We start from the raw sequence: 72089 nt of genomic DNA, 5'->3' as shown, positions 1-72089 counted from the left end.
ATCAGATCAGAAATTGTGTAGAGGACAGAATTTATTGCACATCCTTAAATAACTCTCCATAGGTAGGAGACTACTTAGGAATATTTCATACTCGCAAAGTTATGTTATGTTATGTTTTCAGGCAAATTATTTCATTTTTTTTTTGACAGGAAGAGTTAGACAGTGAGAGAGAGACAGAGAGAAAGGTTTTCCTTCCATTGGTTCACCCCTGAAATGGCTGCTACGGCCAGGCCAGAGCTATGCTGATCTGAAGTCAGGATCCAGGTGCTTCTCCTGGTCTCCTATGCAGGTGCAGGGCCCAAGCACTTGGGCCATCCTCCACTGCCCTCCTGGGGCACAGCAGAGAGCTGGGCAGGAAGAGGAGCAACCGGGACAGAATCCGGCGCCCCGACTGGGCCTAGAACCTGGGATGCCAGCGCTACAGATGGAGGATTAGCCTATTGAGCTGCAGCGCCAGCCCCAGAAAAGTCTTCCATCCACTGGTTCACTCTCCAAATGGCCCAAACTGCTGGAGATGGGCTGATCCAAAGCTAGGATCTTCCTTTGGGTCTCCCAGGCCATAAACAGAGAGCTGGATCAGAAGAAGAGCAACTGGGGCCAGTGCTGTGGCTTAGTAGGTTAAGCCTCTGCCTGCAATGATGGCATCCCATATGGGCAGTGATTTGAGTCCCAGCTGCTCCCCTAATGATCCAGCTCTTTGCTATGACCCGGAAGAGTAGTAGAGGATGGCCAAAGTCTTCAGGCCACTGCATCCACAGGGGAGATCTGGAAGAAACTTCTGGCTCCTGGCTTTGTAAAGGCCTAGCTCCAGTTGTTTGTGACCATTTTGGGAGTGAACCAGTGGATGGAAGACCTGTCTCTCCATCTCTGTAACTCTACTTTCAAATAAATAAATCTTAAAAAGAAGAAGAATAGCATCCAGGAACACATACTGTTGCCCATATGGGATGCTGGCACCATGGGTGTAGTCTTAGCCTACTATGCCAGAGAGAGAGAGAGAGAAAGAGAGAGAGAGAGAGAGAGAGAGAGAGAGACCTTTAATCCACTGATTCACACTTCAAATGCCCACAGCAGCCAAGGCTGGAACAAAGTCATAGCTGAGAGCCAGGAATGTAGTCCTGGCCTCTCACTTGAGTTGCAGAAGCCTACTTGCTTGAGTTGTCAGCACTGACTTCTGGTGTCTAGATTTGCAAAAATCTAGAATTAGGAGCCAGTGCTGGAAGCACAGCCAGAAATGTTATTGTAGGACTAGGACACAAGCCTAAATGACTGCCTCACTTCTAGAATCTTTTGCCTTGCCATAGTTGAAACTACTAGACAGCGTTCTGGAAGCCATCCTGTTTGTATCATGACATCACTGATGGTTTCTTCTCTTTACTGGTATCTTGTTGATTCCACTCTGCAATTCACATTGACAGGTCTGACCCTATCTAGTCTGACATGTCTGTTTCCTTCCAGCTTGTATTTTTTGCACAGCATGTATACCACTATATCTATGCCCTGTTGAGTGTTTCTTTGTAGCTGTCCAAATGGCACCTCATGCCACACAATTCTAAATTGAAAACCTGGGGCTGACATTGTGGCATTGTGGTATAGTGGGTTAAACAGCTGCCTAGGATGCCAGCATCTTTATGGGTTCTGGTTTTTTTCCTGGTTGCTCCACTTCCAATCCAGCTCCCTGCTTAGGGCACCTGTGAAAGCAACAGAAGATGGTCCAAGTGCTTCGACACCTGTCACCCATGTGTGAGACCCAGATGAAGCTTCTGGCTCCTGGTTTCAGTCTGGCCCAGCTCCGGCTGTTACAGCCATTTGGGGAGTGGAGCAACAGCTGGAAGATCTTTCTCTGTCTTCTCCTCTCTCCCAAAACTATGTCTTTCAAAACAAATCAATTAATCATTAAAAATAAATAAGATGAAAAACACATAATTTATTTTCTTTTTAAATATTACTACCAAGTAGCCTTGACCGAAATCATCAGAATGAAAAATTTCCTGGAATGCTCTTCTATCTTTTTTCCCCAGAAACCTTTTAGTTAAGGAATACAAACTTCATGCATTTCATAATTAAAAATTGAAGAACATAGTAATTTTTCCAACCATACCCACCCACCCACCCACACTCCTACACCCTTTCTTTCTCCTGCTATTTGCATTCTTATTTTTCACTAAGATCTATTTTCAAATAACTTTATACACATATGATTAACTATACTAATTAAAGATTTCAACAAATAATATGAAAAAAAAACTCTTCCTCAATAGTTGAGGCAAGGGCTATTCAGTCATTGCTTCTCAAAGTGTAAATTTCATTTTTATAGATTACCTTAGGTGCTCTATTAGTTATCACAGATCAGGGAGAACATATGGTATTTATCCTTTTTGGACTGGCTTATTTCACTAAGTATGAGGATTTCCAGTTTTATCCATTTTGTTGCAAATTAAATGATGTTTTTAACCTCCATCATTATTCCATGGAGTACATATCCCATAAGTTCCTTTTTAAAAAATGATTTATTTATTATTTATTTGAAAGTCATAGTTACACAGGAGAGGCAGAGAGAGAGAGAGTCTTCCATTTGATGGTTCACTCCCCAGTTGGCTGCAACAGCCAGAGCTGCACTGATTTGAAGCCAGGGACCAGAAGCTTCTTCCAGGTCTCCATTGTGGGTGCAGGGGCCCAAGGACTTGGGCCATCTTCTACTGCTTTCCCAAGCCATAGCAAAGAGCTGGACTGGAAGTGGAGCATCCAAGACTCGCCAAACCAGTGCCCATATGGGATGCTAGCACTGCAGGCAGCCGCTTTACCCACTATGCCACAGCACCAGCCCTGATAATCTTTTTCATCTGTATTTCTCAGTGTGGCACTGGTTGTGGTAGAACTTAACCTTCAGACCTATCTTTTTTGCCCTCTTTGAACATTCATAGACTTCCCAACTTTCCTTTTTTTCTCATGGTAATCCAAATGATGCTCATATTTTATGGTGTAATTCAATAGTCATAATGTCGCATATTGTACTCAAATCCAGAATCTTGAATAATGCCGTGCACCCGTGTTATCCCCTGAGGTAGCTACCCTTGGTCCATAGACCTGTTCACAGAGAAATAAGTTATGTGCTTTCTGTGTACCCATGTAGAGGCTTAGAGCATGGGGTAGGGGGATCATAGCAATCTGCCCATTTTGGGGGCAGAAGTAGGGAGAGACCTCTAAGTTCACACGAGACACTCTTCACAGAGGCCTTGATTATGCACCCTCGCTGCACATGTCTCTGCCCTCTGCAGTGTCCTTCCTCTGCAATCCACACTGTACCCATTGGCAAGGACTCTCAGGGCTAGATTGCTCACGTGTTGTGTTTCCTCTGTATCACCCTTGGCCTCTCTACAGCTTAAACCCTGTATACTTTTTTGTCAGTAATGTTGCTTCTGACAAAATAAAAAATAGACTTAGATATATGTTTTCATAATTTTAGATGGGGTCAACTTTTTGAGATATGATGTTTTAATCTTGCCTTTTATGATTTTTGAAAACCATGTTTTATGTATATTTCATTCTCCTTTCCTTTGGCCAATTTTGAGCATTTGAAAGCATTTGCTTGGGGTCTATTTAACCCCTTCACATATTTAACAGTGTTGTCATTGCCATAACCTTCAGTTATCAGTTACTTGAGAGATGACAGATTGCTCTTGTTTCCCAAAGGATTGCTTGTACTTTTTGTAAGAACTGGAGGAGGCAACCTTAAACAATAATAATATGAAATAATATAAAATAAGAAGACTCTCTGACTCCTGTTACTTGTCCAGCAGTGGTCATGTTTCATCTTTTTTTCAATGATTTATTTATTAATTTGAAAGGAAGAGTTACAGAAAGAGGAGAGAGATTCTATCTGCTGATTCATTACACAAATGGCTGAAGTGACTGGTGCTATGAGAGTCTGAAGCCAGGATTCTGGAAGCATCTTCCACATCTCCTATATGCATGCAGGGAACCATGCCCTTGGCTCATCTTCTGTTTTCTGAGATACCTTAGCAGGGAACTGGATTGGAAGTGGTGCAGATAGGCTTTGAACTGGCACCCATATGGGATTCCTATGTTGCTGGCAGTGGGTTAACCTTCTATACCACAGTGTTGGCTCCAATATTATTTTATTTTATTGTACCACCCAAATAGGAGTTTTCATGGGGATTCTTTGAGTATTGCAGGTATAAATTGTGCAAATAATAATTTTTTTCAAGATTTAAAGGTTAAGCTATAGCCTGAATCCAATATGGGTACCAGTTTGAGTCTGGCTGCTCCACTTCTGATCCAACTCTCCTAATGCTCCTGGGAAGGCAATGGAAGATTGTCCAAATCCCTGGGCCCATGTAGCCATGTGGGAGACCCAGCAGAGCCTCCTGACTCCTGGCTTCAGTTGGTTCCAGCCCTGACTTTTGCAACTGTTTTGGGAGTGAGCTAGCAGATGGAAGACCTCTCTCTGTGTCTCACTTCCTGTATTTCAACCTGACTTTCAATTAAATAAACAATATTTTTTGCCAAAGAAATATTTTAAAATGTGTTTTTTCAATGCCTTTGTTGATGATCATGAAATTTTTTTCAGTAGACCTCTGAATATCATGAAATATGACAGGGGTACTTCATAAATGTTTGGGAAATAGAATTGAGATGTAAGTTATTTTTGGTGCTGTAAATCTTGAAACCATATATACTCAATAAAAAAATTTTTAAAAAAAATTTATTTATTTGAAAGACAAGAGTTACAGAGAGGCAGAGGCAGAGGGAAGAGAAGTCTTCCATCCACTGGTTCACTCCCCAAATGACCACAAGGGCAAGACCTGGATCAGTCTGAACTCAGGGGCTAGGAAATTTCCAGCTGTCCCATGTGGGTGCAAGGCCCCAAAGACTTGACCATCTTCCACTGCTTTCCCAGTCCATATCAGAGAGCTCTAATGGAAGTGGAGTAGTCGGGACCTGAACCATCACCCACAGGGGATGCTGGCACTGCAGGCAGCAGTTTTACCCACTATACCACATAGCTGACCCCAGATTTTTTAATATTGAGATTTTCATTATCCCTGGAATTAACATTAAAATTCCTTCTCTCCTGTCCTTTTTTTATTATGTCCTTCCCTACCAGTAGGTGTCAGAGTTTCCTCAGATCCTGTTCACATTCCTTTTCACAATATGTTATCCTGTTCTTTATGATATTTCATTCATGCTGATCACTGAAATTCTGCTACTTTGATCTCTATACTGAGCTCTACCTCATATTTCTAGTTGCCCGTTGTTGATGCTGACATAATTAACAACAGAAACTTCAAACACAATGTGTCCAATTTCAGTCTCACATCTTTTCATCATATTCTTGTTGACTTTTTTTCCCAATTTCAACATCCTATACCAGTGCCCATGCAGTCTTTCATACCCCACTTTTGATCTTTTGCCCAACCAATTATAACTGAATTGTGTTCTTGTTTCCTGTCTTTTCTGTTCAGTATTCTTACTACTCTGTCTAATGGTTAGTGGTCATGTCTCTTTTTGATTTCTCCTCTAGTTCTTCCTCTCTATGACTCCATTCTCTTTTCAGAGTTTGGCTCTTAAAATGCAAATCTTCTGGGGGTCAGTGATGTGACATAGGCTAAGCCACTGAATGTGGTGCCAGCATCCCATATGGGTTCCCATTTGTGTCCTGACTGCTCATCTTCTGATCCAGCTCTCTGTTTGTGTCCTGGAAAAATAGTAGAAGATGGCCCAAGTGCTTCTGACATGTACCTACATGGGAAAGCTTGAAGGAGCTCTTGGCTCCTGGCTTCTGAGTGACTCAACTCTGGCCATTGAGGCCATTTGGGGAGTGAACCAGCAGATGGAAGACCCCTCTCTCTCTCTCTCTCACTGTCTCTCTCTCTCTCTGCCTACAACAAAGCCATCCAGTCCTGGGCTTTTCTTTTTTTGGGAGGGCCTTTATTACTGATTCAATTTCTGTCTTGGTTATGGATCTGTTTCAGTTTTTTATGTCTTCATGGCTCAATTTAGGTAGGTTTGTTGTGTCCAGGAATCTATCCATTTTCTAGGTTCCCCAGTTTGTTGGCATACAGCTCTTCATAGTAATTTCTGATGATTCTTTATATTTTTGGGTGTCTGTTGTTACAACAATTCCTTTTTCATCTCTAATTTTAGTGATTTAGGTCTTTCTCTCTCTCTCTCTCTTTTTTTTTTTTTTTTTTTTTTTTGGTTAGTTGGTCCAATGGTGTATCAATTTTGCTTATTTTTTCAAAAAACCAGCATTTGCTTCTGATTACTTCTGTGTAATCTTATGATAAGTTTTTGGATTTCCATTCCTTGATTTTCTTCCATCTCATCATCTTCACAATCTAGTACTGAAATGCTGTTCTTTTGGGGGTGTCATGTTGTCTTATTGTTTCTTGAATTGGTTTGTTTGTTGTTTGGCATTAGCAAATTAAACTCTGCTGGGTTGAATATTATTTCCTTCAAATATACCTGGAATCTCAGAATGTGATTTTATTCTGAAATACAATCTTTGCATATGTAAGTAGCTAAAGTAAGATCTTTCAAGATCAGAATGGGCCTTAGATTTAATGTGTTTTTTCTTAATTTTTTTTAAATTTATTTGAGAGGCAGAGTTACAGAGAGGCAGAGGCAGAGAGAGAGAGAGAGGGAGAGAGAGAGAGAGAGAGAAAGAGAGAGGTCTTCCACCTGCTGGTTTGCTCCCCAGATGGCCACAATGGCCAGAACTGTGCTCTGATCCAAAACCAGGAGCCAGGAGCTTCTTCCAGGTCTCCCATGTGGGGGCAGGGACCCAAGGACTTGGGTCATTTTCTACTGATTTCCCAGGCCACAGCAGAGAGCTGGATCAAAAGTGGAGCAGCCAGCACTCGAAGTGGTGCTCATAAGGGATACTGGCACTGCAGGTGGAAGCCCCACCTGCTACGCCACAGTGCTGGCCCCCAATATGTATTGTTTTTATAAGCAGATCATATAGGGGCCAGTGCTGTGGCACAGAAGTTTAATCTCCACCTGTGGCACCGGTATCCCATATGGGCACCAGTCCTAGTCCCGGCTGCTCCTCTTCCAATCCAGCTCTCTGCTGATGGCCTGGGAAAGCAGTAGAAGATGGCCCAAGTCCTTGGGCCCCTGTACCCATGTGGGAGACTTGGAGGAAGCTCCTGACTCATGGCTTTGGATCAGCCCAGCTCCAGCTGTTGCCACCATTTGGGGAGTCAACCAGCAGATGGAAGATCTTTCTTTCTGTCTCTGCTTCTCACTGTCTGTAACTCTACCTGTCAAAAAAAAGAAAGCCATAGGAAGACACACAGAAAGGAGATGTCATGACAACAGGGGCAGAAATTAGAGAGATACAGCTTCTAGCCACTGAATGCCAACGATTGCAGGCAATCATCAAAAGCTAGGTAAAGGCAAGGAGGCATTCTTCTCCAGAGCCATTAGAAGGAACATGGCCCTGCCGGCACCCTGATATCAGACTTCCAGCCTCCAGAACAGAAAAAGAATATATATTTATTCCATATTTTTATATGCCTATCCCATTTTAGTTGTTTTAAGTCACCTATTTTGTCATGATTTTATGGCAGCCTAGGAAACAATACATGTTCATATGCTTCCATCTTTTACTCTGGAATATCAGATTCTGCATTTATTCACTAGCAAGGCATTAATTTTTTTTTTATATGCAGAGTGGACAGTGAGAGAGAGAGAGACAGAAAGAAAGGTCTTCCTTTTACCATTGGTTCATCCTCCAATGGCCACTGCAGCCAGCACACTGGCCGGTGCACCACGCTGATCCGAAGCCAGGAGCCAGGTGCTTCTCCTGGTCTCCCATGCAGGTGCAGGGCCCAAGCCCTTGGGCCATCCTCCACTGCACTCCCAGGCCACAGCAGAGAGCTGGACTGGAAGAGGGGCAACCGGGAAAGAATCCGATGCCCTGACTGGGACTAGAACCTGGTGTGCCAGTGCTGCAGGTGGAGGATTAGCCTACTGAGCTGCGGCACCAGTTGGCATTAATCTTTCAGTCTGTCCTTTTTCAAGATAAATCTGCATTTCTTCAAACATTTTTGATGTAGCACAGTTACTACAACCTGGTTGATTCTGTATCCTGCAACTCTAGGGAATTCATTTTTGGATTTAATAGTTTTTTTTTTAGTTTTCCTTTTTAAAGATATATCTATTTTAGTCCAGCCACCACCTGCCATTCCGCTATACCACATGTGCACTGATTAGAGAGTCCTGGCTCCTCTACTTCCTATCCAGTTTCTTGCTAATGTGCTGGAAAATCAGGGAAAGATGGTTCAGGTGCTTGGGCCTCTGCAACCTATGCTTCTGGTTCCCCAGCCATGCCACTGTAGACATGTGGGCAGTGAACCAAGATCAAAGATCTCTCTATCTCCCTGTAACTCTGCCTTTCAAATAAATGAAAGAAATCTTGAAAAATATTTATTTGCTATGTTTGCTTGCTATAATATTTATTTATTTGAAAGGCAGTTACAGAGAGAGAGAGAGAAAATCAGTTTTTCCATATGCTGGTTCACTTCTGCAATAACCAGGGCTGAGACAGGCCAAAGCCGGGAGCCAGGAGCTTCTTCCAGGTTTCCCATGTGGTTGCAGGGGCCCAGGCACTTGGACCTTGGACCCAGGTGTATTACCTGAGAACTGGAATGGAAGTTGAGCAGATGGAACCCACACTGGTATCCATATGAGATGCTGTTATTACAGGAGGACACTTAACCTCCTCTGCCACAGTGCTGGTCCCTATTTGTCTTAAAAGCAGGAGACTCTGAGATAGGCAGAGACAGATGGGGAGAGAGAGTAAGAATGAGAGTTTATTTCTTGAATGGCTACAACAGCCAGATCTTTGGCAGGCTGAAGCCAGCAGCCATGATCATCTCTTACATTGGGTAACAGGCACATAAGGCTTGGACCATCCTCTGCTGCTTTCCCAGGCATATTAGCAAGAAATGGGATCAGAAGCAAAGTAGCTGGGATTAGAGCTGGTGCTCTGATAGGGAATGCTGGCAACACAAACAATGGCTTGACATGCTGCACAATTCAGGACAATGAATAGCCTCTCATGGAATCATTAGGGTTTTCTAAATAGCTAAGTTCCAGTTTTATTTCTTTTTGTCACTAATTGCTCCCACTAGATGTTTCAGTCCTATACACAATTGAGGTGATGAGAGTAGACATCCCTGTATTTTTGTTGTTATAGGAAATGTTTTTCTTTTCTTTTTTTTTAAGATTTATTTATTTCAAAGTTAGAGTTACACAGAAAGAGGAGAGGCAGAGAGAGATAGAGGGGTCTTCCATCTGCTGGTTCACTCCCAAGATGGCTGCAACAGTTTGGAGCTGTGCCATCAGAGGCCAGGAGCCAGGAGCTTCCTCTGGGTCTCCCACATGGGTGCAGGGGCCCAAGGACTTGGGACATCTTCTACTGCTTTCCCAGGCCACAGCAGAGAGCTGGATCAGAAGAGAAGCAGCTGGGCTGGAACCAGCACCAATATGGGATGCCGACACTTCAGGCCAAGGCTTTAATCCACTGCACCACAGCCCTGGCCCTGGAAATGTTTATATTTTCAAGGAGTCAGGAGAGAAAGAGAGAAATCTTCCATGCTCTGGTTCATTCCTGATGGCTGCAATGGCCAGCCTTGGGCCAGCCCAAAGACAGGGGCTTCTTTTGGGGCTCACAGGGGTTACAGAGGCCCAAGCATTTGGAGAATCTTCTGCTGACTTTTCCTGGTCTTTAAACGGGAGCTTCATCAGAAGTGGAGCATCTGGGACACAAACCAATGCCATATGAGAGGGTGGCATTAGATGGTGACTTTACCCAGTATTCCACGATGTCTGCCTAAGAGGAAAAGTTTACAAATTTTCACTATTGACTGTGGTGTTAGCTGTGAGCTTGTCATTTATGGCCTTTATTTTGTTGAGATACATTTCTTTTAAAGATTTATTTAGTATTTGAAAGTCAGAGTTACAAAGAGAGAGGAGAGGCAGAGATCTTCCATTCACTAGTTCAGCTCCCCAAATGAATGCCCAACTGATGGCAGGACTGGGCCAGGTCAAAGCCAGGAGCCAGGAGCTTCATCCAAGTCTCCAACATAGGTGCAAGCAGTTGGGCCATCCACTGCTGCTTTCCTTGGCACAGTAGCAGAGACCTGGATCAGAAGTGGAGCAGCTGGGACTTGAATCAGTGACCATGTGGGATGCTGATGCTGTAGACAGTGGCCTAACCATCTGTACTGCAACACTGGCCCTCTCTCTCTCTCTCTTTTTTAAAGATTTATTTATTTGATGGAGTTACACAGAGAGAAGAGAGGCAGAGAGAGAGAGAGAGAGAGAAAGAGAGAAAGAGGTCTTCCATCCAATGGTTCACTCCCCAGATGGCTGCAACAGTTGGAGCTTCACTGATCCAAAGCCAGGAGCCAGGATCTTCTTCCAGGTCCCCACTTGGGTGCAAGGGCCCAAGGACTTGGTCCATCTTCTACTGCTTTCCCAGGCCATCAACAGAGAGCTGGATTGGAAGAGGAGCAGCTGGTTTAGAACCAACACCCATATGGGATGCTGGCGCTTCAGGCCAGGGCATTAATCTCCTGCACCACAGCATCAGTCCCTGGCCCTCTCTCTTGAAATTTTTAAATAATGAATCTGGGTTTGTTTTGCCAGATGCTTTTTTCTTTGCAGCTGTTATAGAATACAAAATTAAGAGAATTTATATAATCTAAGAACCAATTTTTTGAAAAACAAATTCTAGCAGAAAAATAAATATATAGGAGTGAATTTAATCTAGGAAGATAATTACCTGAATGCTGAATATTTTATAATGTTGATAAAAGAAATTGAATACAACAGAAATAATTGACACATTACTCACATTCCTAAATTAGAATAGTATTAGGATATTCTTACTATCCAAAGCAATATACAGACTCAGTGCAATTACAAAGTTTCAATGCTATTCTTTAACAAAAATTTTTAAAGGATTTATTTATTTGAAAGAATTGCAGAGAGACAGAGACAGAGAATGAAGTGTTCCATCCACTGGTTCACTCCACAGATGGCCACAAAGGCTGGGGCAGGGTGCTGATCCAAAGCCAGGAAACAGGATTTCTTCCAGGTCTCCAAGGACTTGGGACATCTTCCACTGCTATCCTAAACCATAGCAGAGAGCTGAATCATAGGTGGAGTAGTTGGTACTTGAACTGGCATGCTTATGGGATGCTGGTACTGCAGGTGGTGGTTTTACCCACTAAACCACAGTGCTAACCAGCCCCTCTTTAACAAAATATTTTAAAGTCCCCAGAATTATACAGAACTGTGAAGGATAATGAATAGTCAAGTCAATATTGAAGTAAAAGAAGAATGCTGGAATGGTCACACTAGTTAATATATTTTACAAAGCTATAGTAATCAAAATAGCATATCACTGGCATTAAAGCACACACATTAAGCAATGGGGCAGAATAGAGAACAAGTCATTAACCTGTAGTTAATTGATTTTTAAGGTGTCTAGAACAGATGAAGAAAAATGAGTAGTCTCTTCAATACAAGGTGTTTGGAAAAGTCAACCTATTCTTTTTGCATTTGAAGAGAAATTATCCAGATAACATTGAGAGCCTAGAGTGCTTCATGAAACTTATGGGGTAATGTGAGGGTATTTTAAGGATGAAAAGAGAGGAGGTTGTAGGCATTTCTTTAATTTATTTATTTGCTTAGTTATTAACAGAGAGAGAGAGGGAGAGATCTTCCACCTGCTGTTTCACTTCCCCAGATGGCGGCATCAGCCAGGGCTTGATCATGCCAAATCCAGGAGCCAGGAGCTTCTTCATGGTCTCCTGCCTGGGCATCTGGGGCACAAGTACTTGGATCATCTTCCACTGCTTTTGCAAGGCCATTAGCAAAGTGTTGGATTGGAAGTGCAGCAGTCAAGACTAAAACCAGTACTCATATGGGATGCTGGAGTCATAGTTGGCAGTTTTACCTGTTACACCACCACAGCAGCTGCTGTAGGTGTTTCTTTAAGAAACAACTCCCTAGTTCTGGGTTTAGCTGTAGTGATCTTCTGCATAAATAGAAGGTTTACACAGCCAGTTTCTGCATAGCTTTATCTTGCAGGTGCATCACCATTCTACAGCAGTAATAAAAGCAACATGCTAGTATTTCTGTACCTCAAATGAAACCAGAGAAATTAGTGATTTTTCCGCCTGAAAACTTTCAGTTTAAAACCAGGAAGAGTCACTGGTTAAGACTTTGTGCGCATGGGGCTTCCACTTTAGTGTAGAGGATAAAGCCACCGCCTGCCTTGGCAGCATCATATGGACCTGGGTTTGAGTCCCAGATGCTCCACTTCTGACCCATCTTTGATAATGCACCTGGGAAATGAGCAGAGGATGGCCCAAGTCCTGGGCTCTTGCAACCACTTGGGAAACCTGGAAGAAGCTCTTGGCTCTTGACTTGGGTGGGCCCATCTCTGGCTGTTGCAGCAATTTGGGGAGTGAACCAACAGAAGGAAGACCTTTCTCTCTGTCTCTCTCTCTCTCACTGTCTATAACTCTACCTGTCAAATAAAAAAGAAAAGAAAAGAAATTTCAAGTTGGAGAGAACATTTATCCAAGGTCTATGATCTAGATAGCTGATTATTTTTAGCATCTTTGAGCAAGAATCATTAATGAGCTTTTCATCTTAGATCACCAAAGTGTTCCAAGTTTCAGTGAAGCACCACAGAATTCAAAGGAAATCTCATCAATCTCTTCCTATCAGTTTATTTCCTGACAGTCACCTCCCAATAAAAGCAGCCAAAAGAACTTCTAAGATCACAGACACGCATTAATGGAGCCACATTCCAAGTCCATGTTTATGGTCGGGGATTGGGGTAGTAATCTTAAATCTCCATGCACAAGTCCACAAAACAAGACAAGCTGTGTGACAAGAAAGAGGAGACAGAGCATGGAGCCACAGGCAGACCAGGTTTATTCAGAAGATTGATTCACTCCAAGGTGAAAGCATGGCAGAGAGTTCCCAGCAAACAGCAAAGAGAGAACCCCCTGTCTTACAGACTGGTGCTTTATATAGCACAAAGTGGTGGGTGGGAAGGAGCTTGGAGGTCTGAGCTAAAGCAGGACTGCTGAGATAGAGAAGAGCTTGGGCTAGATTTCAAGGTCCTTTGAGGTCACAGTGTGAGCTGGGAGGGGTTTGGGCTGAGGCTGGACTCTGAGGCTGAGCACTGAGATAGAGGGAGACAGCTTGGGAGGAGTGGGGGAGATCTCAGGCTGATAGCAGAGTTTTCACATAGTGTTGTGCCCAAAAGTTGAGGCAGGGTGAGGCTGGTCAATGCAGGTTGGGGTGGGGGGGAGAGAGGCTGTATTAGCAAGTCAGAGAAACAGGGGACTGCTTATTGTGGAGGTGAGAGATCAACATGGACATAAGGGTTTTTGTCCTTTCTCCATCACTGTGTATGACAAAGTCAGAATAAAGCAGACTTTTGTAGGAAATTTCTGATATAAATTCTATAATAAAAATTTAGCCAATCACAATCTTTTGCAGTTTGGATAGATTTCTGTGGGTGATCCCATGGGACTGCCTGCCCTGCCCATGTGGGAGGTTGAGAGGGCATGGTGCGCTATACCTCCCAGGAGGGACCCCACAGCCTGGCTGCTGGCAGGTGGCAGGAGCTCCAGACCCATTTCCTCCATCCCCCCTTCCTGTTGGAAGCCTTGTGGCTATGCTTTTGTGGTTCATAAACAGAGAGCTGATAAGCAACTCCCAGATGTGGGCTGGTTGCACAAAGGAGCCTAGGGCCTATGTGTCCTACGTGACCTATAAGTCAGTTAGAGGCCTTTTGGCATGTTGCCCCTTCTGCTCTATAGACTTGCTGTTGCTACCCAAGGTTTTTTCTTCCCCTCTTCCCCTCTAAATTCTGAGCCTGATTGCTAATAAACAGACAGGCTCATCAGCTGTCTCCAGTGTTTCTTGTGGAGAGATGCTGTTGCTCTTCCAGCCCGACAGCTGAGGGTCTCACACAAAGAGACCACAGATGTCAGTCTTTCGATAATGGGATTCATGTTTGGCTGCCTTTCAGTTGGGAACCTGAGGAAATGTCTAGCAAGGGTAAATGCCATAGGAGTTGTCAGAGACCTAGTAGAGAAAATCATGTGTACCACCAAAGGCAAAATCCAGCTCTAATGACAGAACTCCCAATCCCCAATGTGGGGCCACACATTTAGCATCTTTCAAGTCAGCAAGGAGTACTTATATTTTGCAAGAATTCTCAGTCAAGTCTCAAGCTATGTGCATGCCTATATTTGTTTTAAACAAATATCATTTGTTGGGCCATTTGTAGGAAAGACAAGCAGAATATTAGCCACATTAGGCCCTTTATTCACAGTTCCAACATCATTACTACCACCAATTCAGATTTAAGAAGAGGTCAATTGCTAACCTTGGGTGTGCATCTGGGGAAGGGGCAAAGGAGATGCTGTGTTTCCTGTCTCTTTGCTCATTTTCTAATCTGCAAACCTTTCTTCTTCTCTCGTAGCCCCAGGTAAGAAATCAGCCTGCTTCACTTGCTCATAGGTCCTTCTTGAAAATCCCATGGCCCACTCTCCCTCTGTCAGACCCTCATTCATATCAGACATGTGAGTGAACACATGGGACAGCACCCAGCATTGCACATTCAGTTGTCATTATGACCCACAACCTGCATACATTAACCAGAATCTCATCTGGTGGTCTCAGCATCACCCACCCAGGTTGTTGCACTCAACTCAGGCTCATCTAAGTTCAGAGGAGCATAAGGGGAAGGGCATGTAGTCAGGAGTCCACCCTGTCTTGCAGGGCTACCCCTGCCACATCACCTTCTGAAAATATTGTTGCTATGGCAACTTTCCAACCTTGAGGCCAGTGCTTCATATTTCCTCTGACTGTAGGTCTACACACATCCCTTGGCCTCATCAGGCACTCCAGGAGCAGACTTGTTCCATGCATACTGCAATGCTGGCCAGACAGAGGCAGGATTAGCTCAAACCACTGCCACCAGTCATCCATGATGTGTCAACAGCTGCAGCCAGTACCACGAGGCCACAGCTCACAGCACATCTGTGACCATCCTTCTCTGTGGCAGATGTGTGATGCAGCAAGCCTCTGAGTCTTCTGCTGTATCCTTTGACCAATGGGCTCTAGAGGGGCAGGGCTTTCCCTCCCCAAATGTTTTCTACACTGTCAAGACAGTGCCTGCCCAACTCTGGTCTCAGGGGATTTGTCATTGGTAGAGCATGTACTCAGGAGGTGGGTGGCTGGGCACTTCTGAAGTGTGAACAGCATTTTTTTCTTTCTGCTTTGTAAGGAGGACTCTATGGTTTAGCATGACCAAAGTCCCCTGCCTCAGTTTTCTCATCTTCAAGTACACCCATAAGGTGAGAATAGATTCAAGAGTCTTCCATTTACATGACACCTCAAGATTCTGTTCATTCAGCCATTCACATTCACATGAGCCCTGTGATGTGGGGCTTTGGGAGGTCTGTTGGCTTGAGAGGTTTATGCTAAGAAGACAAGGCCAGAAAAGAGCCTTCCTATGAAAGAGGGAATCTCAGGGTTAAAAAGATTCTGGCTTCAAATGTGGGGAGCTCCCACAATCCCCTCAGCCAAAGCCAGAGATGATTTTCTCTTTCTTGGTTATGCCTCTCTGCAAAGACATGGGCACTAGGATAGAAGTTGGGAGATCCCAGCCTAGTCCAGGTTAATGATTGGTTTGATAGCCTGCCAGTCAAGATCCATGTGCTGATCCCAGCTTTAGTTACCAAGCTTCTACCTACCATCTGCCTATTTTCATTTCATACAATGGTGTCATTTCTGGGCTCTGCTACCTCTGAGATTTGACTCTTTTTTTAAAAAAAGATTTATTTATTTATTTGAAAGTCAGAGTTACACAGAGATAGAAGGAGAGGCAGAGAGAGAAGAGGTCTTCCATACACTGGTTCACTTCACAGTTGGTGGCTACAATAGCAAGAGCTGCACTGCTTAGAACCCAGGAGCCAGGAGATTCCTCCAGGTCTTCCCATGAGGGCGCAGGGGCCCAAGGGCTTGTGCCGTCTGCTGTTCCAGTCCACAGCAGAGAGCTGGATCAGAAGTGGAGCAGCTGGGAATTGAGCCAGTGCCCATATGGGATGCTGGCACTGCTGGGGGTGGCTTTACCCTCTACACCACAATGCCAGCCCTGAGATCTGACCTTAACCTGGTGGTTCCTGCCTGATGGGCATGGCATCCACAAATGATGTAGGTGATTGTATTGTGCACCTACAACTTTTGTCACATTGTTTTTAATCATCTATGTCCTTGTCATCCATCCACCAGGACTAAAATTGCCTTTAGGGTAATCATGATATTCACATTATTCATGTTATATCAATTATACCCCAGGAGAGTACCAGGCATAATGCAAACAAGTCACCCATGTCTCCATTCATCCTCAGCTCCTCATTCCCACAGTGCTAAGGGCTCTTGCTCTTCTCCTCCTCCTCCACCCTTCCCTCTGCACAGCTACCACCACCATGAGACCCACACACCATGCTCCTCTACTCCCTCTGACCCCATACACTCTCCAGTTCCAGTGGATCCTAACAGGATGACATATCAAGTGTGGAGGTTTATTTGTACTCATGAAGCGAAGCTACAGAGCTTCACTATCACTAAGTGAATTGTGGATGTTGGATTGTCTGATTGTTGTGCTCAGTTCTATGGTCCTATGACAACTGAGAGCATGCCAGGAATTAAAGAGATGCCTGCCTGCATATTACATTCAATTAGGAGCCACAGAGCTCTGCAGCATTGTTGTTGGAGCCCTTTCCATTTATTCACTGCTCAAACCTATTGCTTTCTTTTCTGCTTTGTGTCCATCCACTCATATCAGAGTAGCCAGGACAGAGTGAGTTTTTATGAGTCAGGATGGTGAGCCAGTGGCTAGACACCTTACTTGGACTTTATAATGTGCATTTTGACTATTCCAGAAAATTGGTTTTTTTAAAGATTTATTTATTTATTTGAAATAGTTTCACAGAGAGAGAAGGAGAGGAAGAAAGAGAGGGAAATGTCCTCCATCTGTTGGTTCATTCCCAATTGGCTGCAATGGCTGGAGCTGTGTCAATCTGAAGCCAGGAGCCAGGAGCCTCTTCCAGGTCTCCCACATGGGTGCAGGGTCCTAAGGCCTTGGGCCATCTTCTACTGCTTTCCCAGGCCACAGCAGAGAGCTGGATCAGAAGTGGAGCAGCCAGGACTTGAACTGATGCCCATATGGGATGCTGGCACTGCAGGTGGCAGCTTTACCCACTATGCCATAGTGCCGGCCCCTCTCTAGGGAAATATTTTTTTACTTCTTTCCTGCTTAATTGTGCTTTAGTTACCTAAGGTTGGTGACTATATAAATTGTGAATTAGCTAGGTATTCCAAATTTAGCTTTGAATTATATGATTTTGTGGGTTTTTTAACTTAACTTTTTTTATAAATATTGACTACTACTACTCTTTTAAAAAAATATTTATTTATTTATTTATTTGAAAATCAGAGTTACACAGAGAGAGGGGAGGCAGAGAGAGAAAGAGAGCTCTTCTATCTGATGGTTCACTCTCCAATTGGCCACAATGGCCAAAGGTGTGCAGATCAGAAGCCAGCAGCCAGAAGCTTCCTCCAGGTCTCCCATGTGGGTGCAGGGGACCAAGTATCCTCTACTGCTTTCCCAGGCCATAGCAGAGAGCTGGATTGAAAGTGGAGCAGCTGGGTTTCTAACAGGGGCCCATATGGGATGCTGCACTTCAGGCCTGGGTGTTAATTTGCTGCGCCACAGCTCCAGCCCCTGAATTTTACTTTTTTATTTAGACCTTTCTTATAGACATGGATTATGTCTTCTAGTTTCTAAGTAACTACATCATAATGAGGACCATTGTAGATTGTAGCAGTTAAAAATATTTGGCTTGATGATCAACATAAGGCTTATAGATAGTAGCTACCCATGAGATTGTTTCTTGGATTTAGAGTAAGTTTATAAGTCAGTTGCAGGTAGCCTTTTGTTACTGATAAACATGAATGTACTGAGAACTCTTTGTCCATTAAATAATAAAATCCAAATGAAGATTTACACATGAGTTCCCTCCTGCCTTCATCTACCACTGAAATCCTGTTGTTTCTGCCTTTTGGATCTCCCTGTAATCTGTTGCCTCTTCTTCATTCCCACTACCACCATACCTTGGTTCAGGTCCTACTAAATTACCTTTGATATACTTTTTAATTGACCTCTCTGCTTTTTGTTTTTCTTACCTTTGTGTCAAAACCCTCTTAGTTCATCCCAACTTTTTCTGATTGCTCAGGTTCTCTTGCTCCAATATCTAGGAAAATCATGTGGCTGGTAGTTCTTTCAACACACCACACAAAAGAATGCTCAGTAAATGCTTACTAAATAGTGAATGGAATGCCTTACAAAGCTAGGGTGAACATTTAACCTGCTTGGCCCTGGATGGTTTCTGTTTATACATTTCAGCCCTGTGTCATTATTAATATGTCTCTTTTATTATCAAATTTGTCTCTGAGCAACAAATTATACATTCATCTAATTGTGTCTGTTATCAAATAGATATCTATTTCATTGTCTCTTCAACTAGGTAGTTACTGGGGATCAAAAATAGTATTTGTTTAATTTTTATAGCCTCATTTATTCATTCAACTAAAAGAATGACTATCAAGATGTTGAGTTTTAATGTCAAAGCAAACATGTTTCTTGCCCTCCTGAATTTTCAATCTGGCAAGAGAAAGCAGTCTACACAAAGAATATTGCCTGATATAATAAGATTAGTGTGAAATGAATGGATACATTTAAGCATTCCTAATCCAGCAATTCTAATCCCATGAATTATAATTGATAGAAGTAATCACAAACAGAACTCCATGTCATCCTGCTTCCATTTACATTTCTACTTAAAATCTTAAAAATCAAACACCACACATATACCTAAGAATGCATAATATTTATGCTATCTTGATATTAAACTTGAGAAAAATAACCATACAGCAATAGCAACTTTGAACCTCCTTTCTTTTTTAGATAAGTTATAATCCTATGTGTTTCTCTACAGTGAAGATTAGGATTGTAGATACTCTTCCTCTCCCTCACTTTTTATTTTAGAGATGAGAAATCTGGGGTTTTGGAAACTGAGCCCCAAGATAAAAGAAATATTTCTTTTTTTCAAGAAGATTTTTTTTTATTTGAAAGGCTGAGTTACAGAGAGGCAGAAGCAGAGAGAGAGAGAAGTCTTCCATCCACTTGTTCACTCCCCAAATGGCTGCAATAGCCATAGTTAAGCTGATCCAAAGCCAGGAGCCAGGAAATTCTGGGTCTCTGATGTGGATGCAGGGTCCCAGGCATTCGGGCCATCTTCTACTGCTTTCCCAGGCTAGAGCAGAAAGCTGGATTGGAAGTGGAGCAGCAGAAACTTGAACCAGCCCCCATATAGAATGTCGGTGCTGAAGGCGGAGGCTTAGCCCACTATGCCACAGTGCTGGTCCCAAAAGATTTCTTAAACCAATATTTCACTTTGGTTGGCCTTTAACCTAGACTTTTTTTTTTTTTTTTACCATACTTAAATGGGCAAATTTAATTCTAATCTCTTTCCACCTCAGCTTTGTCTTTGTAAATTGAAAATACTGTCTCCAGAATTAACCTAAGGTATAATTGATACAAAGTAAGGCATTTACTCTGTTAATCTGGCCCCTAGAAGATACTTGGCAATGTTAGTCCTGTATCCAGTTCTCTTTTTTCTTTTTTCTTTTTTTTTTTTTTTTGTACTTGGTGAATTAGAGGGTAGTGTAAAATGCTTTGAAAAAAACACAAATAAAAGACACAAATAAAAATTGTATTCTCAAATCTAGATGTTAAACTATGCCGTGTACACCTGTGCTAAGAGTTACATTGAAATCCTTGTTATTCATTACTTGAGAGAAGCTGTCCAGGAATAAAGCAGCAGGGGGATTTTTCTGAGAAACAGCGTGTGTGAGGGAACCGGGATTTGGGACTCAGCAGCAGTGGCTGTAACTTCTTAAGATTTTGTTCAAGAAAGGAAGAACAGCAGCTGACCCTTGAGATCTGGGGTAGGAAGGAAGGGGAGGAGGGATGTAAACAAAAGCAAACGCTCTCTGGTTCCCAGCCTGTCTCCGCCCACCCTGCACTGAAGCCCTAGGAGAGGGCCTGTAAATCCAGCTAGGAATGCCCTGGCCTGGACTCCATTTCCCAGAGTCACCTGGTGCTCCAACGTTTTCCGTGCGCTGAACGCCTGTGCGTGTGCATGTGGGAGAACGTGCGCATGCGCGTGCCTTTCCTTGTGGCCCGGGGTTGAGAACAGAGGAAGTTCATTTACTGATCAGAGAGGTCCCCGAGAGGCCGCGCTGCTACTTCTCTCACGTTCACTGGGGAGTCTTGCTCTGCAAGTGCAATTGCAGGCGGTTCGGGAGCACACGCCCCAGACCTGCCGCCCGCTGCTTCTGTGCCTCTGCATCTGCCACTGTGGGCGCCAAGTTCCAGCGACTTCTCCTGTTCCACACTCTCCGCTTTGCTCCCCGTGTGTCCTGAAGAAAGGGGACATGCTCCCGAGATTTTCCACGGCAAGTATGGAGAACAGGAGGGGCATCTATGTGTGTGTGGGAGAGGGGTGGGTGTGATGGTGGGTGGTGGCTCCCAGACCTCGATCACTTGCTTCTCAGTGATCCTGGGAGCTTTTCCGGCAGAGTCAAGGCTGGGTCCCAGGTGTTGTGTCTCCCACCGCCGCTTCCCAGCCTCCCAGTGCACGGCCAGTCCCATGGGTTGCCTTGCTCAAATTCTCCTTAAAGTACACTGGACGAGGAGCGGCACAAGCAGGGCAGTTGAGAGCATGGCAAAGGAAGGAGTCCCATTCCCTACATTTAAATAAGCCCAGTTCTCACTTTGGGTGGGTCAGAGAATGCCTTGTGGCTGGGCCTCCAGCTATATCCCCTGGTAGTTCCAGCTGGGCGGGGCTCAGCATTCCTCAGCCAGAGCCCAAGGCAGTGGACAGGTGGAGATGGAAGATCAGAGTAGGCTCTGGCTCCTGGACCCTGCAGACACATTTAACAGCTGGGGCGCTATGTGTTTGGCTGACTTTCCCAGCAGCACGTGAAGCTTGTGCAGTAGCTTTGTGGATTGATCGCTCCTCCGTGTTTAATTAACAGACTCTTTTCCAATCTGGAGCTTGAGGCCATGGAAACCTACCTGATTTATTTTCCTGCATTTCGATTTCTGTCTTCAACCTTTCTTTCTTCTCATGTTATTAGGGATGTCAACTTTTATTACCTGCTGCTAATCCCTTTGCAAAGTGAGAAGTGAACTGAAATTAATGCAAGTCTACCATGTGAGTTAATAATGAGCTAATTCAATCTGGATTTTCATAAAGTGGAGAGCTATGAAAACATAAATACAGAAAAGTATCAATTTTTCTTGTCTAGTTCTTTACAGTCACTCAATGCTCCACCAAGCTGATTATCTTATAGTCCATATGGTTTTAATTAAGAGGGCCAGTTACTTTTTTTTTTTTAATTTGACAAGCAGAGTTAGACAGGAATGTCTTCCTTCCATTGGTTAACCCCCCAAATGGCCACTATGGTTGGTGCGTTGTGCTGATCCAAAGCCAGGAGCCAGGTGCTTCCTCCTGGTCTCCCACGTGGGTGCAGGGGCCCAAACACTTGGGCCACAGCAGGGAGCTGGACTGGAAGAGGAGCAAATGGGACAGAATCCGGTGTGCATATGCGATGCTGGCGCTGCAGGCATTGGATTAACCAAGTGAGCCATGGCGCCGGCCGGTTACTTTTTTAAAAATAATTTTATTCATTTATTTGAAAGGCAGAGTTACAGAGAGGCAAAGACAGAGAGAAAGAGAGAGAGAGAGAGAGTGAGAGAGCGAGCTCCCATCTGCTGGTTCACTCCCCATATGGTCAGAATGACCAGAACTACATGGATCTGATGCCAGAAGCCAGGACCTTCTTCCAGGTCTCCCACACAGGTACAGGGGACCAAGCACTTGGGCCATCTTCCACTGCTTTCCCAGGCCATAGCAGAGAGCTGGATCAAAAGTGGAACAGCCAGCTCTTGAACTGGCACCCATATGGTTTTACCCGCTCAGCCACAACACCAGCTTCAAGTTACTTTTCTTATTCTGGGTTCTGTGTTTAACCCCATGACATTTTCAACATGGGAGGATATTAGTGATAGATTTTCAAAATGACTGGTCTGTGGAAACCTTTGTACAAGGTGTTAATGTGAAGACGGGTAAGGAAGAAAAGAGAAAATGTGCCCCTCTCCCCCACAGAGATGCCCACACAGTATGGTAAAGATGGCTTTGGGCTGGCACTGTGGCTCAGTAGGTTAATCCTCAGCCTGTGGTGCCAGCATCCCATATGGGCACCCGTTTGAGTCCCAGCTGCTCCTCCTCTGATCCAGCTCTCTGCTATGGCCTAGGAAGGCAGTAGAAGATGGCCCAAGTGCTTGGGCCTCTGCACCCATGTTGGAGACCCAGAAGAAGCTCCTGGCTCCTGGCTTTAGATCAGTGCAGCTCTTCTGGCAATTTTGGCCAACTGGGGAGTGAACCAGCAGAAGGAAGACCTTTCTCTCTGTCTATCCATCTCACTATCTGTAATTCTACCTCTCAAATAAATAAATAAGAGCAATGTGGACCTGAAAACTATTGCTATAGACTAACTTTCAGTGTAATGAAGTTATCCCTTGATTGACTGAGTGATTCATAGATTCTGTTAGAGTCCTGTTGTCACCAGATTACTAATCTGTGAAAGTCATTTAGCATAGTAAGGTTACCTAGGAAGTAAAAATAGAAAGGGACTCCTGGATAGATGTTGCTAGGGTGACAGCATTCTTCCTCTCAAACCCAGTGTGTTTTGACCTTTTCTCGCATGTACTCCCTATCACAGTGCTTGCGAGTGGACAAGCAGTGATGTTTCTGCTGAAAAGAGCTGCTTCACACCCAGGAAACAACTGTAAGACACTATGTTGTCTTACATAACTATGTTGTGTGTACGTTAACACGAACTTGAAAACAACCAAGAATAGGATTCCTGGACTACTCAGGCTAACTCACTGTCCTTGGCACATCATTCCCTGCTCTGCAATAAGTTTCTGGCAAGTTCTTTAAAATTTTTAGGAGAGACATATTTCATATGAGAGACATAATCTGGTAATGCAGCAGTGATGTCTTTAAGAAAAGGTGCCATGTGAGGAAGCAGTCTGATGTGTCCATTCATCTTCCCATTAATGACTCTCATTGATGTCTACCACAGGGTGGCAGAAGCAATCCTCCTTCTGAATTGCATCAAGCCAGGAGGATTCCTCTACAGTTTATCTGAGCTTTCCTTGTATGAGGGAATCACCAAAATACTACGTTGTATAGGGTTTTTTTATTCATTTTATTTACTTGAAAGGCAGATTTACAGAGATTGAGAGACAGAGAGAGGTCTTCCATCCATTGGTTCACTCCTCAAATGGCCACAATGACTTGAGCTGGGCCAGGCTAAAACCAGAAGCTAGGAGCTTCTTCTGGTTCTCACACTTGATTTCAGGGGCCCAAACACTTGGACCATCATCCTTTGCTTTCCCAGGTGAATTAGGGAGCTATATTGGAAATGAAGCAGGCCGGCGCTGTGGCTCAATAGGCTAATCCTCCACCTTGTGGTGTTGGCACAGTGGTTTCTAGTCCCAGTCAGGGCACCGGATTCTGTCTCGGTTGCCCCTCTTCCAGGCCAGCTCTCTGCTATGGCCCGGGAGTGCAGTGGAGGATGGCCCAAGTGCTTGGGCCCTGCACCTGCATGGGAGACCAGGAGAAGCACCTGGCTCCTGGCTTAGGATCAGTGTGGTGCGCTGGCTGCAGTGTGCCAGCCGTGGCGGCCATTGGAGGGTGAACCAATGGCAAAAAGGAAGACCTTTCTCTGTCTCTCTCTCACTGTCCACTCTGCCTATCAAAAAAAAAAAAAAAAAAAGGAAATGAAGCAGCCAGGTCTTGAACCAGTGCCCATGTGGGGTGCTGGCACTGCCAGGGTCTGCTTAACCTACTACTCCTGTCCCATGTGCATTTTTCAAAGAGGGGGAGGGGTTAAATTTTTTCTAATATGACTCTCAAAATAAAGATTATAATTTGTAGTAGATGATGATTTTGGTTAGATTTTGAGTTTCATTAAATTTCTATATTTTTTAAGTTAATGAGTACTAGTAATTATTTTTTTTAAGATTTATTTATTTTACTTGAAAGTCAGAGTTACAGAGAGGAGAGGCAGAGAGAGATAAGTCTTCATCTGCTGGCTCACTCCCCAGTTGGCTACAGTGGTCGGAGCTGTGCCTATCCAAAGCCAGGAGCCAGGAGCTTCTTCTGTGTAGTAGTTATCTTATGTTATCCTTGCTTTGGATAAACAAACTCTCCCATCCCTCAGTTAAAATGCTATTAAAAATAGGTTTATTTTGAGGGCTGGCACTGTGGCATGGCAGGTGAGGCTGCCACCTACAGTGCTGGCATCCCGTATGGGTGCTGGTTTGAGATCCAGCTTCCTGCTGTGGCCTGGGAAAGCAGTGGAAGATGGCCCAAGTTCTTGGGTTCTGCACTGCATGGGAGACCTGACAGAAGCTTCTGGCTCCTGGCTTCAGATAGATCCAGCTCTGGCCATTGCAGCCATTTTCAGAGTGAATCAGTGCATGGAAGACTTCTCTCTGTGCCCTGCCTCTCTGTAACTCTGCCTTTTAAATAAATAAACAAATTTTTACATGCTATACCATGGAGCTGGCCCCAAGACCTAACAGGTTTTCTGGGTGCTTATCCTGGGGTTCACTTTGAGCACTAAGCACAGTTATTCTGTGTGACTGCATATTTCATGTTCCTTCTTATGGAAAAGTTTTTCTCATGTTCTGAGTGATTGCCTACATCTGCCAGTAGTGGAAACTAAAACTTAATTTGGCTTTTGAACACCCAGAGTGCTGATTCCTGTAATCTTCTGAATTTAATCAGAAAATGTTTTGAAACATTTGGTCTATGGGTAGGCAGGACAGTTTTCCTGGATCCCTGTGAGAATTGATGAACTGATGGTGTGTTTCTACCCCACATTATATTCTGAAATTTATTTCCTTTTATTTTCTTAAAATAACTATATTTGTAATGTGCTCCCCCCTTCTGCTTCTGTCCTCCTTATAACCATGGACATGAGTAGCCCTTTTCCTTCTCTTTATGATACTAGAAGAAAAATGGGACATTGCAGCTCTCTCCCCTGGCAGCACATCTCCCTCAGTATGTCTCTTTGAATTAGACCCTGGGTTAACTTGGCTGCACAAAAGGCATATACCTAAACCCAGTGTACCTATTGAATGAAAGTCATCATAAAGTCAATATATTTTGTAAACCTCTCATCTCTTGCTTTGAAATGTGCCAAGAATGTATCTTTTATGTCAGTGTCTGTAAGCCAGAGACTTCCCACTTAAGGCAGAAGGCTGCTGAGGGACAGCACAACTGTAGCTTTGCTCTGTTACTTTACTGTGGCTACTCTCTCACACTTTCTCTTTATTTTATTAAGATTTAAAAATTTTTATTTTAAAGCAGTTACAAAGAGGCAGAGACAGAAGGATGGGGATCTTGCATCTGCTGGTTCATTCAAGAGACTGCAATGAATAATCCTGGCCCAGCCTGGAAGTCTAACCCAGTGTCCCACATTGGTGCAAGGACCCAAGTACTTGTGCCATCTTTTTCTGCTTCCCCATTTGTGTTAGCAGGGAGCTGGATCAGAAGTGGAATAGCTGTGACTCAAACTGGCACTCATGGGGCTGGCATTGTGGCACAATGGGGAAAGCCACCATCTGCAATGCCAGATTCCCTGATGAAGAGCAGTTCATGTTCCAGTTGCTCCACTTCTAACCTAGCTCCCTGCTGATGGCCTGAGAAAAGCAGATGACTCAAGTGTTTGGGCCATTGTAACCCATGTGTGAGACCCAGATGAAGTGCCTGGCTCCTGGTTTCTGTGTGGTTCAGCCCTGGCCATTGCAGCCATCTCAGATGGAAGATCTCTCTCTTTTTAGCATTTATTTATTTATTTGCAAGGCAGAGATAGAGAAGGGAGAGAATGAGAAAGAGATTTTCCATCTGCTGGTCTACTCCCTACATGGATGCAATGACCAGAACTGTGCCACGCCCAAGGCAGGCACCAAGAGCTTCATCCAGGTCTCCCACTTGGGTGGCAAGGACCCAGGTATTGGGCCATCTTCTACTTTTCCAGGGCCACTAGCAGAGAGCTGGATCAGAAGTGGAGCAGCCAGGACATGAACTGGTGCCTATATGGGATGCCAGCACTGCAGGCAGCAGCTTTACCTGCTAGTCCACAATGTCATCCCATCTGACTCTCCCTCCTCTCCATAATTCTGACATTTTTTAAGATTTATTTTATTTATTTGACAGAGTTACTGATAGAGATAGAGACAGATAGAGAGGTCTTAAGTCTGCTGGTTCACTCCCCAAATGGCCACAGTGGCTGAGCTGATCTGAAGCCAGGAGACAGTAGCTTCTTCTGGATCTCCCATGTGGATATAGGGGACCAAGGACTTGGGCCATACTGTGCCACTTTGCAAAGCACATTAGCAGGCAGGTGGATTGGAAGTGGAACAGCCAAGACCCAAACTGGTGACCATATGGGATGCAGGCCAGTGTCTCAACCAGCTGTGCCACAGCCCTGGCCCCCAAAGCTCTGACTTTCAAATAAATAAATCTTTTTTACAGAATGGACACACATATTGGATCCCAGCATTTTATTTAGTGGTTGTTTAATCCACTGTGCCACAAAGCCAGCCCCACCCTTTATCCTGGTGACTTGTGTGTCAAGATCTGGGTAATATCTGCTGAACAACTGTTGGTATTATGTTAGACTCTTCTGTTTTATTTTGGTTCTCGTTTGTTGAGTTTATTTTGGCTGCCACTTCTGGGTAGCAAGCTGTGATGTCATCAGTGGCTAAAGCTGCCATGTGTTAGGCTGGCACTGATTCTACTTTTCCGTTTCTTCAAATAGAAGTGGAAAATGAAATCCTCTCAAAACTAACATGCTACAAAGTAACAACTGGAAATCAAGCTTCCTTTCTTCTCACTTAACAGACCCAGCTGGTCTCTGTGTTTCTCATTTTAGCCCTAAACTATACCAGATTCCTAGAGCAGAAGGAAGCTATTTTTCAAGGCAGAATTCATAGATGTGGTTGTCCATTCACCTCTGAGAATTAAAGCCATCACTCTGCTTTTTGACTGGTTTTCAGTCTGTCGTGGTGCCCTCTCTCACAGGAAGACAAATTCCTCACATAAGAATACACCTAGGCGGAGAAAACTTCATGGAATGGGTTTTCCAAAGTGAAATGGAATTCTGGCCTGGACATCCTTGAGATCATGATCAGCAGAGTGGAGAAATTCTTAGCTATGTCGGTTGACATCCTTTTTCTTTTTTTTTCAATGTATTCCTCCCTTACATAGTGCTCTGTGCTCTCCTGTTGCACAACACAAGGAGTGTCTGTGATTGAGGCTATTTGTGTACCACTGCAGTATCTGGAGTTGCCTTTGTCTCCATCTCTAACCAGAAACTCAGATGCAGAGTGAGGTGGGGACTGCCAGCTGGCCACACAGGGTTTGGGTCCCTTGCTCCTTTACTTTTCTTCAGTGCAGGAGCAGCCTTAAACAGAGTTGTACTGGTAGTATTATTTCTTTTGGATTTGAGTGCTTGGATAGCAAAAGAAATACATATTTTTTTTCCTTATAGAATGGATTGAGGAGACACTACATAAAATCAGCAGCAACTTTCTTGGCTCTTGTTACATGTCAAGGTGAGTTAGAATATATAGGGCCATTTGTTAAATTTTTTAAAAAAATTAAAAATATTTATTTATTTGAAAGGCAGAGTTACAAAGAGAGAGAGACATAAATCATTTATCCACTGTTTCACACCCCTAATGGCCACAACAGCTGCAGTTGGACTGGATTAAAGTCAGGAGCCAGTATCTTTCACATTTCCCACATGGGAGTAGGAGCACAAGCACCATCTTTTGCAGCTTTCCTAGGCACATGAAGGAGCTGGATCAGAAGTAGATACAGCTGGGACATGAACTCATGCACAATATGGAATACCAGCATCACAGGCAATGGCTTTCCCACTACGCTCTACTGTCTGTTTTTATTATTATTATTTTTATTTGAAAGGCAGAGTTAGAGAAGCAGAGGCAGAGAAGGGGGGGTGGGGAGAAAGGTCTTCCATCTTCTGGTTTACTCCCAGATGTCCCAGGCTGAAGCTACCCTGAACTGAAGCCAAGAGCTGGGAGCCTCTTCCAGTTATCCCACATGGGCGCAGGGGCCCAAGACTTGGGTCATCTTCTACTGCTTCCCCAGACCTTAGAAGAGAGCTGGATCAGAAATGGAGCAGCCGAGACTCAAAGCAGCACCCTCATGGGATGTCAGCAGTGCAGGCAGCAGCTTTCCCTGCTGGGACACAGTACCAGCCCCTCTATCATCTGTTTTATGGAAATATATATTTAAGGGACATTAGAAGGCCATTCAGGCCCTTCCTACAATACATTCTGAAATAATGATTGACAGTCTATAAGACTGCTTCCAAAGGGAGAGAGCTGCAGGGACAGAGAAGCAGTGATGTAGAAAGGGTATGAGGAACAAGGGAAGATGGGAAGGCCAGAAGAAATCTTGAAAAGTATTCCAAAGGATAAAGTAATAGGACACAGGTCATTTGTGCAAGTTTCTATTATAGGGTTTTCCTTTTTTTTTTTTTTTTAAATTAGAGATAATTTCTAACATAATTTGTGATATACTGGACTCACTTTTCAGTTTTCTTCTTACAGATAAGATGTGCTTATAAGATGTAGAGGGGCTGGTACTGTGGCTTTGTAGTTTAATCCTCTGCCTGTGGCACTGACATCCTATATGGGCACTGGTTCTAGTCCCAGCTTCTCTTCTGATCCAGCTCTCAGCTGTGACTATGACCTGGGAAAACAGTAGAAGATGGCTCAAGTGCTTAGGCCTCTGTACCCAAGGAGGGGACAGAGAAGAAACTCCTGGCTCCTGGCTTCAGATCAGTGCAGCTCCATCTGTTATATGGGGAGTGAACCAGCAGATGGAAGACCTTTATCTCTGTCTCTTCCTCTCACTGTCTATAATTTGACCTCTCAAATAAATAAAATCTTAAAAAATAAGATGTAGAGAAGTACTGGAATTAAATGCAATAGTACACTCCTAAATATGCGTTAGCATTAAATTTTTGTTGAGAAAGGGATGAGCTTGGCTTTATGTGTCTTGCTTAGAGCAGAATTTTTATGACTGAATTTGAGATAATTAAAAATCAGTTTCATAATTGAAACATTGGTCATTTTTACTGCTGCAGCCTCCCCCTCACTCTGTATCCCTATGCAGATAGTCCACATGAGGGTACAACAGAAAGAGAGGCCTGTATATCTGGAGTAATGCAAATATGCCCTTTGCTTAAACCAGGGGATTGATTGACTGGAGTTCTTTGTGATTCATTTTGCATTGTTCTGTAGTGAAATATAGTAATTTGGGTAAAGTATCTTATCTTCTAGTAGATGATTTCAATTGGCTTTCTTATCCATCTACCTGGCATCACAGGTGATTCCCAAGACAGGTGTTGGGCTCTATGGAAAAAAAAAAAAAAAAAGTAGCCTCTTCAGAGTTGATGTATTTCTCCTGGAAAACTGGAGAAATATTTTGTAAGAAGCAGTTCATGGAGGATGTATATTTCCCTAGAAATGAGACAGAAGTGATTCCCTTTAATTGCCCCTCCCTGAGCTAGTTCCTGAGGCTCATTGATCAGGGCAAGAATGCTAATATTTATAGACCAATTATGAATGATCCATGTTTGTCTTACACATGCGATGCCTACAGATCTGTTTCTTAAGGCCTTTAAGATAAAATAAGAAAATTTTGCAACAAAAGAGAAGGTTGGCATTGCCTGTTGCCTTGGTCTAGGATCTGTGCATTTATTAGCCCTTAGTACTCTGACTCCTGTTGTGCGCATCTCCTGATGGTTCTTTTTTGGCCATTCCTGTGTCCACATTCCTTAATGGGTGACAATCTTTGTCCAGATTTCCAGTCTGATAACTCAGCCGAAATTGGAGTTGACTAGTTTGTGTACCCACTTCAGGATTAAGGTGGTCCAAAACTGCCAGTGCCCAATGACTGGGCTGTCTTTAGACTCACTCAAGAGATAAGACTCTGGGCACAGGTGCCAAGTGGCTTTGCTTGACCAGGCTGATTCTCAAGTAGGCAGGGAACTTGTTGGCTCACAGAAGTCTCCAGATTTCTGCTTTGCACTCATCTGCAAAATATTTGAGTTTTCTCTTGGATCTCAAAAGTCCTGAGTAGGGAGTTTTATTTTGTATTGAGATGTGTCTTTATAAAGACAGGTGTCACTGAAGACTGTGTGTCCTCATAATTAACTGAACTCACCCAGGCCTGCATGGAGTTCTGGGATCCTGGCTTCAGGCTGAACATTGCCTGCTGTTAAAAAGTGCAAGAATTAAAAATTGCTATTATTTTATGGTTGTATAAAGCTGCAAAAGCATTAACATTGTGCATTTCTGGGTGATTTGAAAATTCTAAATTTGAAATCAATTGCATTGACTGGCTTTGCAGCATAGGAAGAAAATAATTGGTTTATTAATTATTTTTAAAGAGAGACTATGAAAGAAGCTATTCATTGGTACCAATTGTCTTAAGTTTTAGTATTTATGAAACTATGATTTATTTATTTATTTATATTTGACAGGTAGAGTTATAGACAGTGAGAGAAATACAGAAAGAAAGGTCTTCCTTCCGTTGGTTCACTCCCCTAATGGCCACTACAGCCAGTGCTCTGCTGATCCAAAGCCCAGAGCAGTGTACTTCCTCCAGGTATCCCATGCAGGTGCAGAGACCCAAGCACTTGGGCCATCCTCCACTGCCCTCCTGGGCCCAGCAGAGAGCTGGACTGGAAGAGGAACAAACAGGACTAGTACCCAGCACCCCAACTGGGACTAGAACCCTGGGTGCTGGTGCCACAGGCATAGGATTAGCCAAGTGAGCCATGGCATCAGCCTATGATTTTATTTTATGAGCTATGTCCACTTGAAGTTGTGAAGGAAAACATACAATGGTGGTTGTAATTCACTTTAACAGACTTTTTGAAAGATTTTATTTATTTCTTTGAGAGGCAGAGTTACAGACAGTGAGAGGTAGAGACAGAGAGAAAGGTCATCCGTCCAATTGTTCACTCCTCAGATGGCCACAACAGCTGGAACTGCTTGATCCAAAGCCAGGAGCCAGGTGCCTCTTCCCAGTTGCCCATGGGTGCAGGGGCCCAGGCAACTTGGGCCATATTTTACTGCTTTCCCAGGCCATAGCAGAGAGCTGTAGTGAAAGAGGAGTAGCTGGGACTAGAACCAGTGCCTATATGGGATGCCAGTGCCACAGGTGGAAGATTAACCTACTACACCATGGTGCTGGCCCCACAATTCTCTTGAAAACAGAAACATTTATTCCTGAGTCTTGATGAGTTAAGCCAATGAAGTCCTGACAGGGCACATTTGTCTCTAGAATTAGAGGAGTGCTCATCATTCTCATACTGTGTTCTGTTGCTGTCCAGCCTGTGACAGTGAGACATATAAATAAAAAAAAAAAAAAACCAGATATTCAGCATGTGGTTACCCCACAAGGAGTCTTATCTTGTCTGCATCTGAATAATTTTGATAGCCAAGTGTTTTTCAGTTGCTAAATATTCTCCTAATTTGTATTTATTTAAAGACAATTAACTTAGTACCACAATTTTTGTTATAATAATTTGATTGCCAATAAAGAATTTACAAATTCAAACCTTGACTGGAAGTTTTACTTTGTAATAATCACAGACTAGCAGAAGTCATAAACCATTAACCCTCATTTTTCTTTCTTTCTTTTTTTTTTTTTTTTGACAGGCAGAGTGGACAGTGAGAGAGAGACAGAGAGAAAGGTCTTCCTTTGCCATTGGCTCACCCTCCAATGGCCGCAGTGCGCCGGCCACGGCACACTGCACTGATCCGATGGCAGGAGCCAGGTACTTATCTTGGTTTCCCATGGGGTGCAGGGCCCAAGGACTTGGGCCATCCTCCACTGCACTTCCTGGCCACAGCAGAGAGCTGGCCTGGAAGAGGGGCAACCAGGACAGAATCTGGTGCCCTGACCGGTTCTAGAACCCTGTGTGCCAGCGCCTCAAAGCGTAGGATTAGCCTAGTGATCCACGGCGCTGGCCAACCCTCATTTTTCCAAAATAAGAGGTTGTAATTAATATGAATATATAAAGAATATATTTTTTAAGATTTTATTTATTTATTTGAGAGGTAGAATTACAGACTGAGAAAGGGAGAGACAGAGAGAAAGGTCTTCCTTCCATCGGTTCACTCCCCAGATGGCTGCAATGGCCAGAGCTGCACAGATCTGAAGCCAGGAGCCAGCTGCTTCTTCCTGGTCTCCCATGTGGGTGCAGGGGCCCAAGCACTTGGGCCATCTTCCACTGCTTTTCCAGGCCATAGCAGAGAACTGGACTGGAAGAGGGGCAACTGGGACTAGAACTGGTACCCATAAAGGATGCCAGCACCACAGGCAAAGGATTAACCTTTGCACTGCATCACCAACCCCAAGTACATGAAGAATTTAGAACAGAAAATCTACCAACCTCATGGAGTTTATCTCCCTTTCAAAACTTTTAATAACCTTTGGGATGGAGAATGCTAATTTAAGGTACTGTAATTAAATTCACACAAACAAAAGATGTTTTAGGATGTTTTACTTCATTATTTAAGTTAGTTACTATTAGGAAATTCTAGATTATTTTGTGGATAAATTGTAATTTCTTTTCACAAGTGTATTTGAGTAGAAACACAAGCTTTTATAATCAATTATTTATGTTTAAAACATACGCTTATGTATGTTTTGTATTAAAATAACAGCATTTTATGAAGTTTAGATAAATCTTGTTCAATACAAGCCTATACTTTTTTTTAAGTTTTATTTAAAAAGAATCTTTGTATTTATTCTTTTAACACAGCAAATTTGGGTGACACAGTAAGTCCATAATTTCCCACAAAATTCATAAACTTAACAACTGAGTATCTTAAGTCTTATAAGTCTTCTGAATCATTCATAGTTATGCACTCAATGGAATGAACTCCTCAGCAGCTGGGAAGAATCTTAACTTAAAAGCACCAACTCTTCAGGCATCTCTACAGGTGTCTATTTTTCATTCTCTAAGACATGCAGTCAGACTGCTGATGCAGCAAATACCAATTCACCTTAAGCTGAATGGATAAGAAAAAGCATTTGGGGAACCAACATTCTTAATATTAAGTCTGAAAGCATTTCTATCTCTTTACTGAATGACTTTCCCTTCTGTCAATGTTAAACTCTAATGAATAAAAATTGTGTTTTGAACATAATTTTTTCAGGTTAATCTAGCACTTTAGGACATTTGTATTTGTTTTATAAGCCTTAAGGAAAACAAAAAGATAATCTCTAATCTAGACAATTCTGGAATCTTTCATTAGATTTAGAATTTTACAGCAAAGTAATATGATCTGTTTGTCCAAATAGTATGCCTTTTAAAAAAAATTCTCTTCACATATGTAAATTAATAAAGCTTATTTCCAATATATATTTTCTGTGTTTTCATTTGCTGAAGCAGGGTTCAAAGGGTGTTTTTAGGATCTTGCCAACATCAGCCCTATGTACCTATAAATTATCGAAGCCATTAAATGGACAATAAAAACTGGTTGAGGCTACTGATGAATGCTTCAAAAGGAATCTGATACACACAGATTTTATTGTCATATTCAATTCAACTGAAGTCTTTCTTGAAACTGTCCTCTTGATAGGTGAAGACAGTAATGGAGTTAGTTCTTTATGCCAAAGATACGTGGATCTGTTGTACAAAGGCTTCATTCTCTGTCAGTCATCAGTAACTTGAGGTCTTTCTGTAGATTCTGAATGGCAGTGCTTACATCTTCATATTGCAAAGCACTGGCAGCATATTTGCAGTATTTCTGAGTTCTCACAAACTCCTCAGGGGTGAGGTGGATATGGCCTTGGGAAACCATACTGAAATGTGCAGGATCAATGGCTGGAATAGTCTATAGAGTAGGTTGGATAGTATTCTTTGTTATACCCATGCTATGGGGCACTTTCACTGGTGTATTGGCTGGGGCATGTGCACCCAGAGGACTCTGTATTCAATTATAGCTGTCTGATGGCATGCTGCCTGGGTCAACTGCTGAAGATGATGATGGCTGAGGTGTGTTGAGTGGGCAGAGATGCTACTACAGCATCTTCATTTTCTTCACCATCAGTATCTTCCTCAATTGCAATAGGGCCTGCTTGAGGAGTCTCCTCATTCTTTAAGCAATTATGGATATATGTTGCCTTCCACCTTGCATATTTTGTGCATTTCACATTTTCATCAATATTATGTCAAGCATGGTTATGACATCTGTTAAAAGACTTATAGTATAGAAAAACTTGATCATGTTTTTTGTGAAATCGCCCAGCACAATGTTCATTGTCTGCATATATAAACATTTTCCAAGAATAATTCCCCAAATGGGCAGAACCAACTACTTCTTGGGTAATAGCTTCATTATCACCCCCACTGTTTCTTTTTGTTGTTGTTGTGAAGAACCTGAGCCTGGATCAAGGCACAGCTATTTTAGACTAGGCCTCCATCTTGTAACTCAGGCCTGACCAGACCCTGAACCCTTTGGCAAAATCTCCTGAAAGAAGAAAAATAAACTCCCCTTGTGATAAACTCCCCTAGCAACAGCCAATCAGCAGATAGCAGTGAAATACCTGCTATCCAGGTGTCTTTTCCAGTGTCTTTTTAGGCCATTAAGGTGATTGATAACATCCCAAAATCCTGCAGTTTGGAACATACACCCTCGCGGCTTGAACCCTACACTTTAGCCAATCATTTTAAAAAGCATCAACCCCAAAGCCATCTAAGCACCTTTACTAGGTCTATTCCCACCACTGGATTTACTAATCAATTTTTTAAGAGTTGTTCTTTAAATTTCCCACAGAATGAGATGATTTGCTGAATGGTGCTATAATATATAGAATGTCTCTGAAAACCCTATATAAACCCCACAAAGGAAATGGGATGGGTCCTCATCAGATGACTGCTGTGATGATTGGAGGAGTGGACCCTAGATTGAGCTAGAACAATAAACCTCTTTGCTTTTGTATCATTGAAGTCTCTCATTGGGATAATTGAGTCCCATCCAAGTCCAGTCTAACAGTTGTTGTTAAGATTTATTTATTTACTATAATGGCATAATTACAGAAAGGCAGAGAGACAGAAAGAGAGTCAGCCTCTGCCATCTGCTAGTTCACTCCCCAAATGGCCGCAATGGCCAGAGCTGTGCTGATCTGAAGCTAGGAGCCAGGAAATTCTTCCAGGTCTCCCACATGTGTGCAGGGGCCCAAGGACTTGGGCCATCTTTCTACTTCTTTCCCAGGCCAGAGCAGAGAGCTGAGTCAGAAGTGGAGCAGCTGGGACTTGAACTGGAGCACATATGGGATGCCAGCACTGTAGGCCAGGGCTTTAACCTGCTGCACCAACCCCCCAACTATTTATTAAGAGCTCCTAACCGACCTGTTAATTTTGATAAAAATTTATGACACTCAGGAGTTTTATTATCAATCTTCATTCTAGTTTGCATGGCATATAAATGACCCCCTTGGTGAAATACATAATGATCAAACAGTGGCTGCCAACAAACACCCCTCGAATCAGTTCTTGAGCAACTATTCAGTAATAGGCCACCACAGGGTCCTACTTGTCATGCTCCTGAACCATCAGGTGATGCTGTATGTTCTTTTATTTTTTTAATTATTTTATTTTATTTTTTTATTTTGACAGGTAGAGTTATAGACAGTGAGAGAGAGAAAGAGAAAAAGGTCTTCCTTCTGAATGTTCTTGTGTTCTTGGTATTTTGATTGAGATCACGTTGAATCTGTAAATTGCTTTTGAGGGGCTGGCACTGTGGAATTGTAGTTTGAGCCTCTGTCTGTGGCATTGGCATCTCATATGGATGCCAGTTTGGGTCCCAGCTGCTCCTCTGATCCAGCTCTCTGCTCATGGCCTAGGAAGGCAGTGGAAGATGGCCCAAGTGCTTGGGCTCCTATATCCACATAGGAGATGAGGAAGAAGCTCCTAGCTCCTGGGTTCAGATCAGCCCAGCACCAGCCATTACAGCAGTTAGAAGGCATCGCTTTTTGTCTCTCCATCTCTCTGTCTATAACTTCCTCTCAAATAAATAAATGATTGTAAAAGTAAAATTAAAAATAATTTCTATTGGTAGAATGGGAATTTTGATGATATTTGTTCTTCCAATTTATAAACATTGAAGGTGAGTACAGTTAAATTCTTTGCAAAAATTGTGTTTGATGGCAAAGTCAATGAGATGCTCATGTATACTCTAGAAGAAGTGTCTTTTCAAAGTGAAGGCAAACTAAACTAAGGGGCTGTTGGAAAAGCTTTGAGCAAAACACATTTGCCACCTTTGTAATAGTTAAGATGGGTCATTTATCAAGAGGCATCAGATATGTTAATATTAGATATAAAGTATGGTGGACATAATCAATGGCATATAGCATTAAGATTTTAGTAATCTACCATGAGATGCCATTTACTTTTTTCCAGATTCAACAGGTAAAATTGCGCTGCCAAGTGAGAAAGAGCTGGAATAATCACCTTTTTGTTTATTAAGTCTAATGTAATAAATTTTAATGCATGAAGACATTGAGTTTCCTTTTATTATGTCATCTTAATTATTTTAGTTTGGGACCTGTGGATTGTTATTTTCCCTGGTTAAATTGTAGCTTACAATTTTTATTTTAATAATTACTTGCTGTGTTAGGCCATCTCTCCCACCTGTGGGATTTTTTGAGTACATCTGACTATTGGAAATTTAGGTAAAACTATAATTAAAATGCAATGTACCAAATAAATAATTTTTTTCTTCTGATGCTATTTTGGAACTTTTCTAAAATGGTATTGAGTACCCTGTTTAAATTTGGGATCCCTTGGATAAGACTTATTTGAGCCACATTACTGATTACACCTATGAAACTCTGTGATTAAGTGCATCTAGAACCTGCGAAAGTTGATGTCTTATGCTGAAGAGACATAAGAATCAATGTCTCTTTATCTTTTTTAATTATATAATTTACAAATAAATTTTAGATGTCAAAAAGGATGAAATTATGTACTTTTCAGAAATTTATACCTATATATAACTGTAATTTATACATTTTACATTTTCCTCCTTTAGGTTTTTAATAAGATTTATTAGGTCTGGCACTGTGGTGTGGGTAGAGGCCCACACATTTGGGCCATATTTTGCTGCTATTTTCCCAGGTTCAATAACAGGGAGCTGGATCAGGAGTGGAGAGATTGGGACACAAACTGGCACAAATATGGGATGCCATTCCCATCTAGTAAAACTTGGTCAGATAACACTGGTTATTTCTATTAGTGATAAGTACTCAAGCTTGACCTCAAATTAAGTCCTTGTAGGATCCTGAATTAGTTTCAGTCTGTGATCCTCACTCTCTTTATATCTTAGGGACTATATTTTTCATTATTGATTCAGTAAAATCAAGTGTTAGAGCTTCTATTTCTAAGTGCTTGAAATTATAAATTCTGGTCATTACTCAGAAGGTGTATGTAGGGGTTGGTGCCGTAGCTCACTTGGTTAATCCTCCACCTGTGGCACCGGCATCCCATATGGACACCAAGTTCTTGTCCCAGTTGCCCCTCTTCCAGTCCAGTTCTCTGCTGTGGCCCAGGAGGGCAGTGGAGGATGGCCCAAGTTCTTGGGCCCCTGCACCCACATGGGAGACCAGAAAGAAGCACCTGGCTCCTGGCTTCAGATTGGTGCAGTGCCGGCCATAGCAGCCATTTGGGGAGTGAACCAACAGAAGAAAGACCTTTCTCTCTGTCTCTCTCATTGTCTATTACTCTACCTGTCAAAAAAAAAAAAAAAAAAAAAAAAAAGATGTATTTAAAACCAGTGAGAGGAAATGAGTTGTAAAAATCAATCAAGAACAATTGAGAGTTGCCTGCTGCCTGCCCACTTTCTTCTTAGGAATCCCCACAGAATTTACAACTGTAATTCCAAAATCATCAACCCCTGCTGTCAGAAATGTGTGGCTACCACTATAGGGAGCAATAATTTTTAGAAAGGACAAGAGAATCCACTATTTCATGATACTATTCTTGTTTGATGCCTACAACTTCATTTTCTGTTACATTGTATGAAGCTGGGAACTAAGAAATAATTCTCTTCTGGGTCTGAGATGAAGTTATTTAAGATAGAAGTTCAAAACTGACATCCCTCAATTTGTTGAATGAAGTCACTGAAAGGCAATTACCAGATCCGTGATGATATAGGCATTTGAATAGCACAATTCATACACTGTCCATAGAAAAAATGACTAATAGCTGTGGGCCAACAGTCAATAGCCCATGAGACCATCACTCAAATCCTCAAAAGTTTGATTATAATTTCATGCCAGTTCTCATTTAGACATGAACAAAAGTAAAAGCAGGAGCTCCATGATACCCTAATATTTGTTTCTTGCCTAATTTTTGGCAGAAACCGCAACTTAAGTGCATTTTTTTTAAATATAGATTTGTTAAAAATATGCAGATAACTGGATTGATGCACAGGTGGATTTCAGGAAGTTTTGGGTAAAGAATTACTAGATAGTGCAGTTTTAAATATTCACAAAGATTTTACAAGGTATTTACCCTGTTTTCCAGCCATATTTATCCACCAAATTATTACTATTTTACTGTGAGATATGATCCACAAATTGTTTTAGTAGGTAAGATCAGGCATAATTTTAAAGGCTTAAAAATGATTTATTGAAGGATATTATTTTCTTCTTTAAACAATTAAGTTAAAGAGAGTCCTTGGATGTTTTTTCTAAGTATCTGTAGAAGTACTTGAGGTTTTAGAACCACAAGTTAATTATGAGAATTGAAAAAATAATAATATATTTAATGATAATTTCCAAAAATTCTATCCACATTTTAATTTCTCCACTTATAGTAGTGTTTCTTTTCTTCTTCTTTTTTTTTTTTTTTTCTTGGACAGGCAGAGTTAGTAAGAGAGTGAGAGAGGGAGAGAGACAGAGACACAGAGAAAGGTCTTCCTTTTTCCATTGGTTCACACCCCAAGTGGCCGCCATGGCCGGTGCGCTGAGCTGATCCAAAGCCAGGAGCCAGGTGCTTCCTCCTGTCTCCGATGCAGGTGCAGGGCCCAAGGACCTGGGCCATCCTCCACTGCACTCCCAGGCCACAGCAGAGAGCTGGACTGGAAGAGGAGCAACTGGGACAGAATCCAGCACCCCGACTGAGACTAGAACCCAGGGTGCCGGCGTCACAGGTGGAGGATTAGCCAAGTGAGCCGTGGTGCTGGCCAACTTATAGTATGTTTCTTTCAAATGTATTTGCCAAGCCAGGAATTAATGAGGAATTGGAATATTATGTGAGCACTTCATGTGCTTAGACAAGTTCTTATGATTCCTGTTATTGATTTAACAATTGACACTCTTGTTTATGGCCTCAGTAATCACCCTAAGCTCTTGTCATGTGTTGCCAAGGCTATGGAAGCCTTTTGAGTTCACCAACTCTAATCTTATTTAGACAAGGTCATAGTCCAAGTGGAAGTTCTCTCCTCCCTTCAGAGAAAGGTACCTCCTTCCTTCTCCTTCTTTGATGGCACATTCTTTCCACTGAGATCTCACTCGCAGGGATCTTTCATTTACGTGTTTTTTTATTTTTATTTTTTGGCCGGATTGTCTTGGCTTTCCATCCCTAAAATAATCTCAAGGGCTCTTCAGCCAGATCCAAATGGCTTAAGGGCTGATTCTGAGGCCTGAGTGCTGTTTAGGACATCTGCCATTCTATGAGTCTGCTGTGTATCCCACTTCCTGTGTTGGATCATTCTCTCCTTTTTAATTCTATCAGTTAGTATTAGCAGACACTAGTCTTGCTTATGTGATCCCTTTGACTCTTTATCCTATCATTATGATCAATTCTGAACTGAACTGATTACTTTGACTAGTGAGATGGCATTGGTACATGCCACCTTGATGGGATTGAATTGGAATCCCCTGGCACATTTCTAACTCTACCATTTGATGCAAGTCAGATTGAGCATGTCCCAAATTGTACCTCTCCTCCCTCTCTTATTCCCACTCTTATATTTAACAGAGATCACTTTTCACTTAAATTTAAACACCTAAGAATAATTGTGTGTTAATTACAGAGTTCAACCAATAGTATTAAGTAGAACAAAAAAATACTAAAAGGGATAAAGTATTAAGTTGTTCATCAACAGTCAGTACAAGGGGTGAGCAAGTCACTGTTTCACATAGTGTCCATTTCAGTCCTTCAGGTTTCATTTTAGGTGCTCGGTTAGTTGTCACTGATCAGGGAGAACATATGATATTTGTCCCTTTGGGACTGGCTTATTTCACTCAGCATGATGTTTTCCAGATTCCTCCATTTTGTTGCAAATGACCGGATTTCATTTTTTTATTTTACTGCTTTATAGTATTCTATAGAGTACATGTCCCATAATTTCTTTATCCAGTCTACTGTGGATGGGCATTTAGGTTGATTCCATGTCATAGCTATTGTGAATTGAGCTGCAATAACATTAAGGTGCAGACAGCTTTATTATGTGCCAATTTAATTTCCTTTGGGTAAATTCCAAGAAGTGGTATGGCTGGGTTGAACGGTAGGGTTATCTTCAGGTTTCTGAGGAATCTCCAGACTGACTTCCATAGTGGCTTTACCAGTTTGCATTCCCACCAACAGTTGGTTAGTGTCCCTTTTTCCTCTCTTCCTCACCAACATCTGTTGTTGGTAGATTCTGTATGTGAGCCATTCTATCCAGGGTGAGGTGAAACCTCATTGTGGCTTTGATTTGCTTTTCCCTGATGGCTAGTGATCATGAACATTTTTCATCTGTTTGTTTGCCATTTGGATTTCCTCTTTTGAAGAATGTCTATTTTGGTCCTTGGCCCATCTCTTGAGTGGGTTGTTTGTTTCATTGTTTTGGAGTTTCTTGATCTCTTTTTAGATTCTGGTTATTAGCCCTTTATCTGTTGCATAGTTTGCAAATATTTTTTCCCATTCTGTCAGTTGCCTCTTCACTTTGCTGATTGTTTATTCGCAGTACAGAAACTTCTCAATTTGATGCAATCCCAAATGTTAATTTTGGCTTTGATTGCCTGTGCCTCCAGGGTTTTTTCCCAGAAGTCCTTATCTGTGCTTATATCTTGCATGGCTTCTCCAATGTTCTCTAATTATTTGATGGTGTCAGGTCACAGATTTAGATCTTTAATCCATGTTGAGTGGATTTTTGTGTAAGGTGTAAAGTAGGGACCTTGCTTCATGCTTCTGCATGTGGAAGTCCAGTTTTCCTAGCACCATTTATTGAATAGACTGTCCTTACTCCAGGGATTGGTTTTGGATCCTTGATCAAATATAAGTTGGCTGTAGATGTTTGGATTGATTTCTGGTGTTTCAATTCTGTTCCATTGGTCTATCCATCTGTTTCTGTACCAGTACCATGCTGTTTTGATTATAACTGCCCTGTAGTATGTCCTGAAATCTGGTATTGTGATGCCTCCAGCTTTCTTTTTGTTGTACAAGTTTGCTTTAGCTATTCGAGGTCTCCTGTGTCTCCATATGAATTTCAGTATCATTTGTTGCAGATCTGAGAAGAATGTCTTTGGTATTTTGATTGATATTGCAATGAATCTATAAATTGCTTTTGGGAGAATGGACATTTTGATGATGTTGATTCTTCCAATTCATGAACATGGAAGATTTTTCCATTTTTTGGTATCCTCTTCTATTTCTTTCTTTAAGATTTTGTAATTCTCATCATGGAGATCTTTAACGTCCTTGGTTAAGTTTATTCCAAGGTATTTGATTATTTTTGTAGCCATTGTGAATGGGATTGCTCTTAGCAGTTCTTCCTCAGCTGTGGCATTGCCTGTGTATACAAAGGCTGTTGATGTTTGTGCACTGATTTTATATCGTGCTACTTTCCCAAACTTCTCTATGCATTCCAATAGTCTCTTAGTAGAGTCCTTTGGATCCCCAAAAATAAAGAAACATATTGTCTGCAAAGATGGAAAGTTTGACATCTTCCTTCCCAATTTGTATCCCTTATGTTCTTTTTCTTGCCTAATGGCTCTGGCTAAAACTTTGAGAACTATATTGAATAGCAGTGGTGAGAGTGGGCATCCCTGTCTGGTACCAGATCTCGGTGGAAATGCTTCCAACTTTTTCCCATTGAATAGGATGCTGGCCATGGGTTTTTCCTACATTGCTTTGATTGTATTGAGGAATGTTCCTTCTATACCCAGTTTGCTTAGAGTTTTCATCATGAAAGAGTGTTGTATTTTATCAAATGCTTTGCCTGCATTTATTGAGATAATCATGGTTTTTCTTCTGCAGTTTGTTAATGTGGTGTATCACATTGATTGATTTGCGATAGTTGTACCATCCCTGCATACCAGGGATAAATCCCAATTGGTTTGGATGGATGATCTTTCTGATGTGTTATTGCCTTCTATTAGCCAGAATTTTATTGAGAATTTTTGCGTCTGTGTTCATCAGGGATATTGGTCTGTAATTCTCTTTCAATGCTGCATCTTTCTCTGGCTTAGGGATTAAGGTGATGCTGGCTTCATAGAAAGAACTTTGGAGGACTCCCTCTTTTTTGATTGTTCTGAATAGTTTGAGAAGAAATGGAGTCAGTTCTTTAAATGTCTGGTAGAATTCAGCAGTGAATCCATCTAGTCCTGGGCTTTTCTTTGTTGGGAGGGCCTTCATTACTGTTTCAATTTCCATCTCAGTTATGGGTTTGTTTAGGTTTTCTATGTCTTCCTGGTTCAATTTTGGTAGATTGCATGTGTCCAGGAATCTATCCATTTCTGATAGATTTCCCTGTTTGCTGGCATACAACTCTTTATAGTAATTTCTGATGATTCTTTTTATTTCTGTGGTGTCTGTTGTTACATTTCATTTTTCATCTTTGATTTTATTGATTTGGGTCTTTTCTTTTTTTAGTTAGTTGAGTCAATGGTGTGTCAATTTTGTTCATTTTTTTCAAAAAACCAGCTCCTCGTTTGGCTGATTTTTTTGTAATTTTTTTTTTTTTGGAGTTAATCCTGTTGATTTCTTCTCTGATTTTAATAATTTCTCTTCTCCTACAAGTTTTGGGTCTGGTTTGCTGCAATTTTTCTAGATTCTTGAGATGCATTGAAAGCTTATTTATTTGGTGCCTTTCCAATTTCTTGATATAATCACCTATTGCTATAAACTTTCCTCTTAACACTGCTTTCGCTGTATCCCATGTTTTGATATGTTGTGTTGTTATCCTCATTTACTTCCAGAAAGTTTTTGATTTCTCTTTTGATTTCTTGAATGACCCAGTGTTCATTCAGGAGCATGTTGTTCAGTCTCCATGTGTTTATATATGCTTTCGGGATTCCTGAGTTGCTGATTTCCCACTTCATTCCACTGTGGTCTGGGAAGTTGCATTGTAATTCTAATTCTTTTGAATTTGCTGAGACTTGCCTTATGGCCTTGCATGTGGTCAATCCTGGAGCAGGTTCCATGCACTGCTGAGAAGATTGTAAATTCTTTAAGTGTAGGATTGAAAGTTCTGTAGATGTCTGTTAGTTCCATTTGGGCTATAGTGTTGATTAAATCTGCTGTTTCCTTGTTGATGTTCTGTCTGGTTGATCTGTGTGTTTCTGAGAGTGGAGTATTTAAGTCCCCCAGTACTATTGTATTGGAGTCTATGTCTCCCTTTTAAGTCCCTTAACATATATTTTAAATAAACCAGTGCCCTGTAATTAGGTGCATATACATTGATAATCATTATATCTTCCTGTTGAATTGATCCCTTAATCATCATATAGTGCCCCTCTTTGTCTCAAAAGTTTTTGTGTTAAAGTTTATTTTGTCTGATATTAAGATGGCTACACCCGCTCTTTTTTCATTTCTGTTGGCATGGAATATCTTTTTCCAGGCTTTCACTTTCAGTCTGTATGCATCTTTGTTGGAAAGATGTGTTTCTTGTAAGCAGCAAATAGATAGGTTTTGATCCTTAATTCATTCAGCCAGTCTGTGTCTTTTAACTGGACAGTTGAGGCCATTAACATTCAATGTGACTGTTGATAAGTAGTAACTTTGCCCTGCCATTTTCCCAAAGATATTTCTAATATATACTTTGAACTTCCTGTGATCTTTTACTGGGAGGTTTTCTTCCTTTACCTTCTTTCATATTGATGGCTGTGTTTCTGAGTGTAACACATCTTTAAGCATCTTTTGCAGGGCTGGATGAGTGGTGATAAATTCTTTCAATTTGTGTTTGCTATGAAAGGTCTCTATTTCACCTTCATTCACAAATGAGAGCTTTGCAGGATATAATATTCTGGGCTTGCAGTTTTTTTCCTCTTAGTACCTGGGCTATATCTCGCCATTCCTTCCTAGCCTGTAGGGTTTCTGATGAGAAGTCTGCCGTGAGTCTAATTGGAGATCCTCTGAGAGTAATCTGATGTTTCTCTCTTGCACATTTTAGAATCTTTTCTTTATGTTTCACTGTAGTGAGTTTGATTACAATGTATCGTGGTGAGGATTTCTTTTCGTCATGTTTATTAGGGGTTCTATGAGCTTCCTCTACTTGGATGTCTCTGTTTTTCTCCAAACCTGGGAAGTTTTCTCTTAGTATCTCACTAAAAAGGCCTTTTAATCCTTTCTGTCTCTCTATGCCTTCAGGAACTCCTAGAACCTGAATGTTGGGTTTTTTAATAGTATCCTGTAGATTCTCAACAATATTTTTTGGATTTCTAATTTCCTCTTCATTTCTTTGGTTTGACTGTATACTTTCCTGTGCTCTGTCTTCTAAGTCCGATATTCTCTTTTCTGCTTCACTGATTCTGTTTTTAAGGCTCTCAAATGCATTTGTCATTTGATCTATTGAATTCTTCATTTCATTTTGATTTCTCTTTACTATCACAATTTCATATTCTACTAGTTGCTTCATTTCATTTTGATTTCTCCTTAAGATTTCATTTTCATGAGAGAGATTTTCTACCCTGTCCAGTAAGGATTTCTGTATTTCAAGAATTTGTTTTTGAGAACTTCTTAAGTGTTCTTGTCATAAATATTTTGATATCCATTTCTTGCATTTATTCTATCTCTTCACCTTTATAATCTTGAATTGGGGTGTCTTATTCATTTGGGGGCATCATAATGTCTTCCTTGTTCTTGTTTCCTCAGTTTCTGTATATGTTGCTTGGAATTGTGGAGATATTCTTTGGTTTCTTTTTTTTTTTTTTTTTGATGTGGTGGTTTTTCTCATTATACTATCACTCAATTAAGTGGACTGGCTGCTTTTGATGGATCCTTAGAGGCTTGTGATGGGTGTCGCCAAAGAGCTATGTTTGGTTCTTCAGGTTTAACGGTGACACTCCCAGGTAAGGCATGGTAAATTTTCTCTCTTCCTCTCTCTCTCTCTCTTTTCATTCAGAAGGGATTAATTCTGCACAGCTGAGCAGAATCGAAGGCAGTCAGTGTCTGAGCTCTGGCCCCTGTGGGTATTATATTTGTCTGCTCTACCCCAAGGACCACACAAAGGATCTGTGCAGTCCTCAGTGTAAGCTCAGTTTCCCCTGCAATCTCCCACCAGATTGCTAAGATTGCCAAGTTTGGGGTGTCTCCTGAGAGTACTCACTCTCAGGCACTCCATGAATTCTCACACACCCTGTTTTTTTTTTTTTTTTTTCACAGTCACAGTTCATAAGCTCCACACATTCACTAGGTCCTAACCTCCTGTTATTTCTCCCCACCAGAGTCAGGTTTTTCTGCTTAGCTGAGGGCGGGCGCAACCCTGAGGTGGTGCAGCTTTTATGTATGCCCAAAATGGTGCCTGCTCTTTGTCTTGCTTGCCTTTGTAAGGTGAGTGGAGAGAGAGAATCGTGTCCTTACAGGTTTATTTTATTTTATTTTTTTCTCCTATTTAGCCTGTTGGACTTTCCCCCCCCATGGCTTCAAACCTCATTCCCTCTAGGCTCTTCCTGCCACTTCCCCGCCTTTGTTTTGTGCTACTGAGGTTTTGTCTCACCTCCCTTTCCTGCGGTGGTGTGTGTACTCGGCAGCTGGGGTCCTGATCTGTGGGCACCCATGCCCTCCACGTAGGTCCACCATGTCCCACTAGTTCTGGAAGAGTTTCTTCTGCAGTTTTTTCCCCTAACTCTTCACTGAAACTACAGTGTTTCCACTTTTATTAAACTATCTTTTCCTGGACTATCAGTGTGCTCCCTCCCTATTCCACCATCTTGGAGGACTCCTGCCTCCTGTATTCTAATAGTCCTTCTTGGTAGCTCAAGGAAGTTTTGCCAGGATCTCTGTAAAAAAGATGAAACAAATTATTTTTCAGGAGAAAAGTGCTTTGTGTAGTGTCACATGATTTGTAAACACCTGGCACCCTAACTTCTGTCTAATGTTCTCTATCTTGCCACACTTAATTAAAAAACATTTATTTTCAGATCCATTTCAGAAATTGTCACCAGTTCAAATAGTACTGCTTTAGAAAACTTTCCTGAGCATGTCTTCCCTTTTGCTACTAATGCTATGTTTGGAGTGTGTGGCTTCAAAAAGCATATCTTGAGGCCGGTGCTGTGGCAGAGTGGGTTAATGCCCTGGCCTGAAGTGCCCACATCCCATATCAGAACGGGTTCAAGACTCGGCTGTTCCACTTCTGATCCAGCTCTCTGCTATGGCCTGAGAAAGCAGTAGAAGATGATCCAAGTCCTTGGGTCCCTGCACCCACATGGGAGACCTGGAAGAAACTCCTGGGTCCTGGCTTCAGTTGGTGCAGCTCTGGCCATTGCAGCCATTTGCAGAGTGATCCATTGGATAGAAGATCTCTCTCTCTCTCTCTCTCTCTGCCTCTCCTCTCTCTGTGTATCTTTGACTTTCAAATAAATAAATAAATCTTTAAGAAAAACAAAAAGCATATCATAAAATTTTTCCCCCTTTCAGTCATTCTTCTTGAACAATATGCAGTATACATGCAGCTACAGAAAATTACTGTGAACCTTTATCCTGCTTTCTGAGATAGTAAAATTATATTAAATTAGATTTCATGTGATCATAAGCTTCTTAAAATATAAACCAAAAGAACACAGTGACCATATATAAGCCTAAATGTGAAGAACAATCTTTTGGTCTCCAGATAATTTATTTGTGTGAATCTCAGGACTTTTTTGACAGGCAGAGTTTGTGAGAGACAGAAAGGTCTTCTTTCCATAGGTTCCCCCTCCCCCAAATGGCCGCTATGGCTGGCATGCTGTGCTGATCCAAAGCTAGGAACCAGGTGCTTCCTCCAGGTCTCCCATTCGGGTGCAGGGCCCAAGCACTTGGGCCATCCTCCACTGCCTTCCCAGGCCATGGCTGAGAGCTGGAATGGAAGAGGAACAACTGGAACAGAACCACTGTCCCAACCTGGACTAGAACCTGGAGTACCAGTGCTGCAGGTGGAGGATTAGCCTAGTGAGCCACAGCACCAGGCTACATACTATCTCTTCAACAGGCAGGCCCCAGGGTTTTTCAGAAGATAATTGTCAGAAAAAGAAAATCTGAGAAGGCAAATACTTTACAAATTGTCTATTTCTGGGGCTGGTTCTGTGGCATAGCAGGTAAAGCCACCGCCTGCAGTGCCAGCATCTCATGTGGGTGTCAGTTTGAGACTCAGCTGCTCCACTTCTGATCCAGCTCTTTGCTACATCCTGGGAAAACAGTAGAAGATGGCCCAAGACCTTTGGCCCCTACTCCCTTGTGGGAGACCTGAAAGAAGCTCCTGGCTCATATCTTTGGATCTACACAGCTCCAGCCATTGCAGCCATCTGGGGAGTGAACCTGCAGTTCAAAGACTTCTCTTTCTCCTTCCCTCCCTCCCTTCCTCTCTCTCTCTCTCTCTTTTTCTCTGCCTCTCCTTCTTTCTTTGTGTAACTCTTTCAAATAAATCTTTTAACAAATTGTCTATTTCTATCACATTTACTGGTATCTCATGGGGTAAGTCAAGTGAAATTCAGGGTCTTTTTTTAGAAGATTTATTTATTTTTTAAAGAGTTGTACACAGAGAGAGGGAGAGGCAGAGAGAGAGAGAGATGTTCCATCTACTAGTTCACTCCCCAGTTGGCTGCAATGGCCAATGTTGTGCCAATCCAAAGCCAGGATCTAGGAGCTTCTTCTGGTCTCCCACATGGGTACAGGTGCCCAAGGACTTGGGCCATCTTCTACCACTTTCCCAGGCCATAGCAGAGAGCTGGATCAAAAGTGGAGCAGCTGGGAATCGAACCAGTGCCTATATGGGATGCCAGTCTACAGGCAGAAACTTTACCCGCTAGGCCACAGTGCCAGCCCCAATCCAGGGATTTGTGAAGGGAAAAGGTCTATTTAGAATCATTACTGGTAAAGTACATTGCATTAAATATACATTCTGTGTATTTGTTAGCTTTCTTTAGTATAAATAACGTAATGTTTATCTCTGATAACCTCATTTATTTGAACACTCTTAATATTTCTTTTTATTTTTACACTATTATTTTAAAAATTTGTAGATAATGCTTTCATTAAACCAATGATAACTTGTTTATTCTTTGCCACTTTATAGGTGGGTGCATTTTCCTATGTATTTCCATTTTTACAGGTTTATTCCTCCACAGTAAACCTGATGTTTTCTTGGTTAATGTATTTATTGTTATTTATTCATTCTATCATATTCTTTTTTTCCCACTGTTCAGTGCAGAAGGAAAGGAGAGGTTTTTTTTTTTTTAATATTTCATTTATTTATTGAAAGAGTTGCAGAGAGAGAGAGAGAGAGAAAGTCTTCTATCTGCTGGCTCACCCTCCAAATTACTTCAAAGGCTGGAGCTGAGCTGATCCAAAGCCAAGACCCAAGAGCTTCTGGGTCTCCCATGCAGGTGTAGGGGCCCAAGGACTTGGACCATGTTCCACTGCTTTCTCAGGATACAGCAGAGAGCTAGATTGTACGTTGAGCAGGCAGGACTCAAACCAGCACCCATATGGAATGCTGGCACTGCAGGCAGCAGCTTTACCCATTATGTCACAGTGTTGGCCTCCAGAGTTTCCTTTGAACTCTTGCCATTCACCTTCTCTCCCAGGTATGATTCTGGGTCCTACACATGTTTCTAAGAGGAAAGAAAATTAATATATCACCTGTAAGTGTTTTTTTTTTTAATTATTCCTCAGCTTGTCAGGTGTTTAATGCTAGTTTATTTATTTATTTTTAGATTTTTTTAAATTTATTTGCAAGTCAGAGTTACAGAGAGGCAGAGAGAGAGAGAGAGAGAGAGTCTTCCATCTGCTGGTTCACTCCCCCATTTGCCACAATGGCCAGAGTTGCACTAATCCAGAGCTAGAGGTGGGGCAGGACTGAAGCCAGGATTGAGGAATGAAATCTAGGCCTCCTTCATTGGTGACATCACCATTGCTTCCTCAGGTCTGCATTATCTGGGAGCTAAAAACTAGAGCTGGCATTGGAAATCAAACATAGACACTCTGAGATGGCATCATAAACACTAAGCTAAATGTCTGCCCTGTCTTTTAATATATTTTTTCTCTGACATATTGGAAATGATATGCATGGTGTTTTCCTGGAAATTATTTTCTGTTCATTCCCATTGTAGTTTCACTGATGGCTTCTTGCCTTTTTTTCTCAATGCTTCTGCATACTTCTCCTTAACATTGCTCATTGAAGAGTCAGTGTTGCCCCTCTTTTAGCCTGCTGTGCAATTCCCCTTGACAGATGTGGCCTTTGTGATTTGAACCTCCTGTTTCCCTCCAGTTTGGGCATTTCTCACAGCCTGTAGATAATGGGTTTGACCCTGTTGAATGCTCTGTGTGGCTTTCTAAACACTCAAGTCTAATGTGAAACCATATCCTTCCTTTTTCCTTCATATCCATACACAACTGTCAGTGTTTGTTTTGTGACAGAGTTAACATGTTGACTGTAAGTGTGATGTTACAGGTGATGATAGCATTTGAAGACCTGGCTGTGTACTTTAGCTGGGAGGAATGGCAGAACATGAACAATGCTCAGAAAATCCTGTACAGAGATGTGATGCTGGAGACCTACAGCAGCCTCTTCTCCTTGGGTGAGTTACACCCATCACATGCCCAGTGATAACATTTTCTTGCTATTTGACAAGCAAGGGAACACTTTATAATGTTTAATATTGGGCAGGATTAGAATTTGAGTCCATGAATAATCTGAATATCTACCATCTAACAAAAGATTCAAATTGGAACATTTGTTGTATAGCTCCTGAACCAAGCTGTAGTCCTTTAAGTAACCCAAGATAGGGATTTCACAAAGTCTTACTTTGTTTCCATTAATAGGGCACTGCATTACCAAACCTGACTTAATTTTCAAGTTGGAGCAAGGAGCAGAGCCATGGATGGTGGACGAATGCCTGAATCAGAGCCTTTCAGGTCAGTCTGCACATAACAGACAGGGAGGCCAAAGCAGAAAGTGTGCAGATGTTGACTGGTATTCTTTCCATTAATTTTTCTCAACCCTTACTCCTGATGACAGCTGGTTTTGTGCATCAGACACAGGCATTTAGAGATACCAGTATCATTCTAACTTTTGTTCTTAGTGAAGATGTTCTTTGATTAAAAAAAATCCAGTCATCTCCTGATGTTACTAAGACTTTTATTTAGGTTTGATACATTCCCCAAATTCTAACTTGTTCTTCTCTATACTTTCATACCTTTTCCTTCATGTACTTACTAGTTCCTTCAGTGCTTGTTAATTAGGCAACATACAGAAACTTATTTTTTAATCTTAATGTTTCTGTGGGTTTTTTTTGTTGTTGTTTGTTTGGTTTTTTTTTTTTTTTTTTTTTTTTTTTTTTTTTTTTTTTTTTTTTTGACAGGCAGAGTGGACAGTGAGAGAGAAAGACAGAGAGAAAAGTCTTCCTTTACTGTTGGTTCACCTCCAATGGCCGCTGCAGCCAGCGTGTTGTGGCTGGCACACTGTGCTGATCTGAAGCTAGGAGCCAGGTGTTTCTCCTGGTCTCCCATGCAGGTGTAGGGCCCAAGGACTTGTGCCATCCTCTACTGCACTCCCAGGCCACAGCAGAGAGCTGGCCTGGGAGAGGGTAACCGGGACAGAATCCGGAGCCCCAACTGGGACTAGAACCAGGTGTGCTGGTGCCACAGGCAGAGGCTTAGCCTATTAAGCCATGGCACTGGCCTGTTTCTGTATTTTTTTTTAAAGATTTATTTATTTATTTGAAAGTCAGAGAGAGAGAAGAAGGAGAGGCCGAGAGTTAAAGAGAGAGAGAGGTCTTCCATCCACTGGTTCACTTCTCAATTGGCTGTCATGGCTGGAACTGTACTGATCTGAAGCTAGGAGCCAGGAGCTTATTCCAGGTCTCCCACATGGGTACAGGGGTCCAAGGACTTTGGCCATCTTCTACTGCTTTCCCAGGCCATAGCAGAGTGCTGGATTAGAAGTGGAGCAGCTAGGACTTAAACTGGTGCCTGTAAGTGATGTTGGCACTGCAGGTGGTGGCTTTACCAGCTATGCCACATTGCCAATCCCCAGAAACTTATTTCTAACTCATTGCTCAGATTGAGTTCCCACTCATGATTGTACCCAGGCATAGAACTTGCTCAGGACTGAATCAATAAATGTGAACTCTGTTTTTTAGTCTCTTTCCTTTTTTTATCCTCTGTGCCTCTCAAATAAATAAGAAAATTATAGTCTGTTGGAAACATTTGAGGAGTGAGCCTATAGTTGGCAAACCTCTGTTTCAGTCTGTCTTTATCTTCCATTCTGTCTCTCTGACTCTCAAGTAAGTAAATAAGGAAATGCTAAAAGATGGTCATGTGGCCAGCACTGTTGTGCAATAAATTAACACCCTAGCCTGAAGCACCAGCATCCCATATTGGGCACCAGTTCGAGACACAGTTGCTCCACTTCTGATCCAGCTCTCAGCTATGGTCTGGGAAAGCAGTAGAAGATGGTCCAAGTCCTTGTACCCCTGCACCCGGGGGAGACCCAGAAGAAGCTCCTGGCTCCTGGCTTCAGATCAGCACAGTTCTGGACGTTGTGGCCAACTGGGGAGTGAACCATTGGATCAAGACCTTACTCTCTCTTTGCCTCTCCTCTCTCTATGTAACTCTGACTTTCAAATAAATAAATAAATCTTTAAAAAAAAAAGAGATGGTCATGAGTAAGCCTCTGTGCTGTGACATCAGAAATTATGAAGCTAGGAATGACACTGTGGTGCAGTGTGTTAAAGCTCCAGCCTGCAGCACTAGCATTGCATATGGGTGCCAGTTCAAGTCCCAGCTGGTCCTCTTCTAATGCAGCTCTCTGCTAATGCACCTGAGAAAAGAGAAGAGGTTGGCCCAAGTCCTTGACTCCCTGTACCCATGTGGGAGACAAGATATTCCTGGCTCCTAACTTCATCTTGGCCCACATTGCTTGTTGTGCCCATATGGGGAGTGAACCAGCAGATGGAAGACTTCTCTCTCTCTCTCCATAATTCTAGCTTTCAAATAAATAAAGTAAATCTTTGAAAAAAAGAAATCATAAACTAAGCATGAACTTATATAAAACCTGAAAATAAGTGATCCTAGACTCACCAAGATAGTAATGAGCTTTTGAGACCCAAGGTCAAGTAGCCTCATGGGTTTATTTTGAGTGGCTCAGATTTCATTAAGGGTGGAGTTTGAAGTATGATTTCTCTCTTATTTTTCAGTATCATTGAAAAAGAAGCAAATAAAAAGATAATAAAAGCATAGGAAATGAAGCTTTCAGTGAAAATAGGAGGCAGCTGATCAAAAGCCTCCAGAAATTCAAATTATCACACAGGAATGTTTCTAGAAAGAATTTAGAGGCAGTAACCAGCACTGATGATTTCAGAATGAGCTAGAAAACACTTTTCAAAGAAGATGAGCACATCCCGGTTTGCAGAAACAAATTCTCCAAACTGATTGGGAGTGCTTAACTAAAGTGGTATATTGGGAATTTTCTGTACCTGTTGTACTTCTGAGATGCTTAGGAATTTGGGGAAGCTGTCATAGAGTAGAGACCAAGCAGTTTTTCATTTGAAAAATCCCACAAATGATGTTTACCTAGGAAGACTGAATGTAAGACAATCATAGATTCAAATCATTCTCCTTAAAAGTTGTCCTGCTTAAAGTACAGGCACATTTTACTCTTCTCCACCTGCAAGGAAATGATCACTAAAACTTTTTCATGTTTATGGTTGAGATATCAGAGACGCAAAAAGCACACAATTTTTATAAAAATAAACTGGAGAAAAAGGACAGGGAAAAAATGGTTGCTAGGTAGTGGGTGAATATTTTTATTAAATATTTGTCCATTCTTTAAAATATTTTATAGTTATTTCATCTTTGTGAAAGGCAAAGTGATAGTGAGAGAAGAGAGAGAGAGAAAGAGGTCCTCTATTAGCTCACTTCCCAGATGTCTGCAACACTTAGGTCTAACTAGTCTGAAGCCAAAACTCTAGAATTCATCTAGTCTTTCCTGGTGTATCACAGGTTCCCAGGCACATGAACCATTATCTGCTTCCTCCCAGTTTACATAGGCAGAGAGCTGTACTGAAAGCAGAGTAGCCAGGGCTCAAACTGACACTGTTTTGAGATGCAGGCATCCCACACATCATAGCACAAATGTCATTCTACCATCCTTGACAAATTCCCATAGTAAAAAGGATCATGTTTGAACATTGGGAAACCTCATGGTATATTAATGTATTAAAGAGAAAAACCATATAATGGTCACAAATAAGTACCTCGTACTGATTTTGTGAAAATCTTATGCCACTTGGATAACAAGTAACTTCATTCCCTTTGCATGAGTATGCCAGGAGAAACAGTTACATGTGATTCAGTGACATGATTGCTTTTTTCTCATTTCAGTGGGCATGAAAAGGGATGACCTGATTAGGATCAACCAGGAAAGTCAGGACACAAATCTGAATCAGGATTTTATGAAAAATAACAAGACATCAGCTCTCAAGAGAGTTGAATTAAGAAAGACCCTTACTTTAAATTCAAGCCATATTCCAACACTGATTATTAAAAAGGGAATCTATTCAGGATTGAAGCCTGAGGAATGCAATAAATGTCACACTGTGTATCCCCCCAGTGGGCCTAATCAACTACAGGGTGGAGAGAAATTTGATAACACTAAGTTACCTGGAAAATCTCTCCAGTTCTGTGAGCCTCTTAGTCAGCATGACAATATTCACATCATGAAGCAGCCATTTGGACCCACTGGACAAGCAAAAGTCTTCACAAGAAAGATGTCCTGTAAATCTGAGAGGGTTCATATGGCAGAAAACTGTAATAAATCAACTGTCACTTTTGGAAAAGCAACTCAAAAAGAAAAGGCTATCAATGAAAATTCTAGCCTCAATATGCATCAACAAACTCACACAAGAAAGAAATTTTATATTAGGTATGTTGAACCTGTCATTCACCAATCACATCTTGCAATAAATCAGAGACTAAATACAAGGGAAAAACTTTACACATGTAACCCTTGTGGAAAATCACTCAGTATTAATTCACCTTATGAATGTAATGGCTGTGGGAAAGCCTTTGGACAAAAGTCAGTCCTCAGGAAATGTCAACAAATTCACACAGGGGAGAAACCTCATGAATGTAGTGACTGTGCAAAAGCCTTTACACAGAAATCATACCTCATAAACCATCAGCGAATTCACACAGGGGAGAAACTTTATAAATGCCTTCATTGTGGAAAAGGCTTTCTGTGGAAGTCAGTCCTCATCGTACACCAGAGAATTCACACAGGGGAGAAACCCTATGAATGTAATGACTGTGGAAAAGCTTTTGGACAAAAGTCAAACCTCGTACTGCACCAGAGAATTCACACAGGGGAGAAACCTCATGAATGTAATTATTGTGGAAAAGGCTTTGGACAAAAGTCAGTCCTCATCGTACACCAGAGAATTCACACAGGGGAGAAACCCTATGAATGTAATGACTGTGGGAAAGCATTTGGAAGAAAGTCGCACCTCATATTACACCAGAGAATTCACACAGGTGAGAAACCTCATGAATGTAATGACTGTGGAAAAGCCTTTGGACACAAGTCAGCCTTCCTCACACATCAGCAAATGCACACAGGGGAGAAACCTCATAAATGTAATGACTGCGGGAAAGCCTTTGGACAAAAGTCAAACCTCATCATACACCAGCGAATTCACACAGGGGAGAAACCTCATAAATGTAATGACTGTGGAAAAGCCTTTGGACAAAAGTCACACCTCATCATACACCAGCAAATTCACACAGGGGAGAAACCTCATAAATGTAATTACTGTGGAAAAGCCTTTGGAAGAAAGTCATACCTCATATTACACCAGAGAATTCACACAGGGGAGAAACCTCATGAATGTAATGACTGTGGAAAAGCCTTTGGAGGAAAGTCAGACCTCATGAAACATCAGCGAATTCACACAGGGGAGAAACCCTATGAATGTAATTACTGTGGAAAAGCATTTGGAAGAAAGTCACACCTCATCATACACCAGCGAATGCACACAGAGGAGAAACCTCATAAATGTAAAGTCTGTGGAAAAGCCTTTGGACAAAAGTCAGACCTCATCATACACCAGCGAATTCACACAGGGGAGAAACCTCATAAATGTAATGACTGTGGAAAAGCCTTTGGACAAAAGTCACACCTCATCATACACCAGCGAATTCACACAGGGCAGAAACCTCATGAATGTAATGACTGTGGAAAAGCCTTTACACAAAAGTCACACCTCATCGTGCACCAGAGAATTCACACAGGGGAGAAACCTCATAAATGTAATGACTGTGGAAAAGCCTTTGGACGAAAGTCATACCTCATGAAACATCAGCGAATTCACACAGGGGAGAAACCTCATAAATGTAATGACTGTGGAAATGCCTTTGGACAAAATCACACCTCATCGTGCACCAGAGAATTCACACAGGGCAGAAACCTCATAAATGTAATGACTGTGGAAAAGCCTTTGGACAAACATCATACCTCATGAAACATCAGTGAATTCATACAGGGACAAACCTCATAAATGTAATGACTGTGGAAAAGCATTTGGAAGAAAGTCACACTGCATCATACACCAGTGAATGCACACAGAGGAGAAACCTCATAAATGTAAAGACTGTGGAAAAGCCTTTGGACACAAGTCAGACTTCATGAAACATCAGTAATTCACACAGGGGAGAAACCTCATAAATTTAATGACTGTGGAAAAGCATTTGGAAGAATGTCACACCTCATATTACACCAGAGAATTCACACGGGGCAGAAATCTCATGAATGTAATAACTGGAAAAGCCTTTGTATGAAAGTCACACCTCATCATACACCAGAGAATTCACACAGGGGAGAAACCTCATAAATTAAAAGACTGGAAAAGCATTTGGACACAAGTCATACCTCATATTACACTAGAGAATTCACACAGGGGAGAAACCTCATGAATGTAATGACTTTGGAAAACCTTTGGACAAAAGACAAAACTCATATCACAGCAGAGAATTCACACAGGGTAGAAAACTCATGATTGTAATAACTGGAAAGCATTTAGCCATAAGTCAACCTTCATCATGCATCAGAGAATTCACAAAGGGCAGAAACCTTATGTATCTAATGAGTGTGGGAAAGCCTTTATAAATCATATGTTATAAATCATAGCTCATATCATACCAGAGAATTCACACCAGGGAGAAACTTCATGAATGCAATGACTGTAGAAAAGCCCTTGGCAACAAGTCACATCACAGAATGCGTCAGAAAATTCACATGAAGAGAAACCTTTTGGACATAATGACTTAGAAAGGTTTGTCCCATAGTTCGGCCCTCATTGCACATCATCTAATTCATATGGGGGAAAACACTTTGGATATAATACATATGGAAAAGCCTTTATCCATAAGTAACACTTCATAAAACATCAGAATTCACATGGGGGAGAAACCATATGAATGGAATGAGTGTTGGAAAACTATGTCAAAATCACACAATATAACATCAGAAAATTTATTACATGGTGGAAATCTTGTAATAAATATGAGAAAGCCTTTTGTCCGAAGGAATACCTCATAACACATGTAGTTCAAACAAGGGAGAGAACTTAAGAATATAATGAATGTGAAGGACTTTTTCCAAAATCAACATAACCTTGTGACAGAGCCTTTTGCTGGAAATTGCATCCCATACAATAGGCACTCCCATAAGGAAGAAAGGTTGGGACCAGCGCTGTGGCACAGTAAGTTAAAGCCCTGGCCTGAAATGCTGGCATACCTTGTGGGCACCAGCTCTAGTACCGGCTGCTCCTCTTCTGATCCAGGTCTCTGCTATGGCCTGGGAAAGCAGTAGAAGATGGCCCCGCACCCACGTGGGAGACCCAGAAGAAGCTCCTGACTCGTGGCTTTGGATCACTGCAGCTCCAGCCATTGCATCCATCTGGGGAGTGAATCAGTGGATAGAAGACCTCTTTCTGCTTCTTTGTCTCTCTGTAACTTTGTGTTTCAAATAAATAAAGTAAATTGTTAAAAAAATGAAGTTCAGAAATATTATTAGTGTGACAAAAAGCCATTTGTCAGAAATTGATCATTATACATCATAAAATTCACACAAGGGGTTTCTTAGGAGTGTAATGAATGTGGAAGTATATTTTCATGGAATTCAGGCTTCATAAATATGCAACTCAAAAAGTGATATCCTTCAAGTGCAATAGACCTTAAAAATTCATAGCCAGAAATTAAACATCAGGCTGGCGCTGTGGTCCAGTAGGTTAATCCTCCATCTGCGATGCTGGCATCCCATATAGGTGTCAGTTCTAGTCCCAGCTGTCCCTCTTCAATCCAGCTCTCTTCTGTGGCCTGGGAAAGCAGTAGAAGACAGCCCAAGTGCTTGGGCCTCTGCACCCACATGGAAGACCAGGAAGAAGCAACTGGCTCCTGGCTTTAGATCAGTGCAGCTCTGGCCATTGTGGCCATTTGAGGAGTGAACCAACAGAAGGAAGACCTTTATCTCTGTCTCTCTCACTGTAACTCTACCTGTGAAACAAATAAAAATCTTAAAGAACAAGAAATTAAACATCAACTAACACCAGAGAATTCATACAGTAAAATGTCAATTTAATGAATGTGAAAAAATTCTTCTGCCATTAATCAATTCACATAAAGAGACTCAGAAATGAGAAAACATACATGCATAGAAAAGTCATGTATCATACGTCACCTCTCAATGGTTACCTGACAACTCACAGAAAGAAAAAATCCTATGACTGTATTATAATGGGAAATACCTTTATTATTAGGGAAACTTCCACAAAACATAGCAAGATTACAGAGAGAAGTCCCTGAAATATAATTTGTTTGGAAGAATTCTTTGGTGGAATCACATCTTAATGAGTATTGGGCAGTTTTCATGATGAATTGTGACAGAGAGTGGTTAACTGTTGTTCAGAAATTTTTCTCTTATACAACCTGAACTTTTGGTTTCTCATGATTGTGAGTGGAATCAAGTATATGAACTGAACTGTGCTCTCTTGTGTAAGTTTTGTTAATAAATATTTAAAAATTGAGTAACAGTTATTTCAACAGTTATTTGGAATACCATCTTTATCAATTACAAAATTATTTGTTTTATAGCCGCTTTCTTGGCCACCCAGGATTCTTTCCCCACATTATTGTAGTGCAAACCAGTGATGTGACAATAGGCATACCAAGTGACACATGTTCCAGCCATAATAGTGTACCCCGGCCCTGGATAATAAGTGTTGTGTGCAACACAAGGGAATGAGTTTGTGGTGACCTATATACCCATGAGAAATTTCAACTTATCTGTGTGTACATCTGGATTAGACTCCACTACCCAAGGTCTATTTGAATATGGAAGTAGATGTTGTTGCATACATTACCCTCATTCTTTAAAGGGACAACCTCAAACCCTATAAGTTGCAACACTCATCTGAATTTTCCTGTATTACTGAGTGCATAATGCGTTTTTCATTCATGATGCCCCTTTTCTACAGTTTTTCATTATATTTCTAATTGCCGTGAGACAAGAACATGGAATGAAGTCTATTCATGTGGTAGCCATTGCAACAGAGAAGCAGGAGCATAAATGTAGTATACTTTAAAAAAAAGAGAGATTTATTTATTTGAAAGTCAGATTACACAGAAAGAGCAGAGGCAGAGAGAGAGAATCTTCCATCCTGTGGTTCACTCTCCAATTGGCCACAATGGCCAGAACTGTGCTGATCCAAAGCCAGGAGCTTCCTCCAGATCGCCCATGTAGGTGCAGGGGCCCAAGCATTTGGGTCTTCTACTATTTCCCAGGCCATAGCAGAGAGCTAGATTGGAAGTGGAGCAGCCAGTTCTTGAACCGGCACCCATATGGGATGCCAGCACTTCAGGTCAGGGCATTAACCTGCTGTGACACAGTGCTGGCCCCTATAGTACACTTTTGTCTTAATTTAACTTTACTATAATTTTATAACCTTTTTTGTTGTATTATTCCCTGCTCTTACAGGTGGCCCTCATTTTTATTGAAAATGTGTGTTTTTATTCCTTCCGATTTACAAAGTCCTTTCTGGATTTATATAAATCTGATTTACATTCAGTTAATTCCTCAGGATACCCTTAGGAGGAACACTTTTTCTAGGTTGCATGGTTATCCCATGATAACAGGGCTACAAATGCTATGATGCATCTAGCTGCAGTAGCTCTTTTATTTCCCATCTAGATAATAGCTATGCAACTAATCCATTTCACCTCCATTACTACCCATGAAAAATAGCTCTTCATTCCTGTTTAAGTCCCCACAGCTTCTTACAAATGTTCATCAAATTAAATCTTATTATAAACAGATTTAATAGAAAATGAATGATGTAGCTGCTGGTAGTTTCAGTGAGGTTGAATGATTTGCTGTACTGCTGTTTTGTCTGGGTTATCTTTCATATTACTTAGAACTATTTTTTCACAATATTGCTTGCCTGAGCACTTTTTCCTAGGCTCCCAGCTAAACAGGTATTTGAAGACTAGATTTACTGTTAATTCTCACTAAGGACAGAGGTCCCACATGGAGAGCACAGACCTTATGTGGTCCTTGGAACATAGTGAATATTACACCTACTTGATTTAGTACTCAGGCACTGGTCTTCACTGAAGAGCAGAACTCAGCTGAACAGAATATAACTCCCTTCTGATTAAAAAAAAGATTTACCATGCCAAACCTGGGTGTGTCACCTTAGGCATACCCTTTCCCCTTGAAAACTGAACAGAACTCTCTGGCCACACCCACTACAAGCCTCTAGAGATTCACTGAAAGCAGAAAGTCCTTTTATCTACAGTCATAATACAATGATAAAAACTGCCAGAAAAAAAAATGAGTATCTTCACAAATGCCAAACAAATGCAAGAATCCAAGAAGCAAGAATAAGGAAAACATCATCATGCTCCCAAAAGAACATCACATTTCAATACTAGATCATGAAGATGATGAGATAGAAGAAATGCAAGAAATAGAACTCAAAAATTTGGTCATAAGATTACATAGAAGTAATCAAAAGCAAATGCACAAACTACTGAAATCCATGAAGGACATGAAAGAAAATCTCTCCCATGAAATAAAAATTATCAGGAAGAATCAAGATGAAAAGAATTCAACAGAATATGAAATTGAGACATTAAAAAGAAATCAAAATGAAATGAAGAATTCAATAAAACAAATAAAAAATGCAGTGGAGAGCCTTAAAAATAGAATCAGTGAGGCAGAAGAGAGAATACCAGACTAAGTAGACAGAGTGCAGGAAAATATACAGTCAAACCAAACAGAAGAACAGGAGATTAGAAATCTAAAAAAGACTGTTGGGAATATACAGGATACTATAAAAATAAACCAACATTCTGGTTCTAGGAGTTCCTGCAGGCATGGAGAGAGAGAAAGGATTAGAAGGCATTTTTAGTGAAATACTAGCAGAAAACTTTCCAGGTTTGGAAAAAGAGACATCCAAGTACAGGAAGCACACAGAAATTTGAATAGGCATGATCAGAAAACATCCTTGCCATGACACATTGTAATCAAACTGCCACAGTGAAACAAAAAGAGAAGATTCTAAAATGCGTAAGAGAAATGCTAGATTACTTTCAGAGGATCTACAATTAGACTCACAGCAGACTTCTCATCAGAAACCCTGCAGGCTAAGAGAAAATGGCAAAATCTAGCCCAAGTCTTAAGAATAAAATTGTCATCCCAGATTATTATACCCTGCAAAGCTCTCATTTGTGAATGAAGGTGAAATAAAGACCTTTCATACCAAACAGAAATTGAAAGAATTTGCCACCACTTTCCCAGACTAGCAAGATTTCTTCTTTTTTATTTTTTTTCCACTGTGGCAGATTTTATCTTTGTACTACGACTCTGTAGATAAGTGGACTTTCTGCTTTCACTGAATCTCTGGAGGCTTGTAGTGGGTGTGGCCAGAGAGCTCTGTTCAGTCTGCAGGGTTAAGGGTGTGCCTCAGGTGACACACCCAAGTTTGGCATGTTAAGTCTTATTTCCCCTTTTTTTAATCAGAACAGAAGTATATTCTGCTCAGTTGGGCTCTTCTCCTCAATGGAGACCAGTGCCTGAGTACTAGTCTCAGTGGGTATAATGTTTGTCTGCTCTGTCCAAAGAACCACACAAAGGATCTGTGTAGTCCTCAGTATAAGTTCAGATTCTCCAGAAATGTCTCTCATCAGGTAACCAGGAACCCCCAAGCTTGTGGCCTCTCCCACTGAGAGTGCTCAAAGTCCCAGCCACACCATGAGTCTTCCCACACACCCTCAGTTTTTTATTTTTTCACCATCTTGCTTCAGAAGTTTCACACAGTCACAAGTTCCTAGTTTCCTATTATTTCTCCCCACCAGAGTCAGGAGTCTCCACTCGACTGCTTGCCTGGTGCAGATACAAGCTGGCACAGATGTTATGTATGTCCAAAATGGCTCCTGCTCTATCAGCTTGCATGCCTTTGTGAGGTGATTGGAGAGAGAGAAACATGTCTGTACTGTCCCCCCCCCTCTTTTTTTTTTTCTCTCTCTAGTTTGGCTGGCACACTTTCCCTCAGAGATTTAAGCCTCATTCCCTCTAGGTTCCTGGACATGTTTGCTGGTGGCTCAGGCTACTGTGGTCTTGTCTCACCTCACTTTCCAGTTCTGGTGCATAGGCTCTCAGCTGTTGGAGTCATGAGCTGTGGGCACCACGCACTCCATGTGGGTCCACCATGTCCCTCTAATGTCAGTAGAATTTCCTCTGTCATTTTTTCCCTAACTCTTCCCTGAGTCTACTCTATTTCCACTTTTTTAAAACTATCTTTTCCTGGGCTAGAGCAGTAAGCTCCCTCCCTACTCTACCATCCAATTATTAGCCCATCTCTATATGATTATGATGCTGTTTCTGCCAAAGTACTAATTTATACACCATATAATCAAAATTAAATGCATGGAGTGCATATTTATTTTGTCATTTACTACTGTCACCTGCATGTGTAATGAGTAACCTGATTTGTGACATTCCTAACACAAGGAAATGATGGGTACCATGGTTTGATTTATAATTGTGTGGTCATCAACTCACTCTAAATGCTGGAAGTTGTCCCAGCAACTGACATGTGTATAGGATTTGACTACATTGCAGTGCCAGCACCTTAATGGTCATCAGCATAGGATACATTCTTAATGTTTCTAGATGCTCCTGGGACTTTAAATTACTTTCTGATTGTGGACATTTTCCAAACTACAAGTCTGTATCATACTGTAATATTTCCAGTTTATTCCGGACTGTTTTTTCACCAAATATTCATCCACATATTTGTTTTTTAATTATGGCTCACATTAAAATGACATTGTTACTAAGGGCAAGGCAAAGTTTTAATTTCCATGTGCATCAGGTTTCTATTTTTTTGTCTTTCATTTTATCAATTTCATCTGAGTATGTCAATATCCACATGGAAAACAATCTTAGCACTGCCAAGGTATGATGATTCTTTTGGGCACTTATATTTTCATGTCAGGAATGCACTAAATAATGTTCAAGTTGTCATAGCAATCTCCATCTTTATGGCCTATCAAATAATTTTAGAACATCACATTCTTTTACACTTTCAAGGACACTTTTTTATATTTCAAGAATCAAAATTGTCATTCTCTATAAATTTCTAGGCATTAGATCAAGACAATTTTATCTTGGTTTTAAAATTACTGAATTTAATGACATAAGCTTTCTTTGATTTAAGAGAGCACAAATTTTCTGTATTTAAATGTGTATGTATTTAGGGCTATTTTTATTAATATCTGTTACATCTCCTTGCAACCTTATTCCTGCTTCTACTAAATTTAACATTTGTACACACAACTATCAATATAAAACATATTGAAATGAATACATTTATCTATTTTTCATGTTGATTCAAATTTATTATTACCACCTCAATAAATAATAACCTAATTTGTGCCAATTCTAGTGCAGGGCACTTCAGGCTACCATGATTTACTTTATCATTGTAAGGCCATCAAATTCTGGAAGATGTCCAAATTTTATTTTCACAGTATATGAGAACAATTTAGGGCCAATTCCATCACTCATTAGCAGGAGATTTCATTCTTAGCCTTACAGACATTCATGGAACTTGAAATTAACCTTTAATTATGAAAATTTAAGTAAATTCTTAAATTCACTGGAGTCACTGTTTTGCACAAATACTTCAGTCTAGGCCAATCGTAACCCTGTGAATCTGTGGCCATGGTGATTTAACTTTTATTGTAAGATCATCATCACCCCCAACATTCTGTAAGTTGCCCTGGAAACTGTCAGGTACACAGTGTCTCAGGGCCATTTTAGCCAAGGGTAATAATTCTTTCTCCTCAATGTAGTATATATATGAATATATGTAACATATAACATACATATATTTTATACATGGATAAATTTGCCAATGTGTGTCTAGATACTTGTATATTTCCTGAAAATTATGCAGGAAAATGGTGGGATCTTAATGTTATTTTTATTCAAGAATTGTGTATGTTTATTTAATTTTAGAGGCTGGTAGACTTGGAGACACAGAGAAACAGACCTTATGAGCTACAACTTGGTGGCTTACTCTTCATTCTTGTAATGATCAGAAATGATTATTACAGAAATCTGAGCTATTCTTTTCTGATGATAATGTTGCTCTATATACATTTATATTGTTGGGCACCAAAAAGTATGTTGTGCCCAGATCGTTAGATCCCCGCAGAGACCCCCAGAGAGTCCATCACACTGAACTGCAAAAGCAAGGTTTATTAGGGAGTACAAGCCACGACAGGGACCCCATCCAGCCAACCAGCACAGCAGAGGAAGGAGTGAGGCCCTGGTCTTTGTTAGGGAGAGTTTTTAAAGGAAAAAAGGGCTACATCAGCAGGGAAAAAGAGTTACATACAGCATGGAAGCTTTGGGCACAGGGAGTTAGAGCAGGGGCTTACAGCACAGGAGCTTTGGGTACAGGGAGATACTTTGTTTAGCAATATCTACTGTGCTGTCCTTGGTCTACTGAGCTAGCTGTCCCTGGTAAGCTTTGATATCTCTGGAATACCTGAATGCCTGCTTTTACAAGGACCTGGGTCTGCTATGGGAAATGGAGGCTGCTTTTTTTTAATTGTTTTAAAATGGAGTCACTTTGGTTCTTCAATATTACAAATTATATATATGTACATTTACATTGTAATGTCATAAACACACACACAGATATATTATATATATAAACACCTTTAAAATTCTCCTGGTTATTGGTATAAATTTTTTGAATTTTAAATATTTACTTTTAAAATTTTAAGTAATATAAGTTTGATATATTTCATATATGCAGACTAATGAATGTAAGTGATGCTTCCCTTGATACCCTCCCTTCCACACACACTCCAACCCTTTCTACTCTTCCCTCTCACATTCCCACTTTTACAAAATCTGTTTTCAGTTTACTTAATGATTGTACAGTTAACCCTACACTAAGTAAGAGTTCAACAAGTCAGCAAATAGTATGAAGAAAAAAAATAAATAAAAAAAAAATCACTGTTCCTCAATGGAAAAGACAAGTGCTCTAAACAACCATCAAATCTCAAAATGTGTATCTAACTCCAATACATTACATTTTAGGTGCTCCATTAGCTACCTCAGATCAGGGAAAACATGATATCTGTCTTTTGGGGACTGGTTTATTTCACTAAGTATAATGGTTTCCAGTTTCATCTATCTTGTTGCAAAAGACAGGGTTTCTTTTTCTTTCTTTTTTTTTATAACTGAGTAGTATGCCATAGTGTGTATATACCATAATTTTCTTATCAAGTCAACAATTGATTGATATCTGGATTGTTCCCAGGCCTCAGCTATTGTGAATTGTGCTACAGTGAACATGGGGTTATAGATAACTCTTGCATATGCTAATTTCTTTTGGTTTGGGTAAATTCCAAGGAGAGGGATGGCTGGATCATATGGTAGGTCTATAATCAGATTTGTAAGATATCACCATACGGTCTTTCACAGTGGCTTGCACCAGTTTACATTCACACCAACAGTGGAGCAGGGTAACTTTTTTCCACATCCTCATCAGTTTTGTCATTTGTTGATTTTTTTTTTTTTTTTGGACAGGCAGAGTTAGGCAGTGAGAGAGAAAGACAGAGAGAAAGGTCTTCCTTCCATTGGTTCACCCCCCAAATGGTCACTACAGCTGGTGCATTGCAGCCAGCACGCTGTGACAATCCAAAGCCAGGAACCAGGTGCTTCCTCCTGGTCTCCCATGTGGGTGCTATTCTTTCTTCCCTAGTTCTGACCCTTAAAACTGTTCCAAATTATGGGATTTGATTCAATGCACCAGGTCTTAAATTTAAGGTTTTATTTCTGACTTTTGAACAACCAAAGAGACAGATTTTGTGTTATTTTAAAGTAATCTATTATGTTCTCTTAATGCCTCTTAAGTTCCAATTGTTTAAAACAACTGAGTTTTAAAGAAGTTATGATTTGATCAAATCTGGTCTATACTTTGTCATGATGTTAAGGGATCTTATTTCAACTAGATATTTTAAGCTTTCTTGTCATCTTTTACAGGCATTCAAAAAAATCAAAGTTCCAAAGAATTTGGACTTTGATATTTCCAGTTGGGTTCCTGAAAATGTCAAAGGATATATGTCTCTCATCTTGGAGAGACACCAGGTAATCAATCAGGCTATTTGGGTTATATTACAGGTACTGTTAAAATGTGAAGTTGTGCTAAATTTAAGTTTTGATAATATAAAATGCCACTGATACAAATGTCTGAAAGTTAAAAAGTCTAATGATCTTGTGTTACTAGACAATCTTGTGTTACTCTTAATGAGAAAGGCCCAGAGGCCTAAAAGAATTAAATGTTTTGTAAAATCCTACAGTTGCTTTTGAAACTACTGTGTGAAGTAAGCAAATGCCTCTTGTTTGTTAATGAGTTTATCATTTTAAACATAGCTATTTAAAGTCTTTTCTCATTCACAGTTTTGTATATCAGATTTGCTGCTCTAAACTAAAACATTGTTGGTTCTATGTTTAGCTGCCCTCCTATAGGTTCTGATGGACTTTTTCCAGCCACTTCTATTGAATTCAGTAGTTTTGAATTGTTCTGTAAACAGATGAAGTCCATAATGCACTACAGGTTCCAACTGGAAGAAAGTATGGTTAATGAAGTTTACCAAGAACAGAAAGTAATTTTAATTGGTTGGTAATAAAAAAAACAGCTAAAGATTTTAGGAAACTATTACTAAAACTGCTTTATTGTTCTATGTTGTATGTTGTGTTATGTGTGTATTCATATTGTATGTCTACATGGGAAAATTTATTTTGAGCTCTGTCTTAATTGGTTTATCAAGGAAAGATTGTTCATAAATTTAATAGCTAAAATTAATTGAAGATACATTTGATTCATGTGACCTGAATCTCTTTGTCAGATGTTTTAAATTTGTTGATAGAAAGAAACTAAAAAATGTTTTATGTTTCTGTTTGCTGTTTAAGCAAGCCACATCATGTTAGATATTTAAGATATATTTAAATACATGTATTCTTAAAATTTATAGAAGGCATTGGACCTACAGTAAATATTTTATAAGCTATTATTTAATGGTTAAAACCACTTGCTAAGATTCCATTTGACATTGTCAGTGGGCATTCTGGCAAGCCTGACTTGCTCCCACATTTCTCTAGATGGGACACTGACTCTGTCCTGAGGGATTCCTCAAGATGTAGTTTGATTTTTAGATCTTATGAAAGAAGTGATTAACATATTCTGTGTAACAGCATAGCCAAAATGAGAGCTTAAATCATAATTTCACAGCTGGACTTACTTCACCATTGGATCCCAAATCCCCTTGGGCTAGATGGTGAAAGTGGCATCTTAAGTTTTAACATATTTATATATATGATTAAGTTTAAAAGTGACTGTATTTGATTGCATTAAGTTTTAAGTTGGTCATACAGGAGGCACTAATTGTTAAAGTGATCATATCAATAGAATTAATAGAATTAAAGAGGAGTAAATGCTTCAACATGGGAAGCAGTCCATACAGCAGACTCATAGAATGGCAGTTGCTCTAAGTAACGCTCAATGACCTCAGAGTCATCCCTAAAGGCATTCTGGTCTGGCTAAAAAGCCCACAAGAGCATTTCAGGCATGGAAAGTCAGGACACTTGTGCAAAAAGGTGTGCCTACATGGAGAGCCTCCCTGGGTGAGACTCCTGTGGAAAGAAGTGGTCATCAAAGAAGGATGTACTCTCTTCAAAGAAGAACTTTCACTTTGCTTATGGCCTTCCCTAAATATTGATGGAGTTTGTGGATTCAGAAGGCTTCCATAGCCTAGACAGCTCATGTCAAGAGCCTTGGGTGATCACTGACATCACACAAAAGAGTGTGAATTGTTAAATTAACCATAGGAATCACTGTGCACTAACTTCCCATGCAGGACCTTAAGTCTATGCTTAAAAAACAGAGGGGAAGAGCCAGCACCGTGGCTTACTAGGCTAATCCTCTGCCTTGCGGCCCCGGCACACCAGGTTCTAATCCTGGTCAGGGAGCTGGATTCTGTCCCGGTTGCCCCTCTTCCAGACCAGCTCTCTGCTGTGGCCCAGGAGTGCAGTGGAGGATGGCCCAAGTGCTTGGGCCCTGCACCCCATGGGAGACCAGGAGAAGTGTCTGGCTCCTGCCTTCGGATCAGCGTGGTGTGCCGGCCGCAGCGCACCAACCGTGGCAGCCATTGGAGGGTGAACCAACGGCAAAAGGAAGACCTTTCTCTCTGTCTCTCTCTCTCTCTGTCCACTCTGCCTGTCAAAAAAAAAAAAAAAAAGAGGGGAGAGTATGATACCTACCCCCACTATGAGTGTATTCACTTTGCTCCTTTCACCATAAAGTTCTTACAGGTCTCACCCCCTAGAGAGCCACCAACAGTGAAACACTGGAGATCTCTCAGAGGTACAACCCAATTGCCTCTGGTTTGATGGAGGGACCCACCACCCAACAATGGAAGGGGTCTGATCCCCTTATGATGATGGGCAAAGGTTTTTCTTGTGTTTTCCAGAGATCACTCTGCAGCCTGTGGGGATAGCAGCCTGAAATGCCAAACCCTGGGCCCAGTCTCTGAAAGCTGACCCTCTACAAACCAACTTCAGCACCTTTCCCTGAACAAGCCATTCATAGAAAGATCCTCTTCAGATCAGCTACAGCTTTAATGGAAGGGACCTTACCAGGTTCTACTGAACATAACTACCTCAGTAAAATTAGGATTAAATGTCTACCTCTCAAGTTCTCACAGGTGTATTCAAAAGAATGCCTGATTATTCCTGTAAGCCAGATATCTTAAGCAAAAAGAAAAGTAAAGCCTTTGCTTTCCTCACATCAAGAGTGCTGTGCCTGAAGGCAGGCATGGTGTACCTGCCTCTTTTGATTCTCTCTGTTATTAACAATAAAACTCCTAATGTGTTCTTCTATTATAATTCTGTATACTCAAGCTAAATGGGTTTAAAATGTATCACCACCCACTATCTGGGAGTCTGTAGGATGTGGTCTTTTCATCTTAAAAGGACACTCCATTTACATGTTCCAGTTTTGTTCGTACTAATTAACAAACTTATATGTTTCAGAACTCAACAACTTTTGGGAGTCACTGACCATGCAGGGGACACAGACATTGGTGGTGACCAAGATTGCTCCAGCTCACAAAGAAAATTTGTTAGATGAGGTAGACATAGCCTTCCAGATCCAGGACAGGCAGAGCCTGCACTAAATCCCTCATAAACAGGAAGCAGCTACAGAAGATGTGATGATTCTACACCCTTCAACATCCCTAGGATTAAGGGAATGGAGTCTCTGAAAGGGGATGATGCAGGCAGTCATACATCATTAGACTTGAAGGCTGGAAGGCTATGCCTATATCACACTGTCCCCAGCCCCCGTGTGATCTCATGCCCCTGCTTTCCCATACCTGTGCATCGCCTGCCAATTACAAAGGCCTGAAACATGGTGGGCCTGGCCTTTTTCCCTTTGCCCTTCTTTTCCTCCCTGCCCTTAATCCCCGTGCTAGGCATTCTTCAATTTAATTTAAAGCTTATTGTGGGCTGCGGCTTGTTGCTGTGCCATGCTAAGCAGAGTCATACTTGCCCTAAAACAAAGAGGGGAGATGTGGGTGATCCTGTGAGAATTTCTGCCTAGCCCATGTAGCTAGCCTGACTGATGGTGGGAGGTGGGAGTCTCAGGCACATTTCCTCCCACCCCCACCTTCTGCCAATTAGATAAACTGTTGCTGGGGGTGGTCCAGGCCCACCTGGAAAGCTACCCTATGAGACCTTCAAGCTAATTGGAGATGCATATTGGTGCCAGAGTTGGTTCTATCTTATAGAGTTAGTGTTACCCTGAATTAGTTACGCCCCTTCTGCCTGCCCTTTAAAAGTGTACGTGGTCATTAATAAAGGTGGACATGTTCACTGAAGCCTGTCCCCAGTGCTTCCTGTGGAAGAACACCATTGCCTTACTCTCCTCGATGGTGTGGGCCTCACAGGACAAGTCTACAGCTCTTGGCCTGTTCCCTGCTTGGTATGGCCCCTACTTAATTTCCAGACTTTCCTTTCTCCTTTAGATAGAGCCCTCACTCTCCTATGCATTCCTCTCACTGAATAAAAGCTTAAAAACTCAGCTTATCATCTGGTCTATTAGAGCCAGTATTCAGAATTTGTCTCTGAATTCATGGCAAGAACCCACACAGATTATTAATTTCAGAAATATTAATAAGTGCTGAAGTCTCAGGGCCAAATTATGGAGTCTTTTATTTCTTTCTTTTTTTTTTTTTTGACAGGCAGAGTGGACAGTGACAGAGAGACAGAAAGAAAGGTCTTCCCTTTGCCATTGGTTCACCCTCCAATGGCCACCATGGCCAGCGCACTGCGGCCAGCGCAGCGCGCTGATCCGATGGCAGGAGCCAGGTACTTATCCTGGTCTCCCATGGGGTGCAGGGCCCAAGCACCTGGGCCATCCTCCACTGCACTCCCTGGCCACAGCCGAGAGCTGGCCTGGAAGAGGGGCAACCGGGACAGAATCCGGCACCCTGACTGGGACTAGAACTCAGTGTGCCGGGGCCGCAAGGTGGAGGATTAGCCTAGTGAGCCATGGCGCTGGCCCAGAGTCTTCTATTTCTACAAGCCTGCAGCTGCACAGGGGCATGTGCTCTCCAAATCATACTGCCCTGATAGAGCTCAAGGGTAAGCTTCTAAAGGCCAAAAGCATAACTTGTTGAAGTTCATTACAAAGCGAAGCATTTGTTACAGGAGCTAGAGCAAGCAACATTATGCTTATCTCAGGGGCATTAACCAGTTTCCCAGTACTTAATGTAAATAAACTTACAGATAACCTCTCACAAGATTAGTTTTTGAGTAGCTAGCAGTTGTGGGACTGGTTAGAAACAAATAGAGGACAATCAGGGACAAAATGGAGTGACTCTGGTCAGGCCATAGCTCATTTGCACTTGAAAATCAGTAAAACTTAGCCTGAGGAGCTGCAGCACCTCCTGCATGGACCCAGAGGCCCCTCTGACTTTGACCATCTTGACCTCAGCATGACCCCAGCATGGCTCCCCATTCTCTGTTACAGGAAGATGGGTCACCAGCATCACTGCAGAGAACAAGGACAGTCCCACAGTGACAGAGGTGGAGCCTGGAGCTGGAGTCTCAACAAGGGGCAAGGACCCATGGCAGTGTGGCCAGGAGTTCCCCATGTCTCACAGAGGACAGTGAGTATACCTCTGGTGGACTTCCTGTTGCAGGCAGAGGATTGCTTACCTGCAATCCTCACTTCAGGACTGGTTACTACATGAATCATGCTGGCTGTGAGGCCTTAGCTCCATGCAAAACTTGGCTCATCCCTTGGCTGCCTAGAATTAATCTCAGACATGGCCAAGCAGGCCCCACAGCACTGCTCAGTGCATGGCACAGCCTCTGTCAGGGAGGCCACACCACTGCCCCTGAGCCAAGCACCCAAAAGCATTTGTCTGTCCCAATGTCTGAACACCAGCCTGTTTTCATAATCAGTTTCACTGTGACAGGATAAAGAAGTCAATAAAACTAGAGAAAAAGTGAGAAAAACCAATGTAATTCTGCATACTTTTCAAAAGACAAAGAGGAAGAATACATCTGGACTAATCCATAATGCAAACATTATCCAACTGCAATGATTGAAGAAATCAAATTTCCACATGAGCAATAATATAAAAAT

General features: G+C 41.5%; 1 protein-coding gene and 1 pseudogene across 7 annotated transcripts; one reads left to right on the top strand and one right to left on the bottom strand.

The window, feature by feature from the left end:
- The first annotated feature begins 20022 nt into the window (after nucleotides 1-20022).
- On the top strand, nucleotides 20023-57849 carry LOC103351311 (uncharacterized). Of its 7 annotated transcripts, XM_089314220.1 has the most exons (6): nucleotides 20023-20655; nucleotides 21340-21416; nucleotides 27835-27898; nucleotides 50252-50378; nucleotides 50623-50715; nucleotides 54184-57849. In XM_089314220.1, exons 4-6 carry the CDS (start codon nucleotides 50255-50257, stop codon nucleotides 56316-56318), a joined length of 2352 nt encoding a protein of 783 aa, XP_089170346.1. In that variant the 5' UTR covers nucleotides 20023-20655; nucleotides 21340-21416; nucleotides 27835-27898; nucleotides 50252-50254; the 3' UTR covers nucleotides 56319-57849. The 7 variants fall into 7 exon arrangements, with proteins under 7 accessions (XP_089170346.1, XP_089170344.1, XP_089170347.1 ...); XM_089314218.1 differs by lacking the exon at nucleotides 27835-27898 and having other exon boundaries at nucleotides 20024-20659; XM_089314221.1 differs by lacking the exon at nucleotides 21340-21416 and having other exon boundaries at nucleotides 20025-20659.
- On the bottom strand, nucleotides 32049-35244 carry LOC149122194 (vacuolar protein sorting-associated protein VTA1 homolog pseudogene; annotated as a pseudogene).
- Nucleotides 57850-72089: the final 14240 nt, after the last annotated feature.

Source organism: Oryctolagus cuniculus, chromosome 15, assembly GCF_051225735.1.
Source record: "Oryctolagus cuniculus isolate XC-2025 breed Fujian yellow rabbit chromosome 15, ASM5122573v1, whole genome shotgun sequence".
Classification (NCBI taxonomy): Eukaryota; Metazoa; Chordata; class Mammalia; order Lagomorpha; family Leporidae; genus Oryctolagus; species Oryctolagus cuniculus.
This window is presented reverse-complemented; position numbering and strand designations above follow the sequence as displayed.

Excerpts from the sequence above, each read along its gene's own strand:
- LOC103351311 (XM_008269823.5), top strand. The coding sequence starts at position 20,635 with ATGCTCCCGAGATTTTCCACG. Across the intron at positions 50,379-50,622 it reads CAGCAGCCTCTTCTCCTTGG|GGCACTGCATTACCAAACCT; the intron begins GTGAGTTACACC and ends TTCCATTAATAG. Across the intron at positions 50,716-54,183 it reads CCTGAATCAGAGCCTTTCAG|TGGGCATGAAAAGGGATGAC; the intron begins GTCAGTCTGCAC and ends TTCTCATTTCAG.